Raw genomic sequence first — 50717 nt, 5'->3', positions numbered from 1 at the left:
GCTAAATTTCTAAAGCGCAATTGCATCATATTAATATCACACAATCCCACATTCTCCCCTGTGTTAAAGAAGATTGGATAAGGAAAGCTTAAATCAGAATGTTATTGACTTTTAGTTTTTATAATAATATTAAATTTCGTCGTATTTTATCCTTATAAAAAAATTGTTGTTTTCAGTATGGGGCCCAGTCGATTAGTGAAAGTATCACTTCTCATATCTTATGTGCTACGAGATATCATATTATTAAAATGTAATGAGAACTATTTTTAAAAAATTAAAGAGGAATTGAATGGTCGCTTTGATATTCTATATATCATACACCTTACAGAACGAACTACCTATTTGGTTTCAAAAAATATCTGATACTTGCTGCGATACTAAATAACAATTTTTTCCTATATAATTGTGGCCCCCAATGATATAAATGCCAACCTCGCTTATAGGCTTCTTAATCGATTCGAAATTTTTGGTATCTTATTTCCAAAAAAATTATAGTAGTTGATAATCTCTTACCATCATTCATATAAAATTTCTTAAAAACTATATTAACTTAGATATTTAAGATTAGACTCTTTTTGATTATTTAGAAACTCAACTTAATCGCTTCATCGACTAAATCTATCGGTAATATAAATAAATCACATCGCGATCATTTAAAAAATAAGTTCAGAAGCAATATTGCAATACTTTTTTATAATATACTATATCATGCTAAGAGTAACATTTATAAACCCTAATTCTCAAAGATATTAGAACTTATTTTAGATTTTAAAGATAATTATATCATTGATTGATATATTACATTACTATGAAATTACGATTATTTGTAAGATAATTCTAGAATATTATACATTATCTGTTGATTGTTGTAATACGTTAATTTGTAATCTATAAAATAATCATTATTTTATTATTAAAATTGTTTATAAAAATGAGATTTAATCTTTTTTCATACTGCAAGGGAATTGATGAAGAAAATTTTCCTGAGAGAGTCAAAGGTTGAAATAGCATAATAAATTAAAATAACAGAGTTTATTTATAAGAACCAAATGGAAATAGATGTTGGCCAAAATTTAAAAGATGGATAATAAATAAATTTAGTAATAACCGAACGAAAGATGAGCGTAAATATTTTCCAGGTTTTATAATTATACCAATTTTACGAATGTTTATATTTCATTCATGTATTAAAACTATTGAAATGGATAAAATGAATATTTATTTTTATCTATCAATATAGGGTCGGGAATGAATCAAACCAAAGTATAAATTTTTTTTATTAGTCATATGGTGATTAGGCCTATTCAAAAACGAATACGCTTCGAACAATGAATTAGATCGTATTCGATTTTTTTAAACAAATCGAATTATTCAAAAATATACCAATCAAAAAGATAGTAAACTTTATCATTTCTATGAATACGAATGCAAAATTTTTCGATTTGATTAAAAGAATAGAATAATATAAAAAATATAGCAATGATGGCGATTCCACCTAAATGAACCTGGGTTAGGGCCAATAATATAATAGCTCTTGCCATTTATTTTGGTTGTTGTAGCCGAATAAGCTTTACATTTTATATATAAATGGATAAATATTTTCATCTTAAGGCTATACCTAGTAGAAAATGCGAGATATCGGATTTCAATATCTTTACTTTGGTGAAGGAAGGAAAATTTAACCGCGAATATTTGGCTAGTTGTGATGGCGATAAGCAACCGCAAATTTACAAGATAAAATTTATGCCTAAACAAGTTAGATATGGTTCAGAGGTTTATATATATTTAGAAAATAAATAAATCTTAACAATCTCTAATAAATCTAATTAAAAATGTTACACTCAAAATTTCAATTTTATTTATTAGACCATTGATCCAATTCGTAAATTTAAGACCGAAAAAATGGTCTTAGAAATGGCGACTAGTTATTCATTTTTGATGGGATTGCATGCATCTTATAGCCTTCCCTTCGGGTATTTAATACTTTTAGAAGATTATTTAGCTTTAAGAATCGAGGCTAAAACCCTATTTACTTTTTGTGAGTAATAAAGTATTAAAATATAGATGTCCTACAAAAAACTTCGATCAGTTGTTTGTGAACATAATTATAATTAAGTCAGCTGTAGTCAATGTCATTACATATGCTTTGTTAATAAGATACAGAATTTAATTTTTTCTATATATGGAATTAATTAAAAATAATTACTTATATTTCACAGATACATATTAGTAACAAAGGACATTGGTCGAAGGAATTTATCTGATTATATTAAAGGAAAGTCTATCTCAAATGGTCGTATAGCTTTTTATGCTGCCGAGATTATTCTAGCAATAAACTTTTTACATAGAAACGGTTATTTCAATTATTTGTGTTAATTAAGCAATTTTCCTATTTTTGCCAAACAAATAATTTTATATTTATTTTTAATTTATAGATATTGTACACAGGAACATATGCCCTAACAATATCTTACTAGATGACGGTCACATTAAATTATCTAATTTTGCAACATGCAAGGTAATTTCCCCAATAAAGCAAAAATATAATTTAGTTTAAAAATAAATTTCTCGCTAAATTGTTTCTTTATTTAAGTAAATATTACTAATACAATAGTTAAAAATAAAATAAATGTTTTAAAAAAAACTTAAAAATATATTATATTAAACAAGCCATTATTTTAATTACAAATTAGAAACTAGGGAAAGGTAAAAGAACAAAATCAATATGTGGAACTCCCCTATATCGTGCACCAGAAATGATAGGATCTCAAAATTATGGTAAAATTATTTCGCGTTTTTTAGATATTAAATCAAAATTTTTATGAACTCGTCACTATATTCTATTTTCTCGAGCTCCGGCCGGGACTTGTTTATGAATATTTATGATAAAATATTTTCGATTTACCCTAGTTATTTTTATTTTTTATAAAAATATAATGTCCATTAGACGGAACAATTGGAAGTATTAATTTTGACTTCCATCTTGATCAGTTCCTATGAGTGTTTTGCTTTAACTATTATAGTAGCCAGTTTAAAATAAACTATAATAAAGCCAGCCCTAGCAAATTTATTCCGAAAATTTTATCAATATTTAAAGCTTATTTGTACGTTGTTTTAATCGATTCGGTAAATGTAATAAAAATGTTTGAAAAGTGATATCGTCGGATGGAAAAATTTAGAGGCCCTATATACCATGTTTGCGCTAGTGCATAAATAATACTTATTATTTCCTCAATCAAGTTTACAAAACACAAAAAAGATACTGAATTATAAAAAAATGAAAAAATACTAATAAATTTGAAGCTAAGTGAGATAAGTTTTTGAAACACTGATTTTGATAATCATACCGAGCCATAACCTACTGCTTAATTAGCATTTGATCTGTTTAGTTGATGGTATTAAAGAGGGGTTTTCTAAATGCGCTTTAGGTTACCTCTAAATTCTTTTAGGCTTTGTTTCCCCAATAAAAAAGCTTAACTTCTTCGCCCTTTATAGATTTTTTCTGTTCTTTTCTTTAATAGATTTATAAAGAAAATGGTTAGAATTTTATAATATATTGAAACTAATTGCATTTTAAAAAAATATGATATGGATCTGTGTCTCCATAATAAAATATTTTTGACAAACATTTAAAAACTGCAATACTAAAGTTTAGTCAAATTTATAATATTTCTGAGTAATACACATTACAGTTTAGAATTTTATTTATTTTGCCTAAATCTGGTTTATTTATATTTATTACGGCATCTTTGGAAAGTGTGATACCAAAATAGGATGAATTAGTTAAGTTAAAATTGTAAACGATAACGGTAGAAGATATTTTTACCAAAAATCAAGCCATTTTATACATCTTCATTGAACTAAATACTATCACGTGATTTAGCATTACAGAGCATTCATAAAATTGTTATAAAATAATATTATAGTTACGGTGTTAATATTTTATCCACGCATCCCTTACACTATTCAGATTAGCTTGCGTAAATAGTGTACCCATGATGGTAAAAACCTGCTTCCATTATTTGGGAAGCTATGCAATTTAAGAACTTTTTCTCTTTAACTGAGCATTTAATTTTATGATTTAGATGATTAAAATATGCAGTGGATTTATATTACATAAAAAATGTATCATATGCTTAGAAAATTAAATTTTATTAAAAAATCTTGATTCAGGTGGCTATTCTAATTTTTCAGAGAACTCGAGGCCTTGTGCACTCCAACTCCTCCCCTCAATTCCCTAGTGGCCCTACTGAATTTATATTATTACAAAAATATCTGAATTAGTAGATAAATAGATATATTTATTTATTCAAAGATTTTAGTGTAGATTGGTGGTCCTTTGGTATTATTTTATACCAACTGATAGTGCGTAAAAATCCCTACATAGAGGTGATCGATGCTAATATAGATTCAAAATACCTAATCAATCGAGGTTCAAATATTTGCATCTTAAAATGTTTAATATACTATTTTAATACGATCATGCATTAAAGATTAATATTTCAATTATTATTAATATGTTATACACTATTTCTAACTATTTTAAATGAAGCACCATATATCCCACTTCAACTTTCAAGTGCTACTTCAACGATCTTGTCAGGATTTCTGAAAAAGGTTTGATAAAATTTTATATAAAGTAAATTTCTTAATAATTTTCAGAATCCACGTGAACGACTTGGTTGCGATCCAGGTAATTATCCATGGGACATTATGTTCCACAGCTATTTTAAGGATATAAATTGGGAAATGGTAATTTTTTAAAAAATATTAATATTTTATTAAAATTATAATTTTGTCAATATAATTATATTTATTTATTTCTTTATCATTCAAGCTCGAACAAAGGAAAATAAAGCCACCTCACAAACGAAAGCGAAAATAAAGAATTATTTTATTTCCTTTCTTCATTTAGCTACTTTTATCATTTTTGGATTCTTATTTTAGGATTTTTTCTTTTATTCTTCACTTTGCTACTTTTATCATTTTTGAATTCTTAATTTAGGATTTTTTCTTTTATTTCTTCACTTTGCTACTTTTATCATTCTTGGATTCTTATTTTAGCATTTTTTCTTTTATTTCTTCACTTTGCTACTTTCATTCTTGGATTCTTATTTTAGCATTTTTTCTTTTATTTCTTCACTTTGCTACTTTTATCATTCATGGATTCTTATTTTAGCATTTTTTCTTTTATTTCTTCACTTTGCTATACTTTTATTATCATTTTTGATTTCTTATTTTAGGATTTTTTTCTTTTATTTCTTCACTTTGCTACTTTTATCATTCTTGGATTCTTATTTTAGCATTTTTTCTTTTATTTCTTCACTTTGCTAATTTTATCATTTTTAGTTTCTTATTTTAGGATTTTTTCTTTTATTTCTTCGCTTTGCTACTTTTATCATTTTTGGATTATTATTTTAGGATTTTTTCTTTTATTTCTTCACTTTGCTACTTTTATCATTCTTGGATTCTTATTTTAGGATTTTATCTTTTATTTCTTCACTTTGCTACTTTTATATTCTTGGATTCTTATTTTAGCATTTTTTCTTTTATTTCTTCACTTTGCTTAATTTTATCATTTTTAGTTTCTTATTTTAGGATTTTTTCTTTTATTTCTTCGCTTTGCTACTTTTAACATTTTTGGATTCTTATTTTAGGATTTTTTCTTTTATTTCTTCACTTTGCTACTTTTATCATTCTTGGATTCTTATTTTAGGATTTTTTCTTTTATTTCTTCACTTTGCTACTTTTATCATTCTTGGATTCTTATTTTAGCATTTTTTCTTTTATTTCTTCACTTTGCTACTTTCATTCTTGGATTCTTATTTTAGCATTTTTTCTTTTATTTCTTCACTTTGATACTTTTACCATTCATGGATTCTTATTTTAGCATTTTTTCTTTTATTTCTTCACTTTGCTATACTTTTATTATCATTTTTGGTTTTTTAGGATTTTTTTCTTTTATTTCTTCACTTTGCTACTTTTATCATTCTTGGATTCTTATTTTAGCATTTTTTCTTTTATTTCTTCACTTTGCTAATTTTATCATTTTCAGTTTCTTATTTTAGGATTTTTTCTTTTATTTCTTCACTTTGCTACTTTTATCATTTATATATTCTTATTTTAGTATTTTTTCTTTTGTTCCTTCACTTTGCTACTTTTATCATTTTTGGATTCTTATTTTAGGATTTTTTCTTTTATTTCTTCACTTTGCTATACTTTTATTATCATTTTTGGTTTCTTATTTTAGGATTTTTTCTTTTATTTCTTCGCTTTGCTACTTTTATCATTTTTGGATTCTTATTTTAGCATTTTTTCTTTTATTTCTTCACTTTGCTACTTTTATCATTCATGGATTCTTATTTTAGCATTTTTTCTCTTATTTCTTCACCTTACTACTTTTATCATTTTTGGGTTCTTATTTTAGGATTTTTTTCTTTTATTTCTTCACTTGGCTACTTTTATCATTTTTGGTTTCTTATTTTAGGATTTTTTTCTTTTATTTCTTCACACTTGGCTACTTTTATCTTTTTTAGTTTCTTATTTTAGCATTTTTCTTTTATTTCATCACTTTGCTAATTTTATCATTTTTAGTTTCTTATTTTAGGATTTTTTCTTTTATTTCTTCACTTTGCCACTTTTATCATTCTTGGATTCTTTTTTTAGCATTTTTTCTTTTATTTCTTCACCTTGCTACTTTTGTCATTTTTGGTTTCTTATTTTAGGATTTTTTTCTTTTATTTCTTCACTTGGCTACTTTTATCATTTTTGGCTTATTTTAGGATTTTTTCTTTTATTTCTTCACTTTGCTACTTTTATCATTTTTGTATTTTTATTTTAGCATTTTTTCTTTAATTTCTTCACTTGCTACTTTTATCATTTTTGGATTCTTATTTTACGATTTTTTCTTTTATTTCTTCACTTTGCTAATTTTATCATTTTTGGATTCTTATTTTAGGATTTTTTTCTTTTATTTTTTCACTTTGCTACTTTTATCATTCTTGGATTCTTTTTTTAGCATTTTTTCTTTTATTTCTTCACCTTGCTACTTTTGTCATTTTTGGTTTCTTATTTTAGGATTTTTTTCTTTTATTTCTTCACTTGGCTACTTTTATCATTTTTAGTTTCTTATTTTAGGATTTTTTCTTTTATTTCTTCGCTTTGCTACTTTTATCATTTTTGGATTCTTATTTTAGCATTTTTTCTTTTATTTCTTCACTTTGCTACTTTTATCATTCATGGATTCTTATTTTAGCATTTTTTCTTTTATTTCTTCACCTTACTACTTTTATCATTTTTGGTTTCTTATTTTAGGATTTTTTTCTTTTATTTCTTCACTTGGCTACTTTTATCATTTTTGGTTTCTTATTTTAGGATTTTTTTCTTTTATTTCTTCACTTGGCTACTTTTATCATTTTTAGTTTCTTATTTTAAGATTTTTTCTTTTATTTCTTCGCTTTGCTACTTTTATCATTTATGGATTCTTATTTAGCATTTTTTCTTTTATTTCTTCACTTTGCTACTTTTATCATTCTTGGATTCTTTTTTTAGCATTTTTTCTTTTATTTCTTCACCTTGCTACTTTTGTCATTTATTGTTTCTTATTTTAGGATTTTTTTCTTTTATTTCTTCACTTGGCTACTTTTATCATTTTTGGATTCTTATTTTAGGATTTTTTCTTTTATTTCTTCACTTTGCTACTTTTATCATTTTTGTATTTTTATTTTAGCATTTTTTCTTTAATTTCTTCACTTGCTACTTTTATCATTTTTGGATTCTTATTTTACGATTTTTTCTTTTATTTCTTCATTTTGCTAATTTTATCATTTTTGGATTCTTATTTTAGGATTTTTTTCTTTTATTTTTTCACTTTGCTACTTTTATCATTCTTGGATTCTTTTTTTAGCATTTTTTCTTTTATTTCTTCACCTTGCTACTTTTGTCATTTTTGGTTTTTTATTTTAGGATTTTTTTCTTTTATTTCTTCACTTGGCTACTTTTATCATTTTTAGTTTCTTATTTTAGGATTTTTTCTTTTATTTCTTCGCTTTGCTACTTTTATCATTTGTATATTATTATTTTAGCATTTTTTCTTTTATTTCTTCACTTTGCTACTTTTATCATTCATGGATTATTATTTTAGCATTTTTTCTTTTATTTCTTCACTTGGCTACTTTTATCATTTTTAGTTTCTTATTTTAGGATTTTTTCTTTTATTTCTTCGCTTTGCTACTTTTATCATTTGTATATTATTATTTTAGCATTTTTTCTTTTATTTCTTCACTTTGCTACTTTTATCATTCATGGATTATTATTTTAGCATTTTTTCTTTTATTTCTTCACTTGGCTACTTTTATCATTTTTGGTTTCTTATTTTAGGATTTTTTTCTTTTATTTCTTCACTTGGCTACTTTTATCATTTTTAGTTTCTTATTTTAGGATTTTTTCTTTTATTTCTTCGCTTTGCTATACTTTTATCATTTGTATATTCTTATTTTAGCATTTTTTCTTTTATTTCTTCACTTTGCTACTTTTATCATTCATGGATTATTATTTTAGCATTTTTTCTTTTATTTCTTCACTTGGCTACTTTTATCATTTTTGGTTTCTTATTAAAGGATTTTTTTCTTTTATTTCTTCACTTGGCTACTTTTATCATTTTTAGTTTCTTATTTTAGGATTTTTTTCTTTTATTTCTTCACTTGGCTACTTTTATCATTTTTAGTATTCTTATTTTAGGATTTTTTCTTTTATTTCTTCGCTTTGCTACTTTTATCATTTTTGGATTATTATTTTAGCATTTTTTCTTTTATTTCTTCACTTGGCTACTTTTATCATTTTTGGTTTCTTATTTTAGGATTTTTTTCTTTTATTTTTTCACTTTGCTACTTTTATCATTCTTGGATTCTTTTTTTAGCATTTTTTCTTTTATTTCTTCACCTTGCTACTTTTGTCATTTTTGGTTTTTTATTTTAGGATTTTTTTCTTTTATTTCTTCACTTGGCTACTTTTATCATTTTTAGTTTCTTATTTTAGGATTTTTTCTTTTATTTCTTCGCTTTGCTACTTTTATCATTTGTATATTCTTATTTTAGCATTTTTTCTTTTATTTCTTCACTTTGCTACTTTTATCATTCATGGATTATTATTTTAGCATTTTTTCTTTTATTTCTTCACTTGGCTACTTTTATCATTTTTGGTTTCTTATTTTAGGATTTTTTTCTTTTATTTCTTCACTTGGCTACTTTTATCATTTTTAGTTTCTTATTTTAGGATTTTTTCTTTTATTTCTTCGCTTTGCTACTTTTATCATTTGTATATTCTTATTTTAGCATTTTTTCTTTTATTTCTTCACTTTGCTACTTTTATCATTCATGGATTATTATTTTAGCATTTTTTCTTTTATTTCTTCACTTGGCTACTTTTATCATTTTTGGTTTCTTATTTTAGGATTTTTTTCTTTTATTTCTTCACTTGGCTACTTTTATCATTTTTAGTTTCTTATTTTAGGATTTTTTTCTTTTATTTCTTCACTTGGCTACTTTTATCATTTTTAGTTTCTTATTTTAGGATTTTTTTCTTTTATTTCTTCACTTGGCTACTTTTATCATTTTTAGTTTCTTATTTTAGGATTTTTTCTTTTATTTCTTCGCTTTGCTACTTTTATCATTTTTGGATTATTATTTTAGCATTTTTTCTTTTATTTCTTCACTTGGCTACTTTTATCATTTTTAGTTTCTTATTTTAGGATTTTTTTCTTTTATTTTTTCACTTTGCTACTTTTATCATTCTTGGATTCTTTTTTTAGCATTTTTTCTTTTATTTCTTCACCTTGCTACTTTTGTCATTTTTGGTTTTTTATTTTAGGATTTTTTTCTTTTATTTCTTCACTTGGCTACTTTTATCATTTTTAGTTTCTTATTTTAGGATTTTTTCTTTTATTTCTTCGCTTTGCTACTTTTATCATTTGTATATTCTTATTTTAGCATTTTTTCTTTTATTTCTTCACTTTGCTACTTTTATCATTCATGGATTATTATTTTAGCATTTTTTCTTTTATTTCTTCACTTGGCTACTTTTATCATTTTTAGTTTCTTATTTTAGGATTTTTTCTTTTATTTCTTCGCTTTGCTACTTTTATCATTTTTGGATTATTATTTTAGCATTTTTTCTTTTATTTCTTCACTTGGCTACTTTTATCATTTTTAGTTTCTTATTTTAGGATTTTTTCTTTTATTTCTTCGCTTTGCTACTTTTATCATTTTTGGATTATTATTTTAGCATTTTTTCTTTTATTTCTTCACCTTGGCTACTTTTATCATTTTTAGTTTCTTATTTTAGGATTTTTTCTTTTATTTCTTCGCTTTGCTACTTTTATCATTTTTGGATTATTATTTTAGCATTTTTTCTTTTATTTCTTCACTTGGCTACTTTTATCATTTTTAGTTTCTTATTTTAGGATTTTTTCTTTTATTTCTTCGCTTTGCTACTTTTATCATTTTTGGATTATTATTTTAGCATTTTTTCTTTTATTTCTTCACTTGGCTACTTTTATCATTTTTAGTTTCTTATTTTAGGATTTTTTCTTATATTTCTTCGCTTTGCTACTTTTATCATTTTTAGTTTCTTATTTTAGGATTTTTTCTTTTATTTCTTCGCTTTGCTACTTTTATCATTTTTGGTTTCTTATTTTAGGATTTTTTTCTTTTATTTTTTCACTTTGCTACTTTTATCATTCTTGGATTCTTTTTTTAGCATTTTTTCTTTTACTTCACCTTGCTACTTTTGTCATTTTTGTTTTTTATTTTAGGATTTTTTTCTTTTATTTCTTCAATTGGCTACTTTTATCATTTTTAGTTTCTTATTTTAGGATTTTTTCTTTTATTTCTTCGCTTTGCTACTTTTATCATTTGTATATTCTTATTTTAGCATTTTTTCTTTTATTTCTTCACTTTGCTACTTTTATCATTCATGGATTATTATTTTAGCATTTTTTCTTTTATTTCTTCACTTGGCTACTTTTATCATTTTTGGTTTCTTATTTTAGGATTTTTTTCTTTTATTTCTTCACTTGGCTACTTTTATCATTTTTAGTTTCTTATTTTAGGATTTTTTCTTTTATTTCTTCGCTTTGCTACTTTTATCATTTGTATATTCTTATTTTAGCATTTTTTCTTTTATTTCTTCACTTTGCTACTTTTATCATTCATGGATTATTATTTTAGCATTTTTTCTTTTATTTCTTCACTTGGCTACTTTTATCATTTTTGGTTTCTTATTTTAGGATTTTTTTCTTTTATTTCTTCACTTTGCTACTTTTATCATTTATATATTCCTATTTTAGCATTTTTTCTTTTATTTTTTCGCTTTGCTACTTTTATCACTTTTGGATTCTTATTTTAGCATTTTTTCTTTTATTTCTTCGCTTTGCTACTTTTATCATTTTTCTTTTATTTCTTCACTTTGCTACTTTTATCATTTTAGGATTCTTATTTTAGGATTTTTTCTTTTATTTCTTCACTTTGCTACTTTTATCATTTTTGGATTCTTATTTTAGCATTTTTATTTTATTTCTTCACTTTGCTACTTTTATCATTTTTGCTTTCTTATTTTAGGGTTTTTTCTTTTGTTTCATCACTTTGCTACTTTTATCATTTTTGGATTCTTATTTTAGGATTTTTTCTTTTGTTTCTTCACTTTGCTTACTTTTATCATTTTAGGATTCTTATTTTAGGATTTTTTCTTTTATTTCTTCACTTTGCTACTTTTATCATTTTTGGATTCTTATTTTAGCATTTTTCTTTTATTTCTTCACTTTGCTACTTTTATCATTTTTGGTTTCTTATTTTAGCATTTTTTCTTTTATTTCTTCACTTTGCTACTTTTATCATTTTTGTATTCTTATTTTAGCATTTTTTCTTTTGTTTCTTCACTTTGCTACTTTTATCATTTTTGGATTCTTATTTTAGGATTTTTTCTTTTGTTTCATCACTTTGCTTACTTTTATCATTTTTGTATTCTTATTTTAGCATTTTTTCTTTTGTTTCTTCACTTTGCTACTTTTATCATTTTTGGATTCATATTTTAGGGTTTTTTCTTTTGTTTCATCACTTTGCTACTTTTATCATTTTTGGATTCTTATTTTAGGATTTTTTCTTTTGTTTCTTTTTGCTTCTTTTATCATTTTTGGATTCTTATTTTAGAATTTTTTCTTTTATTTCTTCACTTTGCTACTTTTATCATTTTTATATTCTTATTTTAGTATTTTTTCTTTTGTTCCTTCACTTTGCTACTTTTATCATTTTTGGATTCTTATTTTAGGATTTTTTCTTTTATTTCTTCACTTTGCTAATTTAATTAATGATTATTTTAATTTCTCTTTTCTTATACTATTTTTTTTGTACAATGCATCAAAAAAGGTGAAACCTTGATATACAATTGAACGCCCTACACGCGATAATGATTATAGAGACTGTCTTTGCCACTCAGTGCATCCACTACTCAGATTCCGATTATATTTATATTATCCTAAATTTTATTTATATTATAGCATGTTATAATGCATGATAAATAAAGTTTTATTATTATTATCGATATTATTTGAAATTGTGTTAATGCCTATTATAAGTTCCAATATCTTTTATTTTCCAAAATGCTTTATTTCGATATATGTTGATGATTAAAACCACACGATTAAATTTTAGGCAAAATTAAAATGACAGAAAGATTTGAACCCCTTTTTGACATATCTCGCATCTTACTTAATATTATTTTGGCTAAAATTTTTATCTATCGTGTTTAAAAATCGAACTAATATTATTTTGAATAATTCATTTCTTGAATAGTTCATTCTTTAAAATCAACGATAGAAGATATAAAATATCATTTACAATGATTCCTTTATTTGTTTACATTGTAAACTGCTATTAAAATATCATAAGTCTTATTTTCACTTACATTTTATGGTTTTCATAATTGGTCTATAAATTATTGAATAGTATACTAAAATAAAAACTCATATAGCAAACTAAAGGCAGAGCGAGATAAAGCCATTCACGGGGTAGGAATGTTAACGGGATTAACCTATCAACCCTTGAGTATGTAGACTTTAAATTTTGGGTGAAAATATATTTTTATACCTAATTTCTTATATTCGCTTTTTGGAAAACTTTCTATGTTCCTTAAAGCTATAGCTATTAAATAAAATTCATCCCAAATTTATAGCTATTATTTGTTTTATCCGAATACGAATATATTTATTCGATTCGAATAATCGAATGAAACGAATTATTCGGAATATTTAATAAATTGTTTTTAATAAATCTAACATTTGTCATTTCTATTTGATGACCTTCCAATCTGACAGGTAATGTGTTTATAAAAAAACTAGCACTAATTTAAAATCTTTGAAGTGAAAATTAAAGAAATATTTAATTTCTATTTGCTGTATTTTTATAATCTCATAATAAATTATATTAAAAATCGATGAAAAGACTGCTTCAATCATTTCAAGAGCATTATAAAATGTTAAGGCAAAACAACACCCCCTCTCAGTCATTATAATAGGTTTCATTCGCACCTAGGGAATACCTACTAAAATGGAACATCAACTGTTTGTGAACGACTTTTCTTAGTTGGAACTAATTTGTTGTCAAAAAATCGCATGTCATATAAGGAAGAAAATATAAGAAAAACTCTCTGTCTTAAAAATTGGATTAGAATTGTGAAATAAATTAATAATATAAATTTTAATTTTGTTTATAACTTGATTACATATTTTTTATCATCAGATTATTGATTACATATTTGTTATTAATTATTATAATCATTTTTCTGTTTGAAATCAAATTTGCTAAAAAAATTTGGTATGATATATTTTATTAAGAAAATTAACTTCAATTATTCGAATAATTCTAATCGAATACAAATGGTATATTTTATTATTCGTACGAATACGAATAGTAAATTATTCTCGTTTAAACGAATAGAATATGAATAATGCACTATTCGATTCGAATCCGTTTTTGAATAGGCCTAATCTACACCATATAATAAGATATTGCAACTCGGACCATTAATAAATAGATTATATGTTATTTGTAATAAAATTTATAAATTGTCGGAAATAGGGAGATTAATTGAAATGTAGAATGTGCAGTGCATAAAATGGGCACATTCAAAATAAACTATTTTTGGATATAATTTTGTACATTCCGGTATTGTATTTATTATGGGTATGGGGCAAAATGGAGAACATGGCACACTTCAAAAAATTAATCACAACTCCTGAGAGCTGCACTTTTTTTAATTTTATAGATGAGAGATAAGACCGGGGTTGTACATTTGAACGGTCAAATGGATGGTTAATTGATCTATACGGTCAATTAATCTATCTTTGACCGGTCAATTGATCTATATTTGACCGGTCAAATATGGTAAAATTCAATAGAATGTTTTTAAGACAATATTAGCTTTATTTTATATCTAAGAAAAAAAAATTCTATGTGTACTAAATTATATTTTTCTAAATTCTATTAATGTTTAGCTCTATTCAATATTATCATCTTTAATATATTTAATCAATCTTAGGTTAAGATATGCTCTTACCAATTTTCTGATTGTCGATATCTTCAATCAATTTCTTTTCTACATTTGAATACTACCTCAAACGGTTGAATTTCTTTATGAAAAAGAAGCATTAGAATTGTTAGTTTAATGTTTAAGGTAGGCAAAGCCCATTCCAACAATTAAAACGAACCTACAAAGCCTTCAAATTAACTAATTCTAGGAAAACATCATGCTAAACATCCAAATATTTTTAATCTTTAAAAAAAATGTGTAATCAACACAGTATAATTGTTAAAAATATATTCGGGATTTTTTTTTATAAAGAAAAAGAAAAATAAAAAATTTTGATTAACTTATGCATTCATTTTAAACTCTAATTTTCCCAATTTATTTTCGTAAATTTCAATCCAAAATGTCTTATAAAATCATGGGACCTTCTTTAGAAAAAATGAGCATTGTTTAAAAGTAGTGTCATAGTAGCTATATATATTGTCTATTTAAGTTTATGCCAAAATTTGTGGCTCTAATTCAAATTAAGTATAAAATATTATCTCAACAATTATGAATCCAATTTATTTTATATAGTATAGTGTCTAATTATAATTAGACATCCCATCCTTTGTGTTCTTTTAAATTTATTCCTTCCATTGTTCATGCAAAAGTGTTCTGCCTGCTGTTTATCTTTATCAAATATATAAATAAAAAATTTTTTATATAATTTCTTTAAAATTATTTTCGATTTAAAAAATATTATGTTTATCAAATACTATCCGATCATTGTATTAGCGTTTGTACTATTACAGGTTGTTTATGGATTGATTAGGAAGAATGATAATTGTAAGTAGTATATATTCTTTTTAAATTAAGCGTTCTTTAAAATGGTTGGCAGAAAACTTAAGTGTGGTCTTTTGATTTTCCCCAAATAGAGGAAACGGACACAACTCAAGATCGATATTGTATCGGTATGAGGTTTGCATAACATACTATTTTATAAGTTTTGGACAGATAAATTGGTGATATTGTCAATCGTAAATAAAAATATACAGCAATTATCAATCTTAAGGTTTATAAAAAATATTTCGTTTTTCGAAATTTTACACAAAACACTTTACATTGTTATTGTTGTATATTATAATCAGGGATTTAAAATCCCTAATTTAACCTTTACCGATGATAACACTTACCATTTACTTATTCTAAACCAAACCAGAATTGAAAAATTGAACCTTTTGATATTTCCATTCTTTTTAGGGTTTGACTGAAAATCAATAATTATTATTTTCATGAACGAACAGTTATTTTTATCTGAATTTAAACCTGAACCGAACCGATATTAGTTACGGTTTAGATCACTGATATAATATTATAAATATCTTTAAATTTTATTACCTACATATTATATATTTTAGATGGAAAATTAGACTGGTACTCTTATAAGGTAAGTTTCATGATACAAATTTTACTCCTTGCATATATATTACTGCTGAATAAAACTATAATATTCTTTCGTTAATATGATTGTTTACTAGCCGAAAGTTTCTTATATTATGATTTTTTTTTTAAATAACCAAATGAAACTCGTAAATAATTTAATAAGAAATTTTTCTTTGTAATATTAGGTGTTTTATGACATTTGTTATTATTCTATAAAAATGGGAGGATAGCCGCATTGAAGATTTTCCTTGGGGAGGGGGTGGGGATTAGTACCTTTTACCTATAAATATTATTGGATAAATTTTAGTCTGTTTTTAAATCCTTTTGTTAAGTTACATTTTTATGAAATTGCATTTACCTTTTTTCATCTTCTAAAAAATTTCAAATTAAAGTCATTTAATTTTTTTTTGAAGCATTCATTTTTGTGGAGGGGGGGGGGTGCAGGGGAACTGTAAGAATATTAATATATTTTTTTTATTGAAACTATATTTACGATAATTTGATATAAGGACATTCTCATCTTGTCTCTTCCTATAAAGGAGAGTGTTGTTTATTTAAGGAAGAATAGATTTAAAGGAAATAAATAGTTTTTGATAGCAATATTTTACTATAGACATTAATTATGCTAAATTTTAAAAGGATAGCAATTAAGGTAAAAAGTACACGGACTAAAGATATAAAGATACTTTATCATATTAGAGAATAGGCTCAGATTGATAAATTTTTCAGAATTCTGACTCATTTCTAAAGCATTTTTTTTATGCGTTTTGGGGAAAAGAGTTATTCTAAATCTTCACCTATTTTTCGCTAGATAATTTAATTAAATAAATATTAAATATCTTCCCAATTCCCCATATACATTGAATATGGAGCGGGGATTAAAAAATTTTAATTGGGAATAATTAACAAGGGAATACACTAACTCAAAAGAAAGTTCACATAATATTATTTTCTTTTAAAATAGAAATCCCGCCACAGACGCCAACCATGCACATGGGACACCTACGCCTTATGCGACGGAAATAGCCATAGAAGAATATCTTATCCTGGATGCGAGTAAATCGTCAACTTTATTTGTTTTTAATATTATATATCTATAATAATTTTATTTTCCAAAATTTCACTCCTTTAAAATTACAAAAAAAAATGTATAGTCTAATTAGCAAGCGACTAATTTAATATAGAAGTTGGCGCGATTCGACGCCAAATAGATAAAAAGATTTCAGAATGTGCTGGGCAGTACAGCCTGTACAATGTTTTACGGGTAAGGCCGGAGAAAAGATATTGTAGGTCGATCCGAAAAATTGAACTTTAACAGAACTTTTACCCGCACCAACCCTCTATTCTGATATATATTATACAAATTTAGCCTATCCTATACAACTATTTGAGTTGAAAATATTATACGAACTAACTAAAATACTCTTTATTCTTTAATTTTGATAGAAGATTCGTAGATTGCAGAGTTTCTAACAAACCCATCATGAATTGTGGACAGGGCACACTATTTAACCAAAATTTGCAAGTGTGCGATTGGCCTGATAATGTAAAGTGTCTTTGCGTTCCAGCTTAAAACATTTCATTATAATTATATTATTATTTACATTTATATCTCGCAAATTGCAATTAATGTGAAATGATTATTATACCTTTATAAAAAAAAAGTCTTGCTACTGTCGAATTGATGATATTGAATATTTATACATCCAAACAGATTGTCAACCATTTTGATAATGATTCAGTTTAGTTGGGAGAAAATATCACAAAGCTATAGGTTCGATTCAGGTTAGTTACGGATAATTAAATTTTAAAATCATTATTTTATGTATTAATGTAAGGTAACTATATATAACTATAAATAATATTATTTTAAGATAAATATAGATGAATAAAACACAGTTTTAAATCAACCTATAATGTTATTGTTAATTTTTATTTGCATATCATGCTTATAATTGAAATATCATCTAAAATATCTTAGTCCAATCTGTGGTGATATAATATATTTCCATCCTGAAAATAATCTTTCATCCGAAACGTATGTAGCTGAGACAGCCTATTATCAAGCGCGTAAGCAGAAATTCGGTATGGGGATAATTAATTTTTTTTATAATTATTTCAGGAGTTAATTAAGATTATCTTAAGTTTCAGAAATTTATTAGTACTAGTGATTATAAATTTTGCCAATTTCTAATACACCTAACAAATTCAAATATAATTAATTATAAAATTAAATATATATATCTGAATCTCCATAATAAATCTCGAAGAAGAACCTTGTAAAAACAATATAAATTTTTAAGATTTGATATATTAATTTTAATTAAATTTTAAAAATAATAAATTTGGAAATATAGATACAATAATATTCTAAAGGATTATTGCATGTATAAAAACTTACAAAGTATTCTGAAAAAAATATGGTGTATAAAAATGGGGAAGATATCATTAAGTATATTATAAATTTATAATGCGAAATTCAATCTTATTTAGGAATGAGATAATTTTTCTATGATTTTATCAGTACTTGGTGCAATCTTCCTATTTATATTAAGAAGGGCTAACCCATTCTTCAGAGGTAGTAGTTCTCATTTCTCAAGTATGGTTTTCCTTGTTTTTAATTCCTAACGTGGATAGGGGGTTATTTTGAGTCAACAACAGCCTAAGGAGATAGAATAATAACTGTTTTTTTTAAATTAATAGTTAATCCATCTTCACCGCTATACGATTTAATATGTCTAGTATGTTAGAAGTCATCTCTGCTGATTTAATTATGATTATATGCATATGAATTAATATAGTGTGTCAAGTTTAACTTATCAAGGGAGAATACGTAAAATAGTTTGAAAGTGATAAAGTATCGGAAATGATTTTAATAAAACCTGAAAATATGAATTTTAAAATTGTCTAATTTAGATAAATTTATTTATAAATAAAATTATTATCTGTAAAAGATTCTGCTTTTGGCTCTACAATGACAAATAATTTATAAAATTCGTCTAATTTTCTTATTTTCGAATATAAAGTTTTCAGCTATTCTCATAGTCTCGATCAAATGGATGTCATTTTTTATTTTACTTTAGTTTTGTAATGAAAATGTTTTGAATGATTTGAAGAGAAATTTTAAAATAATAGTTAAATATAAAGCCAAGGGAAATTTGAAATCGATATCAATTTAGTGTATTTATTCTGCTGTGAATTTTATAAATATATGTAAACTGGAATATATATGTAATTGAAGGTAGGAATGATTAAATTGAAAAATAAGCTGCCATCTGAATATTTTGGCATGGGGGATGAGATATTTGTCTCCTGCCCCACCCACTATGTACACCCCTGAACCAACCCTATATAATATGTGATATAAATATTCTACTATTATGCTAATATTTTTAATGGTTTTGTGTTATGAAAAAGATGTTAGGAAGAAATCTATCTAATGTAATTAGAAATCTAAACTTACAAGACATTCCTGCAACTTCCTCCAAACTGTTAAACAATTTATTGCAGATACAGAGGTGTCAAGTGGTCTAAAATTATAGGGAGGGACTTATATTAATTTTAGTTTATGGTCTTCAAGATTTTTCGATTCTCCTCTCTGAGAAACTTTATAGATAAATAAATATCGAACTCTAGAGTTCCGCAATTTCAACAAAATTAAGGTCGTTTCAATAAAATTATTAAATTTTTTCCCCTCAAATAGTGAAAAATATAAAGACATCGCTAACCATATAATGGTAAATATAGCAGATTCGAGATTATCAATAAATTGCATGTCAACTTTCTGATCTAATAATGCCTCAGTGAATTTGGTAGAAACAAAATGTATTTACAGAATTGAGTCAGCACAATGTTGGTTGCGATATGTTCCTAATACCTGCCATCGATAGAATTTTAAAATTTTATAAACCTTAAAAAATATATTTCTTAAATAAAGATTATAAAAGTTGTCCTAACATTTTGAAAATTTTTTTCAATAATAGGCAGAGGTATATTTAGGATTGATTTCACATGTAGGAAATCTACTACATGCTGTTAATGTGCAGTTGCAATCAGAAGAATCTTAACAAAGATTCACAAAATTATGCAGCAGATGAATTCATCTTTACAGTTAAAATTTGACAATAAATTTTATGGCGCCATTGATAAAACTATATTAAAATGTTTAAATATTTTAAAAATATCGATAGACATTGATGTCTTGTTTGAGGAGATTGTAATGCTCTCTATTTTTGATTTACAATGTAAAAAATATATTTATTTTATGCGACTGTATAAATAAGATTTTATAAAATATAAAAAAAATATTGAAAATTAAATAGTTATAATGTAAATTATATTTTATTTGAGATTTAAATAATGGAACTAAACGTTTACCGTCGTTATTGAGATATTTATAAATTCCTGGCATGACATATTATAAATTTGTTTAACAATTAGCTCGACTGTTGTAGTATTATATTTAAATTATTATTACAATAATGTCAAGGATATATTGTATTTTTATATGAAAAAGAAATGATGTCAAAGATATATTGTATTTTTATATGAAAAAGAAATGATATCAAAGATATATTGTATTTTTATTATGAAAAAGAGATAATGTGAAGGTTGTAATTTATTTTTATTTGAAAAAGAAAAAAATGTTTTTTAGTTAATTTTTTTCGCCTAAAAAAGAGGATTTTTTTTATAAGAGGAATTTTTTTATGTAAATTTTGGTTATAGAGAGTATATTATAGAAATAAAATTATAAGAAGTCTACAAAGTCGGCCTCTAATGTTGTTAAAGCAATCCGATTTCTCTCCTTTTTCGAGGCAGTCCTCATCAGGCTAAAAATGCGCTTGGATGAGGCATTAGAATGAGGTAAGGTGAAGACATACTCGCATATTTTTTCCATGCATGGGGATTTATTGTTATTACGAAAAAATTCAACCCATTTCTCTACTTTTAGTCCATCTAACTTTTCATAAAAAATAGAGAGAATTACAATCTCCTCAAACAAGACCAATGTTTTTCAGTATTTTTAATATATTTACCAAATTACAAAAACTATCAATTGATGGTTTCTCCAAGGTCATATTTATACATTACATTTGTAAATAGAGTTATTAAAATCAAATTTTGATTGCAAATATTCTGAAATTGTCTTAATAAAAATATTTGCTTCATTTAAAAATTAATTAGAGTAATATTTGAACATTTTAATATGATATTTTTAGCAATAGCGCTATAAAATTTATTATCAACTTTTATGTAGAGATGAACAGAGCTATAGCATGATTTTGTAAATCTTTATTAATAAAGAATATTCTGAATATTAACTGCATGAAGTAGATTTCCTACATGTGAAACTACAAATATGCTTCTGCCATTTTCTAATCCAATAAATTTTTCAAAATTTTTGGACAGCTTTTAAAATCTTACTTAAAAAGTATTTTTTTAAGGGTTTGTAAAATTTTAAAATTCTATCGATGGCAGGTATTAATGATAACCACCTGATAAGTATATATCGCAACAACTCACACCATTACAAGTCAGACCACTCCACCAACTCTTTTAATTCATTATCTCTTTTAGTTGATGAACTAAATTCGTTAAAACATTTTATCACAATTATTTCGACACCATAGATAGTATATTTATTGTCTTCTTGCAAGAATCATGTTGTATATGGCATATACAGCCAATTGGTATTTAGTCATTATGACGCTGCCTCAATTAGATAAATATACTTTGGTTTTTGCCAAAATTTACGGAGGCATTATCAGCGCAGATAGCTGACATGCAATTCATTGATAACCCTGAATCAGCTATATTTACATTATGTGGGCTAAGCTACATAGTTGGATTTTTCACTATCCGAGGAATAAATTTTAACAGTTTTATTGAAATTTTCTTATTCTAGTTGAAATAGCGAAGGATCAAAAGAAATGTTTTAATATTTCCCTTATTAGATGCATCTGTTAGAATTGCATATAGATGCCCATCTTTCAAATCATCTAGAATTGACCTCTAGGATTCAGATACTAAAACCAAATAAGGTTTGCACTTATATTGGAGTCATTAAATATCCATGGGAAAAAGATTCGACGAACATTGTGATGATGTAGCTCTGTGAATGTTGAACTACATGATAGGTTTATACGATTTCCGCAGCTGTAGTTGCATCTGTATTATTTATTATTTTTGGAGAATAGTTTTGTATTGCAATCGATGTTGATATACGATATATTCCTCTGTACTGACTTATATGAATGAAATGATGATGATTTATTATTGGATAAAAATAAAACAGGATAAAAAGAAATTTATAAATTAGACATGTTTTTCTAAATATTTAAAATTTATTTTAAAAATATAAAAATAATGAATTACTGTCTCTCAAAATTATTATTTATATATTAAAAACGTTAAAATACTTTTTAAAAAATTGCTGGAGAAATTAAAAAATTGCGGTAGATTTTTGCTGGAGATTTCCAATTGCGGTAGTTTTGCGGGAGAGAGATGTCTGCGTGTAAACCAAAAAATTGCGGGAGTCTCCCGCTAATGGGGGGAGACATGGCAACCCTGGTGACAAGCCTTAATATCTTTATGAAAATGTTAGCTTGTCTATTAATCTAAATCTGGCTCATCTAATATAGGTTAACTCTACCCTATATCAGTCTTATTAAACCCTAAAACTTGAATGTAGCAATATAAAAATCAACGTTTTATTGCTAAATATTTTAAAATAACTAATGGCAGATCTTAGAAGCATTTTTCGAAAGTAATATTAATTTTTATGCTATGAATGAGTCGGCAGATGGTGAAATCAGTTCACAAAATTTTAAAAACATTTTTTGGAATACTGTTTTACGTTTAAATATAGGCATGGAAAACAAAAACTAAGAATTTTAAGTAAATAATACCAGCAATATGTGCTTTACAAGTTTGCGGTTATTTTTCCATTCTGCAAACTCAGAGGCTAAATGTCAAATAAACCTATCCTCTCTTTTAATTTTCTAAAAGTATGTACAATAAAAATTAAAGAATAAACCTGTTATAAAAACCAGTACCCTATCACAATCAAAACCAAAACTAGCAAAATGAGTTCTATTCAAAAATACAAGGAAAATACAAGGAAAGGAAAATAAAAATTATAATCTGACAAAATTCATAAATAATTCCATCCTTAATATGTCAAAAATTACATCAGAAAATGATAATCAACCAAATGTAACTATAATTACTTACTTTATATCCTCAATCAAATCAAAAATCACCCATACCTCCTATCATTTAAAAATGAATTATTTAATTGGACTTGTGCATGAAATCTGCAAAATAAGTTTGAAAATATAATCTTCCTGAGATATCACCTGCCTGAAACAAAGTTCGTCTAGAAATGATTATATCACAACATTTGGAAACTTGACTCAAAATTTGAGCATATATCAATCTGATTCTTATTGTGCTGGGTGAACTTTGCTTAATTTCCAAATTATTCATCTGTAAAAAAAGATAAACAATATAACTCAGGGAACTCTAGACCTGCTAAAACAAAACGATTTCTAAAACGCGTTGAAGATTACTGAACATGTATGACACATAATAATGATAACCCCTAGAGACACACATAAGAAACAAGTATTCCATAATCGTTACCGTTGACGGCTAAGAGAAACTCAATTACGATTATCTTTGAAAGGAGGATTTTGATTTTTTATAATTCCGTAACCTAAAATTAACTTTTATTTTTTTTTGGTATTTTTTTATATTAGAGTAACTTAAATTTTTAATTGTTTGTAGAATGATCATAAACTTGATTTTGATCAGTGTAATGCAAAATTCTATAAAAATGAATTTCTATATCTTGATAAATTCGGATTGGGGACAAATAATTTTTATATCGGGTTAGGCTTTTCGGGACAAATATAAAAAAATTTGTCTAGGATAGGACTCAAATTTTTTAAAAAATTTTCAGACTTGGTCTAAAAAATACGTTTCAATGCAGATCAACAGTGGACACTATGTCGTATTTAACATATAAGTTTAGCTATTTTAGAAAAAATATAATTATAAAAATATTTAGAATTATTTAGCTAATTATTTATAATGCATGTATGGCAAATTAATGTTATAATAAACATGTTAATTATAATTTGAATAAAATTTGATTTTCATTTTTCTTTCATGAAAATGATTGCATGAAATATTTGTGTTCTGGGAATTCTATTAGCTGTTAAAAATCTATTCTTGAAATTGGTTTTCTTGCTTATATATTCAACTTTTCTAACGAATATATTAATGAATCTCCGGGACATTAATTCTCCCGCAATTAAATAAATTGATAAATGTCAGTATATGATTATCATAAAGACGTTGCTGACTTTCTCTAGCAGGTAACTACTTAGTAATACCCCTAAACTATCGCAATTTGCCATGTGCAGTTGAAAAAATAATATTCAGCTTTGATACCAAATTTATCCTCACAGCTTTATAGGTTAAAGTGTTTTGTTTTATACTGAGTAACCTCTCGCTTAGAAAAGTATAAAACTATTGAAACCTTTGCGTCAAGAACTGCAAATTTTTTGATTAATTGATATACTAGAATTAACTTGTATTATCCACGAAATAACCCGTCGAGATCATAACATATTAATTGTGTTTTAGATTTCTTATAATGCTTCCAAATTAAGGAGCCTTGTGTTTTTATAATAACATAGTACAATTTGGTAACATTTTTTTTGTTTTTTAATATTCAAAGAAATGTCAAATAATAGGAGTTTTTTTTAGGATTTTAGTTTTCATATAATTATAGTTTTCATTTTATAAAAATAAATTATTATATTAGATAAACCATACAATTAATTTTAACGTGCAATAGCTCATGGCTCTATTCGTCAGATCTTAGGATTTTATACAAATATTAGAGAGTATAATATCTATCTGCGAAAGAAATTTAAAAGGAAAAAAAATTTTTAAGCTATTTCCGGATTTTGGTAATAGACTTATTTTCAATAAAATAAATTATATATCGTATTAAAAGGCTATTCTAGAGCTATATAATTAAATTTAAATTAGTATTTATTATAATTATTATTGAGACATTTAAAATTTGAGTGTATTTTCAAATTTTGGCTTATATAAGGATGGACATATTTCAAAAAGTAACCGATTTGAAAAGTAAAACTTTACATTTTTACTTAGTAATATAAATATAAAATTTTTTAAAATCAGGGGGTCGAGTTTAGAATCGATCTGGTTGATTTAATATAAAAGCAGCCTATCCATAAATATATGTACATCTCACATATGATTGACATATATGCCATCCCCTATTTTATAATAGACTCCAAATGGAAATAAATATAGTGGTTCGAGAAATTGTATACAATCTTAATGATTGTACAAATGAAAACAATAAAAATAAAGCTGATGGAGATAAATCAATATATTATTCATCACATATATGGCCTTGTTCTCCAGTTTTATCGCAATATATAGTTTTAAATGATGTGGTAAAGAATAAAAATATTTTAGAATTAGGTTGTGGAACTACAATTTTGCCATCAATATTATCTTATAAACTTGGAGCTAATATTATATTGTCTACAGATAGCTGTTTTAAGTTGCATAATCAAAATGATTTAAAAAATTTGTGTTATTTTTATAAAAGTTTTAAATTTTTCTCAAATTACTTGAAAGATGGCATATCAAAGGGAATTACAGAGAAATATTCTGATCTTCAGGATATAAAAATAAATGCAAATATATTTCAAAAAAATGCATTATATAACTTAGATGCAAACAATATTACTCCATATTATTGTAATACTTTCTCTGATTTTATTAAATTGTCACATAATTTTCTTAGAAAATCTTTATATTTAATGCCTTTAATTTGGGGAGATATATTCCTAAAATTAAATGATAAAAATACAAATGATGAGACAAGTGCAAAAGAAGAGAACCACAAATTTGATGTAATATTAGCCTCAGATATCTTTTATGATGGGGACAATTATACTGATATCATGTATACATTAAAAAATTTAGCATTAGGTAATAAAAATGTGCAAATATTTATAACATACCAACGTAGAGATTCAGAGAATTTTGGTTATTTTTATAATGGTGTTTCACGCCAACTTGCCCATTATTTTGAATATTGGGGATTTTTGTATGAAAGGATAGAGTTAGATGAATCACTATACAATAATATAGCAGGTTCTAATTTACCTGGAAATCATGTAATTGATTTATATCGCCTGTGGATTAATGATAATTCATAATATATATTTATTGTTCCTTATTAAATAATCTGTACATATTAAGATTATATCAATATCTTATAGGAAGTTTTAAATAAAATGCCTTCCAAACTACAGCATTTAAAGTATTTTAAACTATACCTTTCTTTTAATAATGTAACTAAGCAAAAATATTTAATCAAATGAATACATTGAATGAATTCCCTGTACTGTATATAAAGCTTTTTATGGGACTGCATATCCTCTTTTTAAACAAGTACTTAGGGTATAAGCTGAAAATTTGTGTAAAAATGACATAAAATTTATTTAAGTAACAAAAGACATGATAGTTTTCTTTATTTAAAAAATATAATTGACCTATGTACTGAGCTAAATTATAGACAATCTCACGTCAATTATATTTTTAGGAATGTCGATCCTTTAAAAAAAGAGGACCATAATTTAGATCCTTTTGCTATTGGTCTATCTTTCGAAGGAAAAAATATTTTTTTTACTTAACATAAGATAAATAAATAAAATAATTTTATTATTAATAAATAACACAAATTTAAATGAGACCATAAAAAAACTTAATCTGCAATTTAGAGTTATAGCGGAATTCCAAAATTACAATTTCTAGCATTTTTTTATTAACCTCATTGCAATTTAAATCCAAAAACAATTTTTATTAACAAAAGTTTATATCCTGGATCTTAATTTTTCTTTTTTTTGAAAAGAATAGGGTTGAGAAGATGTCAGATTCATTTGATCTCATTTTGTTTTATTCTTATTTTTATATCGAGTTCCTTTGATACTCAAATTAAAATCTTGAGTCTGAGGTAAAATACAAAAAGGTAACAATGGCCCCTACATTTTCTGAGCGATGGAAGCAGAATTAGAGATCTCCAAAAGTTAGCCCAGCCTGAACGGGCTTTGGACTGGGCCGGACCTATTTTTTTTAAAAAAATCGGGTTCGAGCTCAGCAGGACCTAATATTTTTTTAAAATTCGTTGGGTCGGACTTTGGAAATTTTTTAATATATCTAAATTTATAAATTTTATGTCAAATTTTTAAATGAAAAATAAAAATATTTGATTATATTTATTGAAACTACACGCCATATATCATTTATTTTGATTAATTATAAAAATTAATTCCTATATTCAAATAAATTCGGGCAGGGCCAGCAAAACTCTAGGGTTGGCCGGCAAATTTTTTAAAAAATATTTCGGGCCGGGTTTGATAAATTAGACCCGATGCAGATCACTAAGCAGAATACCCTCTCTTAAAAGTACCCCTCCTCTGAAAAACAAGTGATTATTCTTTGGCAGTACATGCAGTGGTAGGAAGGAATGGTTAATAAATATTTAAAATTGATAAATTAGGGAAAGCAGAAATTTTTTAAAGTAAAATAAACGAATTCTAGTTTGAATCATAAGTCTCAAAATCATCAGAAGAAGATAAATAATATATTAATATAAATATTTTAATAAAATAAATTTACGATTCTCCGTATTTGACAAATCTTTAGACATTTTTTCAAAAACATTACCTGAATTTAAATGGTAAATTTCACAGAATATCATTAACGAATGTCTTATCCGCCATTCCCTTTCGTGAAAACAAAATCAAAAGGCAGATTTCTCCATTTCATCCTTGTACCTTTGAAAAAACATTCACAAATTCAGTGTTATTATCCATTAGGATTAAAAAATAATATAAGATAATAATTTAAATTATACTTCTCAAACTAATCAGGCAATCTTTTGTCAATTGAATTTGATATATTGCAAACGCTATATACTTCGAAATGGTTTGCAATTTTGTACAAGCCAGGCTTGTTATCAACAATATTTTATCTAAAACACAAAGTGATAAAATAAAATAAAAATTTTCTATTCCAAAAACAATAGAACTCGCTATGGTAGAAGTGGCAAAATCTTCAGAATCCTTTAAATTTTTCAAAGCTGCCATCAAGATATTATAAAATACAAAAATTTTTACAATAGCTTTATATGATGATAGCTAGCCTTTATAAATGTAAAATAAACATTTTAAATCTAAACCAATAAGATACTATCGAGTGGTATTCTTGATGCGTAAAAATCGTTGCGATTTTGTTAGTACATCACTTTGACATGCTTTGAGCATTGGATATCTTTTCACACCATTGAAATACAAGTCAATCTAGTCTAAGATCTCTAAAAGGTTTTTAATGCATAATTGAACAATGATTAGATTTAATCGTGACAATACCACCAAATAGCTGCCTTTGAGATCTCAGCTCTAATCAAAGCTTGTCCTATGATCCTTCCACTCATGTTTAAGGCAACATCATAGCTTTGCCCAACTATGAATTCGAGGGGAATAATTTCTTTCTAATGTAAAAGAACTGTTACAAAACCAAATAAGGCTTTATATTTTTATTTCCATGTTCATAAACTATATCTTGTTCTTTTATCAACACGTTTCTTCTTAGCATTAGCCTGAATTTGGCCTGATTTTTTTTTAAGTACTTAAGAAAATATTCATTTATATTTTTCTAACATATATTCTAATAAAAAAAACTTAGGGCTAAAGACTAAAATGATTGATCATACGGATGTCAAATAAATGTAATTAAAGTATACAAATGTTATCTGCTATAATCCTTAATTTATAAAAGGTGACACATGGGGATATTATTAAATACAAGCTTACTAGTCATAACCAGAGGTTCGAACCGATCCCAAGCCCAGAGCAGTAAACCCGGGGTTTTTTAAAAAAAATTGAATCTGAGCAAAATCTGAACATTTTTTTTCTAAAAACTCGAACTGAACCCGAGGTATTTTCTAAACCCGGGTTCAATTAGGTTAACTGAATTTTATATTTAAAATTAAATATATGTGTATAATTACAAATATTAATAATTTAAATGAGATTTTTTAATTTATTTAATTTTAAACGTATAATAAATATTATTATAGTATTACTTGTTAAGATTTGAACAAAAAGGCATCTTGTTAATTTATAGAGTCAGATTAAACCCATATCCACATCTGATGATAATAATTTGGGTGAAGTTATTGTACAAGATGATTTAGAATATTGATAAAGCTTAAAGAAAGGCAGGATAAAATACTTAAACTCAGATAAAAGTATTGAATGATAATTACTGTATGGTGATTTTAAAGGATTGGATAAGAAGAAAAATATTTTGTATTTTTGGGAGTCTGCTAAACTGCAGCACCCTGATTTTTATATTTTATGAAAAATATTTTTTGCCTTTCCTGCAACCCAAATTAATTTATCATATTTTCATATAAATATATTTAATATAGGTTAACATCGAAAGATCTTTAAAAACTCTTTATAATACGTCTCAATAAAATTTTTTAATTTATAAATTACTATGCTTTGTATTTTAAAATATGCTTTGTATTTTATAATATATTTTGCTAATTAATAAAATAAAAAGTTTATACCAAAGTAATGCCTAGTATTTTAATTATGATATAAATACCATTGTAAATTTTTTTATATACAATTCAAATATTCCTAAACACAAGCTCGGGTTCAAAAATATTCCCATGAACCCCCATATAAATCCCTATGAAAGATTTTTGAAAATATTTTAAATATTAAAAAACTTATTTATGATATAAAATTTTGATAGCAAATTTGTAAAATTTTTCCATGACGAGATCATGATTTACATTATTTAAATTTTTAAACAAAAATTGAACCTTCTTCTATAATTAGAGAGTTTAACGAATAGTTATAGTATCTCTGACATTATATTACTTACGATTAGCAAAGAGAGTGCTAGTGAGGCTTGCCAAACTATGATATTATGAATCATCTATGTATCATTATAAAATTTTTATTTATTATATTTTGTCTGATTATTTTGCACCAAAATTATAATTTAATTTTTATATAAATTTTGGTAAATTTTATTCTGTAGTACGTGGATATCTACTACAGGAGGTGGGTATGGGAAGTATGTCGCAATATTGTCAATAAAATTGGGGGGGGGGGGGGGTAATTTTGAATTAGATTTTATTTTTGTTCTAATTTTGATTTTATAGGAGAGACAATAAAATTTAATTGGGGCTAATGGGTAAAATAGTCACTGACTTAGGGTGTGTAAAGTTCCTTGGCATAGTTATAATTTTAATAATAAAATATTAAAATTATTCCATAAATATTAATCCAAAAAATTAGAAAATGACATCTTTATCCCTTACAGAGAAGGAGATTGAACCGTTTTTTAACCCCATAAGATGGTTTGACTGATTTCACGGCTGATTCTTGTTGGCCAAAATCAACACTTGACAAAAAATGGAATTTAAAAAAAGGATGCAATACTACCCAATAATAAATGTAGTTATCTATTGATGTATTATATAGTCCTTCCTGAGATATAAAAACTTATGGAAGTTATAGACAATTTTTAAAAAAGTAATTTAACAGGCCCCGATTTCTCTTAGTTATCTGGTTATGGTTCAGTAAATTAAAATGAATTTTCTAGTTTCGTAGTTCCATTCGTTTCTGTACCTGAACACAAAAATGTTCTACAATAATTTGACGCCATAAATTGAGACGCAATCTATCCTAACCGATCGAATCATAAGCACAATTTAGTCAAAAGGCTCTTATAAAATTTTTTTTTTATTTTTCTCTATTTATAAGAGCCGTTTTAAAATGACCATAAATTGATCAAATTTTTTTAAAAAAAAATGAAAAGAAAGGGAAATTTACAAGAGAAATTTATATGGGTCATATACAAGTTTTTAAACGATATACATTTCTTTAAAATAACATTTTTTTTATTATACTTAATAAAATTTTTACAAATTATACATATATTTTATTTTAGCTATTAGGCCTAAAAAAAATTTATTGAAATTATTATATATTTTTTTTTTTTTAAATTATTATTTTTTTCCCCGAAATTTTGACAAATTTTTTTTTAACTTGTACTTTTTGGACTTCTTAGGTTATTCTTCTTCCATTTTGAGGTTTTGACTTGTAAATTTAAAATCACATTAATCAAAATTTTTGTTTAAAAAAAATAAGCATTTTAATACTATTTTAAATATTTTATTAATATTAAAATATTTATATATTTATAATTATAAATATTTTGTTTTAAAAATAGAAGTATTATTTTTTAAAAAAATACATGTAAAGAAGAATTATGACACCTAATAATTATGACCATTTTGATACTCAAGTCCGTGACCAAGTTAAGGAAAAAATGGTGAAGGAAAAAGAACTTTACAAATCAAATGAAAACGACTCTTCATTATTCAAATATTCGCATTTTGGGAAACACGACAAACATATATCCGATATTATTATGAACGATCACATGTTAGCGAAAAAATCCGAGAAAAATAACCCCTTGATAATAATCTCATTTGTTGTGGGTTTGATAACTGGCTGCTTGTTGGCCTTCCTATTGACACTTACCCAAGTATCATCTCATCGTAATATGAGCAGTATCGATGATAATAATGGAATGGTGTACAAATTACAAAAAAAATTACAACCCAACGCCATATACGAAAACTATTTTGCTCAAGCTCCATCTGAAAATTACAGCGCTCCGGTAACACTACCAAGTGATGATGCTTTAAAAGAAGGAAGTTCAGTTAACGAGCCAACAAATTCTGGAGATAATTATAACAAATTAATAGTAATAGAAGCTTTTTCTTACCATCTTATTAAAATCATCTAATATGGGAAAAATTGATATAACCTTTAACTTAGTAGTGTATGGTCTGGGTGTATTAAAATTGATTGTCATAATTTTAAAACTTGTAATTGGTATTCAAATCATAATTGTTACGGTCTCAAAAGCATTATAGAATTACAGGAAGTAAAGGAAGGGAAAAAAAAAGAGAGAAAGGAGGAGATAGATATGTAGGGGAATGTATGAATGGAAAGGTATGAAAGAAAGGATGAAGATTTATCTAAATCTATAGACACTTTCAAATGTATTATTATCGAAGGCTTTAATGTTACCATAAATTAAGTGTACTTCAAATTGATCAACGCTATTCACTATTAATTTCCTAATTAGACAAGATTTTTCATTGTTTAGTTTGGGAATGATAATTGAATAACCATAACAATTTATAATTTTTTTAAATAAAAATTTTACAAAAGGTTAGAGCGAATGGTTTGAGAAGCAGCGAGTGATCAAATATAATATTTTACTTTATTCTTTACTCCTCATTTTTTCCTTTATAACAGCATCTAAATTTTAGCCCCGGATTTCAAACATTTAAATTCCTGAACCCGATTATTTTTGAATATTTTTGGCCCGTCATGTGTATTTTTAATATTAGGACTGGTCAGAAATTTTTTAAAATTTCGTTATTTTTATTAATTTTGGCTGTATGCTATAAATTATTTTAAAGAGTAATTGAAAATAAAAGTAATAAATGAATATTAAAATCCCATTTATAGGATTTTCCATCATTTTCCAAATGATAATAATCGAATAATTTTAATTAATCGTTAAATGTTCTCGAACCCGGGTTTTGTAAAGAAAAAATAAGGCCCGACCCGGGTTTGTAATTGTTCAAAAAATTGTTCAGTTAGTTTTAAACTGGGTTCTAGGAGGATGGTTCAGCATGTTTTTGATATTTAATAATAATAAATTATATAATCAGACATTTTCATTCCTTTTTCTTCTTCTTTGCACATAACATGGCTTAAAATTTGTTTTAATTATTTATTTTCCGCTTTAAATAATTTATTACAACTATTAATATTGATGACCTAATTTCAACCAAATAGTCGATGATAGAAATATCATAAATTCATCTTTTTGACAATAAAATTTTATTATTTTTTTAAAAAAAATTGAAAGTTTTTCATCACTTTCTTTCTATTATACTTATAATAATTTGAAATATTTTTTAAAAAAACATATTTTATGGATTAGTATTTTTTTTATATGTAAAAGATAAGATTGATGTATAAATTAATAAAATTTATTTAGCTCATATACAATTCATAATCTATTGCATTATAAGGTTTCTTAGCATAAATTATATTAATAATTAAAAAAAAATATAGATAATTATTTAAAAAAAAACTAATTTATCATAATTTCCATTTTCCCTGCCACCAGGGACGTTACAACAAAAGCGGAGGGGTTCTCTGCCAATTGAAATTTTTTCAAAATTAATTTAAAATAATTTATATCAGAAACCGTTACTCGTGATACCAAATTGTATCGGTATCTGCCATAGCCTTTTTATTTATTGACAATTGTTTTAATATATAACCCTAACCTAATCCTTATTAGAGGTCTGCTAAAAACCCGCCCACTCGTTGTTTTGTAATTTTTTTGACACGCCCACTTATAATTTTTTTTTAATAATTTCTCCACCCGCCCGTTCATTTATATAAATTTCGTTTAACCCACCTGTCTACCCAATGTTTAGAAATTATTTTAATGGCTGGTTTGGCTATTTATTTATTTATTTATTATATTGTATTTTTAAATAAACATATATAATATGCAATATTATGGAAATAAAATTATTATTTTCAATAAATTGAAGCCTGTTCTGCTCATTTCACCTGAATAATATTAAAAAATTCACCCGCCCACTTCCGCCCATTATTTAAAATTTTTTCAACCCGTCCGCAACACCAGACCACGCATGCCCAAAGTAGGGCGTAGGCGGATGGGCTAAAAATCCTATTGCAGACCTCTAATCCGTATTTCCCTTTCCAGTACTCACCTTAACCGATTTTGTGGAAGTTATCTGAAGAAAAAACTTCTCAAACAGGATACGAACCCGCATGGCTCATTTTCGCAACCTTTTTCGAAACTTTATATGAACATGGTCAACATATTTAGGTTTATAAATTCGGAATTGAACACGTGTCCCATGAACCCGGGACAAGACAGGGTTCAGAAATTTTTGTCGTTATATGATTTGATAAAAGTTTTATATAAAAAAATTAAATCACGTCTAAACTTATTTTTTTGTTTTTACTCCTGATACATTTAGATTAAATACAACTGTTCTAATTCGTTTTTCAAATTTTTTGGATATAATAAAATAATAGGAGCTATTGAAATTTTATTTGCACTCCTATTTTTTACAAAATAAATTTGTACACCTCATCAATTCGATCGATACTTTGTATAATTTACTAATAACCGTACCTGAATTACCGAACCCGGATTAGGGTTACCTATTTTTAAAAGATTTAAAAACCGAACCCGTAACCCATTTTTTTTTATCGAAGAACTCTTACAAAATACGGTAAATGCTTGTCGGGTCTCAATCCAGAATCTCATAATTTTTTAAAACTTTATTTCATTTTAATTATATTACATCTTATTAATACTAATAATTAATTTTTAAAAGAATTTTTAAAAAAAACTAATGATTAAATTAAATATGGTAATTAATAATTTTTGCGCTTGTTTTTTTTCAGTAATTCAAAAAGATTTCCTAAGCACGTTTTTAGCAATTTTTTTAAAAATGATCTGTTTGAAAGTGGCCTAAACATCTACATATAGATATCGGTGATATGGCTCGATACACCTAGTAAATCGATATAGACAAAAGGTGAATATCTGATATTGGCAAAGTCGCAAATTTGTAATAATAAAAAAAGAAGAAAACATAATTATTTCCAAAAAAAAACCAAATAAACAATCGAAGATAACATCTTATTTTATTTTATTTCATTAATTTATTATTATTATTATTTGCATGCCGTTTGATATCTTCTTTAGATGTTCCTTTAGAAATATGAAATCCTTAAAGCATATTCTCTTTGAGTATGAGAATTTAGAAATTTAATAACCTATATTTTTTAATTAACGAAAACTCGTTATATTTGTTTTCTTTATTAATTTTGTTATTTGACATGAATATTTTTACAAATATGATAAAATTTTATAATATATGTGAATGAATACCATAAAAAAACAAATTCCTACTTTATAGAGGCCTATATATTTATTCATGCTTTGTATACAAGCATTTTATAATGTCGTAATAGGGTATGGAATTATTTAGGATTCGGGATGACTCAATTTTTAAAGCATGAGCGCGATTAAATTCGAAAAATCTGATTTGACCGGAAATGTATACCAACATGTATATAGCATCCACTTTGTAATTTCAGATAATTTTTTAGAACCTTGAAAGTATTCTTAATTGGTATTAATATATATAGATTTTTTATATAAATTTTTAAAAAATTCACAAAAGTCAATGACTATAATTGTACGAAATTTATAGGATAAGTGTTCTGTACATGCTGGAAAGCATTTCCAGTCAAATCAGATTTTTCAAACTTAAAAATCTCCCTCAGTAAATGATAAAAAATTTAGTGATTCTTATCAAATATTAAAGTTTTAATCCCTTCGGATTCCATCTAAATTATATAACATTTACTGAAGGAGATTTCTAAATTTTATTCGGATTTGACCGGGAATGCATTCCAGCGAGTGTAAGTATATCTAATCTATCTCATAAATTTTAGAAACTTTTACCATAAATATTTATGTATTTTATAAAATTTATATGAAAAATCTATATAATATTTTATATAAATTAAAAATACTTCAAAAGTTCTAGTCATATTAGTCTGAAATCTGCATCGTTGATGCTCTGTACATGTTGGAATACATTTTCGGTCAAATCCGATTTTTATTTGCCCTCAGTAAATAATTCAAAATTAAAAGATCCCAAATCTTAATGGATTTTATTTCCTGATATGGCATAAAAAAATTAAAAAGTCTTGATAAATTAGGCAATTAATGGGTAAAAATTCCAACGGTGCCTAAACTAGACAGGCTTGGTTTTTGTATAGAAGTAATAGAGGCTTAAGCTAAATATTATTATAAACTAAGTATACAATTTTTTTTAAAAACCTCTGAATCCTATATCCTTTTCCTGGAAAGCTTAATGGTTTTTGCCTTGCCCATCATATAATTTGAAAAAAATACCAAAATAAATTGATTTGATTTGTATCAAATCAACCCAGAAACCCTTAAAATTTATAATAATTAATTTGAGAAAAAAAATATATAGATAGAACTTTATAATTATAAACTAAATATATATAATTAATATGTGTCCCACAATTATTGCTTAAAAAACTCTCTTAACTTTTAAACTAACTCGAGGAGTAAAATACTGAGAGTGCAGAAATTAAAAAGAGTGATAATTTACAGTTCTACCCTAAACCTCCTAGCGACGCCATTATTAGTAAATATTCGAAATATAAATAAAATCGAAATATGGCATCAGATAACATAATATTGTTGTAAAGTAATAAATTAGAGTTACAAGTTACATTCAAAAGGCAACTACCATTGAATTTTGAAAATGACTGGGCAGGCGAGCCATGGATTTGGAGAGGGGGGGGAGTAGGGATGAGAGGATAATTTTTTTGAAACAAATGTATTAGGACCAAAAGAATGACAATCTCCAACACAAATAAAATATTGGAAAATACAAAATATTTAAAAGCGAATATGTTATATAATGTCATCCCCGCAAGGGACAATATTTACCTTTCTTTTGCATGTTGAAATTATTTATAGATGTAAATGTTAATTGATCAATTTGTATTTGGATAAAGAAATATAATATTGTTAAGCTCTAGGAGGTATAGTAAATCACAATAAAATATAGAATTAAATATTATTATGATGATTTAAAAAGTTAAACAAAATATCGTTCATAAATGGGAAATTAATCTTTGCGATTGCATCAATTTTTCATAAGTAGATCTGTATTGGGGATTAAATCAGGAGCTTGCATTCAATCGATTTTCTGATGTCGTTCTTCTGAGCTAGATTTTTATTCTCAGTAATGAATAAAAATTTCTCTTATTTATGTTTTTACTAATTGGTATTGTTGACAAAATTTAATTTGGAAAAGATTCAAAATATATTTTAAAGTATACAAATACTTCCATGGCGTTTTTGGAGGATTATCTACTAAAATAAATAATTCATACCATGAATTAAATTTGAATTTGTTGTTTGTAAAATAATTCGGAATTAATTAATTTCAAATAAACAGATATTCTTTTAATTTAATCATTTTAATTATATATAAAAATATTTTATTTTATATTAATGATTTTAATATATGCGAAAATTAAATATTTTTTTATTCTAGATTTGTATTGAAAAATAGAGGATAAACTAAAATTAGAAATTAAAATGAAATGAAATGAAATGCATAAAAAATGTATCGATTTTATGTAATTTATACCGGGCATTGTATATTAATAATTGTTAGGGATTTCATTGTATGCAATTATATTAAATGCATGGTTTTAAATAATAATTATATCTTAAATGAGCAAAACAACTGCAGAAATGTCCTGTTTCCCCCGTATTATATGGAGTACGTCCATTTAAATTTATATAAAAGTTTGTAATAGTTCGCACGCCCACCAATCTACTCGGTTAATGTTGCTAACGCTCGCCTATTTAAAAATTGTGTGATTCGTTGGTTTTGGATTCATTAATAATTTTGGTTATTTTATATAAATTAGCGAGCCCCAAAAGGCTAACCTCGGTATAATAAAAAGCACTATCATAATAAATAAATATCTTCTTTTGTTCCTCCTTACTGTTTCTTAGTGTTGTTAAACGGCTCGTTTTAAGTCGATTTTTTAAAACGGCTAACACAATATTTTAGCCGGAAAAATATTGCCTAAGCATCAAGATTTCGTTAATATATGTCTACACCTTTGTTCCTTCTATGAGCAAAATCTTCAGGCTTGCGTAGTATTTTTCTGGATGACATATTGAGTTATCCGTTTTTAAAAATTGGCTCAAAACGAGCCGTTTAACAACATTACGTTTGTATAATAAGATTTAAAAAATTTTTAAAAATCTATTTTTTGGGAACGGATGAGTCTTATTTGGAGATGGTGGAGCTTATGCATGAAACTGTTGCAGGAATTAAGGACTTGTTAGATATTTTAAAAAAAACTAAAATAAATTTTTATTATATTTTAATTTTAATAAATTTAGAATAAGATAAATTTAGATTATAAATATTTATGTTTAAAAAAAACAATTTTTTATACACAAAGAGAACAAATCCAAAATTTAAAAAAAAATAAAGATGAAATATAATGTAAAATAAGAAGAATAAGGAAGGGAGAGTCTAGCTAATTTATTTGGTTAGCAAACTTTAATTGAAGCTTAAATAATTTGCTTTAAGGGTAGCTATGGCCCCCTCCATAGGTACAAGGTGATTCCTTCAGATCGCTTTCATCTGATCTAATTTGTCCTTGTGGTTTAGGTTTGCAGGTATTTGGGCGGATTTTAAAGCTCGTTGGATCAAGAAATTGTATTTGTTATGTCTGACGATTTGACCTATACACGATCTGGAGTGTAAACTGCGTCTTCTTTTGCTGTCTATAGAAGTTCTGCAGACAGAGCAAATGTAAGAAAAGGTTATCGTGTAATTAAGGTGGATTCCAATAGCATAGGAAGCCCAATGTTGGTAAGTTGGAGCTAAAGATTGTTAGAAGAGATAACTTTTAATAATTCATGCCTGGATCCATTAATTAAGGAACAATTTTTTATTCACTTTGTCTCTAATATACGAAAATTTATAACTAGCCAACCAAATTATCTTCATAATAATATGGAAATTACTATGATATTGTTTGTCTAATATATTAGAAGTAGTAATAAACAATAAAAATTGCAAAATTTAAAAACGACTACTAATTTTTTAAACAGAATATAGAAGATAATGTTATAAATTCATGGCGTGCAAACGTAAAGATTGATTATCTTAATCCCCAATTTATTAAAAAGAAAGGTAAACTAAGTTTATAAAACTCCTAAATGCTTTAGTTTAACTTGGAAAAATAAGGCAAATTTGATTAATTCAAAAAAAAATTATTTATTAAATGATAAAAATATAAAATATTTTAAAGACGTCATCTAGCGGATAGAATTTTATATTTATAACTAACAAAATTATTTATGAGAAAATAAATTTTATTATAAGGTATTTGTTGGGATCTTTATATTTGTTATCTAATATTTTTTTTTAATATAATCTTATTGTAATTTATACATTACAGATTCATATTCTTATACCCTTTGACAGGCGCGTACGCAGGAATTTGGTCTGGGGGGGGGGGGGGGGATAATAAATTTTTTTAAGAAATTTTATTGTTTTTTAAAAATATCAAGCATAAATTTATTAGGACTAATAACTAATCCTTATACACAATTTTAAATTAATGTGAATTATAAAAAAATTATATGTAAAGAATCACTTAAATGACCCAAAATATAAATTTGAGTTTTTTGAGCCTTTACACAAAAAGTTTCTTAGGAATAATTGTATTTTGTATGTTATATATTTACAATGTAAGATCCAATCTTCGTTGGGATTGAACTAATTTTTCAATTATCTCATCCTTGCTTGTCGTCAAATGCCTATGAAAATTCAAAAGATCCAAACCTTTCAATCTACTTTCACATGTTGTACTTCTTGGTATGTTTTTCAGAGACCTGCAGGCGGCCCCTGGGCCGGACAGTATTTTAATATTTTTAAATATACCCGGGCCGGGCCCGAAATTTTTTCAAAAAAACACCCGGGCGGGAACTGATTTTTTTAAAAAAAACACCCGGGCCAGGCTGTATTTTTTAAAATAGCCTATATTTGAAATCGTTATTATTAGCTATAAAAATCAAAAATAAATATAATTTATTTTAAAAAAATCCCGGCCGGGCCTGAAAATTTTATTTAAAAAAAAGCCGGGCCGAGCCTGAAAATTAAAAAAAAAAGCCGAGCCGGGCCTGAAAATTTTTTAAAAAAAACCCAGGCCGGGTCGTAAAAAATCTTTAAAAAAAATCCGGGCCGTGCCCTGAAAATGGTACTTCTGCAGGCCTCTGTTATTCTTCTTAAAAAAGAGAGTGTTCTCTCATTAGTTTACTAATGGGAAGAGTTTATAAACCCTTTTAATACATTGGGAATTTAATCTAAAATGTGTTTGAAATAATGCAGAGCATCCATAGCATTTTTGGGGACTATATCAACCATAGTTAATCTTATAAACATAGTTATTCAGCTAGTAAGGCATCGATACTTTAACATCTTCATGATAAAAATCTAACAAACATTTTTTTTTCTATCACCATCTGAAAAAGGTTGGGAAGGCTTTTGTGGAAGTAATATTTGCAGATTAGTAAGTGCTGCATGATGAATTAAAAATTCATTTATTTGGGTTATAAATGTATCTGTATTTAAGATATACTCTTCTACTGATCCTATATTAATGTTTTAACGATGAGCTTGCCTTGCTACAAGTCGAGGGAGACAAATATTAAACACGTATAGCTCTGCTTTAGACTCAACAATAAAATATGAAATTCTTCATCAACATTAGCCCTTTCCTTGAGTTCTGATAAAATGCTCTCTGCTATTCTCATCTTCTTAATCAAATCAATGTCATGTTTTTGAAAAGTAATATTTAAAATAGTTGTATAATTCAATAATACATTCTAATGAGAAATAAAAGTTGAAATAAGCTTTGAATCCAATAATTTTCTTGTTTCTGAGGAAATATTTCTTTCAGGCCATTGTGATATTTCAGTAATAATTGGTTCTTCTAACTCTTAATAGCTTTTAGTGCTTGATGGAAGAGGCTCTATCTCGTTGGACAAGGTTGCAATTTTTTTTTCCCTGTTGGACTTGAAATTTCAGAAATAATAATTATTTGACTAGAAATTTGAAAATGGTAGATAAATTTTAAGCCACTAAAAATTTGAAAATAATAAGTAAATATTACGCCGAAAAACTTGAAATCGAAATTAATTGATAAAATAACTTATGAATGTGATAATAAATGTAATAAAATTTATATTTAATATGAGATACGAATAAATACTAACAAATATAAATTAATATATACAATAATATTTTTGAAAAATATATCCGGCATCTGCATTTTTTGGCTTGGGGGGGGGATTTGTCCCCCTGTCCCCCCCCCCGCTGCGTACGCGCCTGCCCTTTGATGTTTATTTTATCACTTGAATATTTTTTAACATTTTCTTGCGATTACTTAACAGTGATTTTTGATAAATATCGTAAACATGTTTTTCGTATTTTTATCTTTCATCGTAATTTTAAAAAAAATGAAAAAGTAAAATATACATGTTTTCTATAATAATTTGAATACTCATTTATTTAACGCGGTTTTTAAATTTAATAATCTGATTTTTCTGGAAAAGTATTCCAACTTGTGCAAAATACATACCCTAAAAATTTAAGACAATTTTATAATTACATATATTGCCTTATTATGCATATTCCCATGTCTATAACCTATAGACTGTGCACCATATGTTCAGTAGTTACCTCGAGCACTTTTTTTTACGCGAACTTCACTGTTTTTTAGATTTTTAAATGTTATTTATTAATTATAAATTCAAAAATAAAATTAATAAAAGAAAAATTATATTTCATAAATTGATATTTTATAATGAATATAATCTCTATTTTCGGCAAACGAGGAGTATAATCGTATTTATTTATCAATAAGAATATTCAAGCTATAATCTTAATTTACAGCTATTAAATGGACCAATCAGAAAAATGGATGAATTTACGATTAAATGACTTCACGATCTAAGCAAATTCATGTATGTCACCAAATATTTTTTTTAAACAGTTCCGCTGCATATCAGAGACTTTCATGGGCTACCCAGGAAGAGGGAGGGCTATCAGAGTAAAAAAAATTTTTACCTAAAATATTTCTAATTTGGAGATCTGTATCTTGACAATTTATATTAGTTCTATTTATTTTTTTAATTCTTTGATATTTTTTGATTTATAAAAAAGTTCATCCTGATTTTTTAAAATTATTTGAAAGATTATTCGATGCCTAAATTGACTAATAAATATGAGCGTACGTACCGGAATCATTTGATAGGATTCTGATTGTTTCAACTGATTTTATTATTTGTATTAAATGATGCAATGGGCATTAACCTACAAAACTAAAAATACTTAGCTTCCAACCTGCTATGTTCTCTGGAGCCATTTAAAATTTATTGGCGATCAATTTTTTGCGATTTAGTCTCATACCTGGATTAGAGGGCAAAGCTCATTATATAAAATGCTAAATATAAATTTGAAACCATGAAAAATATTAATTTTTTTGAATGAATATAACTATATATAGGTATAAATTTAAATTAAAATACAAATAAAAAATAATATAAGCTTATATAATGGGAAATTGCCACAAATTGCTGAGGACTATTCCGAACACTTTGTGTATTATATCCATTCTATTCCCTTCTTCCATTTTGAAAATCTGATTATACACTATGCACAGAATTTTTTTTTCTATTTTACCTAAGCTTTTCTTGTCACCATTTTTAAAAATTCTTAACTTATACCTATTTTCAAAAAGAAAAAGATTATTGTTTATGATAATTAATTATATTCATCTTTTGGCGAAGAGTGGGTGAGGAAGTGTGGGAAGATAATTTGCCATCGAAGAAACACCCCCACACCCTTGTTTCATCTAGGATATAAGGTGTGACAACTTCTAAATCACATAATGCATTAAAATACATTTTTGATAACAGCTTTTAAGATATTTAGCTATAACAGGCTAAAAAGTTATAGTCATTTACTATTTAGCCCCAGATACATTGCTACATTACCCATGCAATGACGTATAGTGCCCAGACATTCAGTTTAAGAAATATTAATCAAAGCCTAAAGTATGATTAGTAAAGGTACATCTATATTCAAATAAAATTATGCATATAATTATTTTAAGGCCATGAGTAAAAGCAAATGTCCTGTCCTAAAATATAATATCTGCCAGCCCGCTTCACGTCCTCTAGTTTTGTAATTTCTTTTCAAATTTGGTATTGAAAGGCTATTTTCTCTAAAACAAATTTCACAATAATATAGAATCCAGTCTTACAACCAAAACCGATCTCGAACTTAAAAAGACTTTGATGGAATTGAACCAGTATTGTATTATGCCTCTTCAAAGTCACTAGCCTCTAAGCCATACCTGTTATTCTAAAACAATAATGCCCAACGCTCTGCGTCGTTATCCAAAATATAATAATTAGAAAATTTTTTATAAAGTTACAATCATAAATATTTAGAGAATGTGTGTATATATCTAACTTAGGATATTTAACAATAATTATGGTACATAACTAACCTAAAAATATGGAAGATTTAATTTTTTTTTAAAATAAATTTTAAAAAAGGTCGATTCCGCTGACAACGAATACGGTAGTAATCAAGAATATTCTGCCGATCAGCTTTTTTCGGAAACAATCTCGGATTACATTGAACCTGATTATACATATGATTTTCACTTGAATGTATTACAGATGCGCAAGAGAGACTTGAAGAACTTCGCCAACAAAATGAATAATAACGATAATAAAGGAGATAATAACGAAGAGTTAGATCTAAATCCTGAAATAACTTTTGGCGAATCTAAGATGTTAAGAATTCCCAGAGCAAGCAGAAAACGAGGTGGAGTTGAAGATTCCGAAGATCCCCGTCCACCTACCAATTCTAGGATGGGAAACATAGACCAGTCCATAAGTAACAGCATATCCAGGAGAAGGCGGAAGAAAAGAAATTTGACCGATCGCCGGAATAAAATGTCGAAAGACACCCAAAAAGAAATGAATAATAGGGATGATGAAGAGTTAAACTCGAATGATGAACTAATATTTAATGCATCTAAAATGAGGAACCCCAGAGCAAGCAGAAAGCGAGGCGGAGTAGAACAATATGAAGAGCTTCCGCCTACAAATTCAAGGACGGGAAACATAGACCAGTCTATAAGTAATTCTATATCTAAGAAAAGACGGAAGAAAAGAGAAATTACCCAATTTGTAAGAATGGAAAACTTAGATGCACCGAACGCATTACCGCCAGCCCATTTAACCATGTACGTAGAAATCCAAAGTGGAGATGGATCACATAGTCGGAAAAGGAGGGATTTGCCAGCTAAGATATTAGCGCATTCAAGGAATATCGAACGTATCCTAGTAGATGATAACATACATAACACAAAAAAAGGTGGCAACGAGAAAACACAGAAAAAATCCAAAAAGGACTGGAAATTCACTGAGAATAATCAAAATGACAATATCATTAAAAACGATATATTAAATGTCGCCATTAAAAGGGGGCTAAAACCAAGGGCCAGAAATCCTAGAAATTCTTCGAAAGGTGGCTTCATACGGAGGAAGAAGGATATGAAACACAACTACAAGAAAATGAAAATCGAACTTGCTAGCATTAAAAATATGAGGAAAGAAGGTGGTGACTTGAAAAAACCAATCAGACGAGGAGCGAAAGGTGTCAAGGGCAGATCTCTCTATGGCTTGGCTATAGACCTTTCACGAAAGGGTGACGATAATTTTTACGGATTCCGTTCCTTGCTCAAGAATCGTTATAAATACGGCCTGCCTAGATCCCGCGTTTCTATCCCTAAATTTAGCCAACCACAAGAACGTTCATCCCTTGAGGGAGTCGACATTGGTAATGTAACGGCAGGCTTGAACAGAACCGAAGGTTTGAAGAATCCTTTGGAAAATAAGTCAAATATTAGTTATACAAGTCCGATGATCGACACAAAGGAAGAAGATTATTCTACGGTGACACAGACTAGAGATGAGCATAAAGAGACTCTCTTTGCACAAGGCTCAACTATACTTCACAAACTAGCCACACAAATAACTACGAAAGGACGAGATAGGTTTTGTTTTTATATTTTCTATAATATTTTTCTGATTACTCGAATTATCTGACAATTTTCACAATATTTTTTCCAGTGTAATTTTAATTTACTCGTTTCTTTACAAAATGATGATAAAAAGCGTAAATAACCTGGGTATCTTAAGTGAAATTCCTATAACCGGCTTTGGCAGTAAAAATACACAGAAGTCGACCGAGAGTCCAACGAGCTCCTCGAAACTATTATCAACTACTATCATAATAAAAAATTTGGAAACCGAACAAGAAGATATCCCTTATACAAGTATTAATCATTTTGCCACTAACAGTCAGCATCCATTTGATATAGATGACAACTTTAAAACTAATACTAGCCCGGAAATTGAGATCAACAGAATTGAACCGAACCAAGTTGAGGGCAACTTTGATATTTCTACCATTAACAAAATAAAATCTTATACTAATGTTAATGGACTTGAAGAATACAAATCACGTCTCGCCTCAACGTCAGGTGATATATTTGCATCTAGCTCAGTAAAAATTACCGCCAAATCAACAGAGGCAGTTAATACTGAAAAATGGACTGAGCCACATTCTAGTGATTACCATGCCGCAAATGTTGATATAAATTCAACATCCCATTATTCCCAATCCTTTCTAGAATTCTCGAATCCTTCTAAAACACCTAATGACTTCGAATTAAGGAAAGATAATTTGCCCGAATACCAGACAGCGGAAGCCTATGGATCATTTGGGGTTAGTTCCTTAGATGGACCAACTCCTAGTAGGCATATTTACCATTCCGACCTATCTTTCTTGGATAGGCGTAAATCTATCGAAAATTATCTGGGAAAACCTGAAAATATTCCCGGGAGTGAACTCCCAGGTGCTAGAGATGATGAAGACGTGTCCAATATTTTTCACAGATATAATGATTACCTGGGCTTTGCGGAACATGCACCTAAAACGACAGAGGATGATCTGGATAAAGTAACCCAAGGATACACTAAGCTTCTTAATATCCAAGGAGATCATTCAACGTTCGACACACATCTTCCTATGGCAAGAACATCAAAAGTTATCGGGAAAGAAGAAGAAAAAATGGAAACTAACAAAGTTATGGAAGAGGTCAAAGAATTTTTAGCTACGTCGCCTTATTTGTATTATCCTGGTAAGAAATTAATTGAAGGAGCTCGTGAGAATATAGACCCGGAATCTTTTATGTTCATGAAAAAACTATCGCGGTCGGCCATAAAATCACCCACTCAATCATCCTCTGAAATTTTCAAAAAATTTCAACCAAAGTCAATGGACAACGAAGATTACGAAGCGGCAGAATATTTTCCCGATTTTGATTTGGATCCGGATGAATACGATGGAGACCAATTGAGAGAAATTCAAGCTCTTTCTAAATCGCGAGCCAATCAACCACCCTACCCAGAGGTTACGACCATGAAAAAAGAATTTTTTGAGATTCAAAGTAAGTTATTTTATTCATTCATTCATAACGACCCAAAAAATCTATCCATCTCCTCTATATAAAAAAAGAAAGTAGTCCCTAGGTCTGATTAATGTGTCCTATTTTGATAGAATTTCTGATTTCATTTTAAATTTTGTAACTTTAAGTTCAAAGGAACACTTATATTTCAGTTAAAATTCTGTTATGATTAACCTTGAGGTAAAGGTGAGCAGTTTGTTTGGATTTCAGAAGAATTACAAATGAGGCTATTAAATTCAAATTTATCTAGATAATTATATCGTCGCTTGTTTTGGTAATATCTATATGTTTAAAATCCTCAATCAACTAAGTTATTGTTATAACTAGGAAGTTTTAAATTTCACGGGGGAAGGGATGAACGAAATCAATCTTTATGAATATGTTACAATTTTTTTGTTCTTTTGCAAGCTATAAAGGTTAGTTCGAATTACAAATAATAAGGGGAAGGGAATCTATAAACAATTTAACTAAAAATACCTATAAAATTTAATCATAAATTTTAAAAATCTCATTGGAAAAAAAATATAAATTAATAAAGGCAAATGTGGCCACATTCGGAAAACTTTAAATCGTATTTTTACTTGAAAGTATTGTTAAACGACTCGATTTATAAAAACGGCTAACCCAATATTTTAGCTTATTTACGTAAGCCTCTAGATTTCATTAATAATTGTCCAAACCTTTGTGCCATCTATGGGCACAATTTTTGTAATCTCTGGAGTTTGCGTTATGTTGGTTTAGCCGTTTTAACAACATTATCTGGAAGAAAATAGGAAAAATTCAAATGGCTCTATATATAAATCATTTTATTAAATATAGGTCCATTATGAAGAAGCTTCAATTTAGTGATGTCCTTGAGTAAAATGAAGAGTTATTGTTACGGAACGCTCGTCGGAAAATAGTCCCATAAATTGGTTAAAATAAAACGAATCTAAATACAGGCTAAGTCTCGATAACTAAAATAAATATCTTGTATAGGGTCAGCTTAAAATAATGTATCTTATAATGAAGCCTAAAATTTTTCAATACGAGACTATTTACCTACCGCAGGTTCTATAACAATATTCGGGCTTTGCTAAAATCGCGCTTTATATTAACTAAAAAAATTAATAAAACGAAATCGTAAATTATATAAGCCAGTAACTATGTTTAGTTTAAAACATATGTGTCCTAAAAGTATATAGGATATTTGAAATAATTAATATATATTTTAAAAAAATTGATTTTAAAAAGAAAATTTTTTTTGTCCCAAATATATCATGCGGTACGTTGAGACAAGTTGAACCACTCGATAAAATAGAGATCTAAATAAATAATTTAAAATCGGTAATTCAGTAAGACTAGAAACTATGACACATCTGATTCTATAGGTAATATTATAATACATAACAAATAAGTGTTGATTTTGGAGTGTAAAAAAATATATACAGTAAATATTCAAATAAAGTAACCCATGACTGGAAAAAAAAATTATATAAATAATCTTACCTGTAAGTAATGATAAATTTATGACTGATGTTTCTTTTCCATAATCTGCTGTATAGAAGATGTTCCTTTCCTTTATTGTAATTCCGCATAAATAGTAAATGGTAAATTGAACTAAAATAGCGTGTCTTAACTATACTACGACTATCCATGACCGAGCCCACTAACTTTATAAATAACATTTAGAATCATATTAATTCCTGTTTATTGATTCTGAAAATTTGTCAGATAAAAAATATGGTTTTAAACTTTCCTAATTTATTTATTAAGATTTTAACACCAAATATTTCTTATTACTTTTGGTATACTAAAACACATTTTCTATAAATATTAATATTTTTCAAATCTTTTTTAGCCAATCATGTATGTCGTAATTATCTATGTTAGATTAAAATTTCCAATCTTATAAAATAATAGCTCAAATTATAACTGAAGTGACCTAACGTTCCCCCATACTCAATATGCCCCGATCTCCCCTACATAAAATGATCTAATTGTAATATTTCCATAATTTTTTTAAATGATAATTTCCTATGATACAAACGCTTATCAAATATTTAAAAAAATTTGATAAGTTAACAATTAGAATACATATTTTTAAACCAAGAATTTATTTTTAAACATGAATTCAATTCACTTATTACTGCTTATTTCTAAATATTTTAAAATTTTTAAAAAAAATTGTATTTAATAGTCGAATGTTACTTATTAAATACTGAAATAATTTCTATTTAGAAAAAATAAATATAATGTTGGTTAATGGGTCAATCTAATATTTATTTACAGGTAAAATCATATATATTATTATAATTATCTTCATCATTTAAAACTAAAAACATCCCTATTTTTATCAGAATGTCATTGTAAAGGTTTTAATCAGGAGGACACGGGTGTCTACTATCAATGCAGATATGACCCTACCAAATCCAAGAGATCGCTAATGGCAATGGACTGCCATTTGTCCGAGCTACCTGGAGACATCTTATTTCCTCCTAACGATTGTTCAAAGAGAAAAATATAAAAAAAAAATTAATTAAAATGCCCTTTTTTTTTACCCTTGAACCTAACCTAATTATTACGATAATCTTTAAACGATATAATATATTACAATAATTATCATTTTAGACAACAGGTACTTTACTTACACTTTGTGGCGGTAGATAATGTATTTACTTCCTTAACTTCTTCTTTTTTTTAAAAAAAAATATATTTTTAAAATTATTTTTAAAAATTTTAATTAATATTCTCTTTGTGTTTCTTAACCTAAATCTTCCTTATTTATTACAAAGAAAATTTGTATAATTTATAATATTAAATTTATGTATTATCATTTTAAAATCATCATTTTTTGTTTGTCCTTAATTTTTTTTTTTGGTTTGAAATTTAATTATCATTTTATTTTATTTTTCAATTTCAAAAAAAAAAAGAAGTAGGGCTACCAAAATCAAACATAAAGCAGTTGTATTTTTTTGAAAAAGCAAAAAAAATCTGTTTTTTTTTGAAAAAAAAAATTTTATATAAATTATTTTAAAGTTTTATATTATAATATAATATAAAATACGACAATGTCCAGTTCCTTCCAAATGATATTTTATAAAATTTACAAATACCATTTTTTTAACGATGTCAATAAAACAAAATATTATTCCAGTTATATCGTTATTTTTAATCATTATGAGTATGACTATGAATGAATTTAAATAAAAGTTAAAAAAAAAAGTGATGTCATTTTAAATTATAATCAATTCTAAAAATACAAATATCAAAATTATAAGATATTTAAGAAAGGAAGAAAATGAAAAATCAAGGCTGATTTTCATAAGTCGCTTTAAACACCACAACCGGGAATTTCTCATTGTCCGAGAGGAGAAACCTTGAGCAATGGAAGTGGGGCTCCACCTATTCCTTAACTTTACCAATAATTCTTAAAATTTATTCATTAACGATAAATTTAAACGTCCACGATTCCATCTAAAAATGTAATTTAGAATAATATCTTTTAGATTAAAATTTAGTTTAGTTATAAAATGAAGATTAAATTAAAGTAAAGCTTAAAAAAAACAACCTCTTTTGATATCTGATAGGGTTTTAAGAATGATATATCTAGTTTAAAAACCTAAAAATTAATTTTTTTTCCCGCCTAAACCTATCGGGGACAAAATATTTTTTAGGTACAGGGACTCGTAATAGAGGCTAATAGGAAAAAAAATTTAATGCTTATTTATTTTCAGAAATCCATTAAATTAGGAAAAATAAATCATTTTTATAAATTATTAATAATTTTTAAAATTCAAAATTGTTATTTTTATTATTTAAATTTTAATTGTAATACTAAATCATCAGAACATTAGTGTATAAAATATAATAATACTTTACTCCTGAGAACAGACTAATAAATCCCTTGAATCGACTGACCCCCTCCCCCACCCCTCCCAGTGTCCCAGATTCGGGGTGGATAGTTTCAAAAATAATATTTATCCAGAATAAATATGAGATAAAAATATATATATTATTTTGTTAAGTATATAAGTAATGGTTTGAGCTAGTTGAGTTTTTAAATGTTGTTGTATGATAATTAATTTAGAATCTCTGATAATTTTATCTAAATGTTAAACGACTAGCCTCAATTTCTCCTATAATATAAAACTTATTACGCACAATATTTAAGGTATTTAAAATCCGATAGCAATCCTATAAAGGTATTAATAAGATCTTAAAATGGCGCATCCAATGAATTTAGATTAA

The 50717-nt window shown here is 26.3% G+C and overlaps 4 protein-coding genes across 5 annotated transcripts; all 4 read left to right on the top strand.

The window, feature by feature from the left end:
* Nucleotides 1-1587: 1587 nt before the first annotated feature.
* On the top strand, nucleotides 1588-4885 carry LOC135926719 (protein kinase C zeta type-like). The gene is made up of 9 exons (XM_065462651.1): nucleotides 1588-1773; nucleotides 1867-1973; nucleotides 2220-2353; nucleotides 2436-2518; nucleotides 2694-2778; nucleotides 4316-4432; nucleotides 4553-4617; nucleotides 4663-4752; nucleotides 4838-4885. The coding sequence occupies exons 1-9, from the start codon at nucleotides 1588-1590 to the stop codon at nucleotides 4883-4885; spliced, it is 915 nt and encodes a 304-aa protein (XP_065318723.1).
* A 10384-nt stretch (nucleotides 4886-15269) lies between these two features.
* LOC135926294 (uncharacterized) lies at nucleotides 15270-17683 on the top strand. Of its 2 annotated transcripts, none has more exons than XM_065462104.1 (4): nucleotides 15270-15405; nucleotides 15978-16006; nucleotides 16967-17058; nucleotides 17452-17683. In XM_065462104.1, the coding sequence occupies exons 1-4, from the start codon at nucleotides 15321-15323 to the stop codon at nucleotides 17573-17575; spliced, it is 330 nt and encodes a 109-aa protein (XP_065318176.1). In that variant the 5' UTR covers nucleotides 15270-15320; the 3' UTR covers nucleotides 17576-17683. The 2 variants fall into 2 exon arrangements, with proteins under 2 accessions (XP_065318176.1, XP_065318175.1); XM_065462103.1 differs by having other exon boundaries at nucleotides 15273-15405; nucleotides 17449-17683.
* A 7657-nt stretch (nucleotides 17684-25340) lies between these two features.
* LOC135926718 (uncharacterized) lies at nucleotides 25341-26301 on the top strand. The gene has a single exon (XM_065462650.1). The coding sequence runs from the start codon at nucleotides 25341-25343 to the stop codon at nucleotides 26274-26276; it is 936 nt and encodes a 311-aa protein (XP_065318722.1). The 3' UTR covers nucleotides 26277-26301.
* A 5216-nt stretch (nucleotides 26302-31517) lies between these two features.
* Nucleotides 31518-49053, top strand: LOC135926047 (uncharacterized). Its single transcript, XM_065461712.1, has 4 exons — nucleotides 31518-31917; nucleotides 43501-45011; nucleotides 45133-46469; nucleotides 48827-49053. The coding sequence occupies exons 1-4, from the start codon at nucleotides 31579-31581 to the stop codon at nucleotides 48991-48993; spliced, it is 3354 nt and encodes a 1117-aa protein (XP_065317784.1). The 5' UTR covers nucleotides 31518-31578; the 3' UTR covers nucleotides 48994-49053.
* The last annotated feature ends 1664 nt before the right edge of the window (nucleotides 49054-50717 follow it).

This window comes from Gordionus sp. m RMFG-2023, chromosome 3 (assembly GCF_954871325.1).
Source record: "Gordionus sp. m RMFG-2023 chromosome 3, tfGorSpeb1-WG-v2, whole genome shotgun sequence".
NCBI lineage: Eukaryota > Metazoa > Nematomorpha > Gordioida > Chordodea > Parachordodidae > Gordionus > Gordionus sp. m RMFG-2023.
Note: the sequence above shows the minus strand (reverse complement) of the source record. Positions and strands in the feature narration are given on the sequence as shown.

Coding starts and splice junctions, on each gene's coding strand:
- LOC135926719 (XM_065462651.1), top strand. CDS start 1,588: ATGGATAAATATTTTCATCTTAAGGCTATACCTAGTAGAAAATGCGAG. Junction 2,519..2,693: donor CTAATTTTGCAACATGCAAG/GTAATTTCCCCA, acceptor ATTACAAATTAG/AAACTAGGGAAAGGTAAAAG. Junction 4,618..4,662: donor TGTCAGGATTTCTGAAAAAG/GTTTGATAAAAT, acceptor AATAATTTTCAG/AATCCACGTGAACGACTTGG.
- LOC135926718 (XM_065462650.1), top strand. CDS start 25,341: ATGGAAATAAATATAGTGGTTCGAGAAATTGTATACAATCTTAATGAT.
- LOC135926047 (XM_065461712.1), top strand. CDS start 31,579: ATGAACGATCACATGTTAGCGAAAAAATCCGAGAAAAATAACCCCTTG. Junction 31,918..43,500: donor ATAATTATAACAAATTAATA/GTAATAGAAGCT, acceptor ATTTTAAAAAAG/GTCGATTCCGCTGACAACGA. Junction 45,012..45,132: donor ACTACGAAAGGACGAGATAG/GTTTTGTTTTTA, acceptor GATGATAAAAAG/CGTAAATAACCTGGGTATCT.
- LOC135926294 (XM_065462103.1), top strand. CDS start 15,321: ATGTTTATCAAATACTATCCGATCATTGTATTAGCGTTTGTACTATTA. Junction 15,406..15,977: donor GATTAGGAAGAATGATAATT/GTAAGTAGTATA, acceptor TATATATTTTAG/ATGGAAAATTAGACTGGTAC. Junction 17,059..17,448: donor ATATCTTATCCTGGATGCGA/GTAAATCGTCAA, acceptor TAATTTTGATAG/AAGATTCGTAGATTGCAGAG.